The 71,432-nt window shown below is 47.6% G+C and overlaps 1 protein-coding gene and 1 non-coding gene across 4 annotated transcripts; both read right to left on the reverse strand.

The window, feature by feature from the left end:
* Window positions 1–3,549: 3,549 nt before the first annotated feature.
* On the reverse strand, window positions 3,550–44,185 carry AFAP1L2 (actin filament associated protein 1 like 2). Of its 3 annotated transcripts, XM_023729966.1 has the most exons (18): window positions 44,119–44,185; window positions 42,671–42,765; window positions 30,428–30,521; window positions 24,751–24,834; window positions 21,660–21,865; window positions 20,241–20,420; window positions 16,933–17,022; window positions 15,253–15,337; window positions 14,409–14,513; window positions 11,863–12,074; window positions 9,848–9,993; window positions 9,002–9,113; window positions 8,137–8,376; window positions 7,878–8,052; window positions 7,438–7,593; window positions 5,730–5,923; window positions 5,490–5,612; window positions 3,550–4,580 (listed from the first exon to the last, which is right to left on the reverse strand). In XM_023729966.1, exons 1-18 carry the CDS (start codon window positions 44,168–44,170, stop codon window positions 4,554–4,556), a joined length of 2,376 nt encoding a protein of 791 aa, XP_023585734.1. In that variant the 5' UTR covers window positions 44,171–44,185; the 3' UTR covers window positions 3,550–4,553. The 3 variants fall into 3 exon arrangements, with proteins under 3 accessions (XP_023585734.1, XP_023585735.1, XP_023585733.1); XM_023729967.1 differs by lacking the exon at window positions 24,751–24,834 and having other exon boundaries at window positions 7,878–8,049; XM_023729965.1 differs by lacking the exon at window positions 24,751–24,834.
* A 2,835-nt stretch (window positions 44,186–47,020) lies between these two features.
* Window positions 47,021–47,127, reverse strand: LOC111820267 (U6 spliceosomal RNA). The gene has a single exon (XR_002823821.1). It is a non-coding gene; the product is annotated as a U6 spliceosomal RNA (small nuclear RNA).
* Between the last annotated feature and the right edge of the window lie 24,305 nt (window positions 47,128–71,432).

Here is a 71,432-nt window from a genome sequence, read left to right on the forward strand (position 1 = left end):
TCTCGTTGAGGGTTCTAGAATAGCAGCCAGATGGTGATTCCAGCTGGAGCCCTGGGCAAAGGCTGGCCTCCTAAGGCCAGAGTGTGGATCTAAATGGCAGTCACATAGGGTCTGTGATCAGGGGGGCTGGGTTGTGGGGTAAGAGCAGGACCCAAAAAAAAAGCCAGTTGCCATCAAGTTTTGATTCTGACTCATGGCAGCTCTGTGTGTACAGAATAGAACTGTGCTCCACAGGGTTTTCAAGGCTGTGATCACTAGGTCTTTATTCCGAGGCACCTCTGAGTGGATTCAAACCGCCAACCTTTTGATTAGTAGTCAAGCGCTCAACTGTTTGTGCCACCCAAGGACTCCAAGAGCAGGCACAGACTGTTGATTGGTTGAGGAAAAGGCTCAGGCACTCGTGTCCTCAAAGTTCACTTCCTTCCCAGGGCTCCTAAGAGGAGATGCCCCCAAGATGCGTGGCTCCCGCAAGGAACCTGAAGGAAGGCAGCAGCTGCACCCCTCCCAGCAATCGGCACACTGAGCACTGAAAAGACTCTGACCCTCGGTGGAGCATTCTGTCTTGTGGGGGTTGTCTGTTCTCTCCAGCTCTGTCCAGAGCCCTCTGCCCACTGCTCCTCACCCAGGGAGAGGAGACATCCCATCAGCGGACATTGCTGCTTAGGGACAGTGGCATCAGCCGATCTCACCACCAATGACGACGTCGAAACTCTTTATACGTTAAGTAAATATTTTCTGTACCTACTTTGCGCTTCACCACGCTTATGTCATCTGCCACCTTTCCTCTGAGGAGAAACTAAACCTGGAGGTGCCAGAGAAATTTGATGGCCTGTCTGAGGCTCCCTCTGTTTACAAATAGAATGCCTAACAGAAGGCATTTATTGTGTGTAATGTGGGCCACTGAAGCAATGGCATTTTAAGACAGAAATCAGAGGCTTTTTTTAAAAACTGGATATATTTTCTTTTAGTTGAAAAGGGGGCTTTAATGGCATTTGTGACATACTGCTGACTTAATCTGTGTGTGGAAAAGACTTGGTGAGGTCTCAGACTGGATGTTGACCAGTTAACCAGTGCTTGCTTGACTACATGGAGAAGGGCTGGAGGTACAAATGGCCTGGGGCAGGAGAGGCAGGTACAATTAGTCAGGAATCCAGTATTCTCTTGAAGGATCTTCTTTTAGGTTTACTTAGGAATGGTTAATTGCAGGGTATTTGCTGAATGCTTTCCTTTACTCTCCTGTTACTGGGGCAAGGAGGAGTAGAATTCTTAAGCTCAACAAAAATGGGACAAAGAAACCTATAGGGGTTTTGCTTTTTGAAGCGTAGATCTTATGCTGTCCAGGTTTTTGTTTTCTTCTGTCTAGTTTTAAAAGAAACATTTTAAGACATGCTATTGGTTATTTAACAGGAAGATATGTACTTATATGGCAAAGAAGCTTATTATTTGGAATATTTTCTGGCAAACAAAGTACCTGGTCACCTCTGCAGGATTTCGGAATGAATTCTTCCCCCGGCTGTGGTGTTTAGAGTTGGTTTTTAGTAGAAGGCTTTGTAGAGCTGACATAAAGCCAGAGGCTTTATCATAATTTTTATTAACGCAATATTTTATGCAAAAGTTCAAGGTTACCACGTAGCTTTAAGAACCTTCAGGATCCCTGCTGCCAGAAAAGTGCTTGAAGAGGTACCACCATGTACTTGTTGGGGGTGGGGGGAAGGTCTGGAGTACCAAGTGCTGAGTCATGATAAACACTTGTGTTCAAGGGATATTTTGATTTCTGTTATTACACTGTCTTTCTGCAGAAGATAACGGCAGGGCCCGAATGATGTCGCCACCTAGCATATGCTGATCAGTGGTGTAGAAATTACATGAATTCACTGTCTTTGAATAAAGGACCTTTAGTCATTTCATAGTGTCGGTGCTTTGTGCTATTCTGTAATGTGCTGATAGTTTGATGCTCCATTGGAATTGCTCAGACTTAATCTGTGGGTCCTTGGGCTTATGTCTTAAAGGTCTTCACCTTTTTCCTTTAATTATACCAGTAATAAATACATTCTCCTTGTAAAGAGAGAACATATAGAAATAAGGTCAGTTTTCTCTTCTTTTTGAAGTTGTAGACTACTTACGTCATTTCCTTGTCATTTTGGATTGTTTGGGACCTCCAGAATGATGTTCTTAAAAGGAGTGGTGATAGCAGGTATCCATGTCTGCTTCTTGACTCTAAGGGAACTTTGTCACCATTATATGTTGTTTTCTGTAGATTATTGGGTTAAGAATGTTTACTTCTCTTCCTAGATTATCGTTTATGAGTGTTGAGATCTTTCATGCCTTTTCTGCTTCCACAGGTGATGATTTTTCACATTTAATCTGTTAATGTGATAAATTACCATTAATATATTTTGAAGTTGTTGAACCACGTTGGGTAAACTCTATTTGGTCATGAGGCATTATTTTTTAGATATACTACTGATGAGCTTCATTTACCAGTATTTTAAGATTTTTTTCATCTATGTCCAAAAATGACATTTGGCTTTTGTTTTGCAACGTTTGTTGCATCTGGGGCATCAGAGCGATGATAGCTTTATAAAATGGAAGCTACATAATTCCTCAGACTTTCAAACTGCTGTAGTTGTATTTTCTTGTAATTTAAAAAAAAAATCTTACATCTGTACTCCTCTTCCTTGTGATACTCAAGTCTTCCTTTTATTTAATATTGCCTTAAGTAAGTTGTCTTTTTATTGCATTTGTCTTTTTCAGTGAGCCAATTTTTTGGTTTTGTCTTTTTTTTTTTAAATAAATGCATTCATGCTGTGAAATTCTTAATTACTACAGAGGCAACCTCCAAACTATTTTGATGATTTTCTTTTCCCCAAGAATTATTTAGGAGTGTGTTTAACTCCCATGAGTACTGATTTTCAATAGTCTAGTAGTATATGATCAGTTTCTGCAGTTTTCAGTGTACTTGGTACATTAATTATCCTACCAAAATCCTCTTTTAACCTTACCATGGTGGCTCATTGGTTAAGCACTTGGCTACCAACAGGAAGGTCGGTGGTTCGAACCCACCAGCCACTCTGTGGGAAAAAGATGTGGCAGTCTGCTTCTGTAAAGATTACAGCCTTGGGAAACCCTACAGGGCAGTTCTAAGTAAGTTCTATTCTGTCCTATAGGGTCACTATGAGTCAGAGTTGACTCGATGGCAATGAGGTTGGCTTATGCTACTCACCCATGACTTAAGGCGGTTTACAGTCTCCTTCGAGGATTCCACATTGTAGTTTTGCAACAATTTGTTGTATTTGTTTTGAAGTTCAGTGTGTAAATGGCCCAGTCATTACATGAAATACAAATATAAGGAAAACTCACAATTAAAATTTTATTTGTAAAAATCTAACTCACCACTTGGTAAAGGGTCACCAAGTGTTTATGACAAAAGAAGTAAATGCCCTGGGATTAGAAAGACTCAGAAGACCTTTAGTTCTCAGAGAACTCTGATTCGGAACTCCCAGAAATGGGGCAGAGATGATACATGAAATGTTTCAACCTTTCAACCTGTGTTAAAAAAAAAAAAAAAAAAAAAAAATGCCATCTAAGGAAAAGATAGGGAGGGGCAGCCCAAAGAACAGCATTACCAACTTTAAGAGAAAAATGGAGATCATCTAAACCAAAATTCACTACTTTTTTCTTGGAAGGGGCCTGGATAGTGATACAACTTGAAAAACAGGGACTAGGAGAGCATTATATTAAATAACTCTCCCCTTAAAAACAACCTGGCCACAGGACTGAATCTGTAAACAAAGGATAGTTTTTTCTATGGTAATATAAAAAGTCAGTTAAATCTCAAAAGACATTCTAAGTTACAGAATTTTAAACATTTTTCTATATATACACTTGAAATTTTATCTAAAAGTAGTTGATTCAGGCCTGCCCTGGGACAAAAACAATGTCCTTGACCTATGACCTAGTGGGGACAGTGCCTCAGCAGAGTCCCAAATATTTTCCCGTTATAGTTTCTCAAAAAGCATGTTGTAGACTGCCGCTGTTGGGCCTGCAAATATCAGAACCAAACGGAAAGCAAGGGCAGGTGAACCCTCAGCCCTGCTAAAGTATTGGCTAAGAGATGATGGGCAGGCGTTTAGGTCTTCTCAGTCAGCAAAGCCACATACCAGTGGACAAGGACCTGCTACCTTGATTTCTCCTCCTTCAAAGTCTCAACATCAGAAGCTTTTTTCACTACTTGATAAAGTACTTGATGAAAATTTCAAAGAAAAAAACAGAACATTCCTAAACACAACATTCTTGTGTCCATCCAATAGATTTAAGTCTCCAAAGAAGCTTTTTTCTTGTTATATTCTTGTTGTATTATTTCCCTTGGCTCTGGGAAAATAATCGAGCCTCCTCTTAGCCAAAGCTCTCCATTCATGGTACCCCAGTCCTTGCTTTTTCTTCTAATCAGACGCACCCTTTCACAGAGTTGCTGCTTTAACGTAGACTTTAACGAAGCAGGATTGTCACCAAGGTCCATATTGATATGATAGTCCTTGGATGAAGCTTATTTCCTAACTTGTTCCTTTCTTCTCCCATTCCTAGGGTACCATTTAAATACCAGCACCCCCCAAAGAAAAAGAAAGTTAGTTATTCCTCTGTAGTAACCCTTATATGCATTTAAAAGTGTAAAAAATATATACACACAAATATAAATATACACACACATATTTTAAGCATAAAAGCAGTTAGGAATAGACATGGCAAATACATTTCAATCCCTGTGCCAACTCTGCTTAAGCGTTCATCACTGCGTAGAGCACCTATTAGGAAATTTTGAGGCTGTGGCACAGAGTGCTGCAAACAATTAGTGATGTCTGCCATGGCAGTGAAGGAGCAGTGTGGCTCATGTGCCAAGTGTTTCCACCGTAGATTTAATAGTCATCAGTGTAGATGCCTCAAAACATCTCCAGCAGGAAACAGGATGGAAATTAAGGAGCAGAGTTTGCCAAAAACAAAGGCAGCTCCAGGCATTTTCTTTACTATACAAATGAGTAAAGGACTAAACACTTTTTGTGTAGCCCTTGGGAGGGGGAAAACCCAGTAATAGCATCCATCCATTTCCTGGTTTAACTCCCAGCTGGCTGGGCAACCTCGGGCAAATCACATCACCTGTCTGAATGTTAGTTTCAGTGGCAGAAGTCCTTTAGAATCACTGACCTTTTAATTTGAAAACTATTCAGTCACAATCAGCTGCCCCACTGGAGTCTACTGCTACAGCGTGGTGGGGAGTTAGGGACTGACATGTTCTCTTGGTAAGAACACGTGAACCAGGTGCTGAAGACTGAGCCAAAGGCACCCGAAGCCAAGGCCTGACTGTTCCTGCTGTGAGTGGAGCCATCACTCAGGGTAGGTGCCAAAGCAGCAAGGTACCACGGGGGTCAGAAAAGGGACTCCCACCTTGGTGACAGTTCTGGTGGCCCTGAAAAAGGCGGGCAGCGACTGCTTACCTTGGCTTTCTGGAGGACGGTGCCTTTGCCTGTGACCATGACTGAAAGAGGCCTGTTCTTGAGTGCTGTCGCCGAGTTGACCGGAGTACAGTCTGGGACAGGGATGGGGCTGGCAGCTTTGGGCTGTGGTCAGAGGAGAGCAAGGGCTGAGTCAGAGGGAGGGGGACATGATCCACCTCCCCCAACCCATCCAGGAGGGTCCTCCAAGTTGCCCAGAGGAGCCACGGTTCCCGCACTCACTCGGGGGCTCACGCTCTCCAGGTGAGTGGTGTCCACAGTGGTCCCCAGTGTCACAGGCCCTGCCTCAGCCTTCTTGAGGTTGTCCTTCACCTCCATGATGTTGAGCTCCAGGTCCACGCGCCTGCTCTCTTCAATCCTGCACTCCTCATCAATTTCCTTCAGCTTCTGCTCCAGGCTGGCCAGGGCTCCCTTGTCTGTGGAGAGAATTAAGCCCCTCAGAGAATGCCATCTCAGCCACATCCAGGAAGCCCTACTGGGTGGGAACAGGACTGCAGGTGGGTATGAACCCCAGGTCAGGCTCCAGTACTCAGAGCTGGAATGGGACGGGCCTCTCCCTGTGCAGTGGGTAGCCTCAAGTCCTGAGTCCTGCGTTAGCATTCAACAAAGGCTGGGGAAGGCTCTGGAAGAAGAGAAGTCTGCCTTCACAAGAAGGCATGAGTCTGAGGTTACTTGTTCTGGTGGTTTCTCAGAGGATCTCAGTTGTTTTGATATCTGCTATTTTTACAGAGACCCAGAAGGATGAGAGAAGCTTTATTAATGATCCTTGGAGGATGCTAGGCTGTTCTAACCTGCCCTCCACACTTCCTTCAAGACCAGAACCCTCGTGCCTCTGGTGCTTTCCCTAGGCCTAATGGAGCAGTGGCACCTTCTGAGTCTTGTATTATGCTTCTCCTCTCAGCTGTTAGGTTCTCTGGTACTGCAGCACCAAGAACTATGATCTGTGGTATTCCATCATAGGAGCTCACTGATCTTTCTCCCAAGGAGCACTGCACCAACCACCAGGGCTCCTTCCCTCAAAACCAGTGGGCACAAATCCATAGAGACAGAAAAATAGATTAGTGGTGGCCTAGGGATAGGAGGGTTGAAGGGAGTGACTGCTAATGGCTATGGGATTTCATTTTAGGGTGATAAAACTGTGGTGAGGGTTGTGTAACTCTGAATAACCTTAACACTACTGAATTTATATACTTTAAATGGGTCAATTGCAAGGTAGGTGGATTATAACACTGTTGTATAAGAAGAAAAAGGTCTGCACCTCTCAACCTCCTTTTTCCACATTTTAAGCTTCACAGGCATCAGCTGGGTTTGACTCCTTATGTACTTGTTATTGCAGCTGCAATTTATAGATTAAGTATGAAAAATTACTCTATAAAAACCAAGTTAAATGCTTCGGAAAGGTTCTGTAAGAGACAAGTTGCTGGAAAACAGCTGTTGCATGATGGGGGGATGATCTGGAAAATAATCTAGGAGGATTAAGATTTCTATGCTTCTTTTAAAGTGAACAAAAACTCAGACACTTGCAAAGACTGAAAATTAAGGATGATGTATTATGGGTATGTTTCATGCCAGAAAGATGACCCAGGAGGTTAAGGCCTTGGCACCACATCAAAAAGTGACATAATGAATAAATGTTTTAACTTGAGACAAATGTGTATAAAGTCTAAACATAATTTTTAAAAATTTCCTCCTTTAACCAGCTGTTTTTACTACTTCTGGTTGACATCAGGTCAAGGGGTTCTCTGTACAGAATAGCAACCCCTTAAACAGGCTCAAACAGGATTAGCAGGGAGAGAGTAACAGAGGGGAGTGCCGAGCTCTGTCAGAGGTCAACGGGGCTAAGGCTCACAGTGTGGAAGGCAGGTGCACAGATCAGATCATTCCTTCAGAAAGTCTGAGCCTGCACACCCACGAGTGGGAGGCCCCTTACCTGGACACTTTAACAGGGCCTCTTTCAGCTCCCGTTTCTCTTTCCGAAGTTGAGCCAGGTGTCCCCGGATTTCTTCCTTCTTCTTCTCCAGCCTCTCCTTCTCCTCTGTGTACCGCTTCACCTCAGCTTCTGTCCTGTTCTTGCCAAGTCTGATCTCTGCAGACCCAGAGAGAGGTTCCCCAGGTCAGCTAGGCTGGTACACAAGGGCTGCCCCAGCCCAGTTCCCAGGCTCAGCCCTGGTCTGTCCCTGAGAAGTCAGAGCTGGGAGGCCAGGCCAGCCTACAGACAGGAAAGGAAGCTGGGCCCCACACCCTTTGCTGAGTGACCTTGGGCAAGTCCCTTCACCTCTCTGAGCCTCCGTTTGCTTATCTGTGAGGGAGGGAACAGAGCTGACATCTCCAAGCCATTTCCAAACCTTAGGCTGTGTCTAGGACAAGCACCTGCACTGGTGGCCCGCAGCCTGTCCTTCCCGGGCGGGCTGGCCCCAGCGGGGGTCAGGGTCATTGTGTCAGGGCAGCTCTGTGGGAAGGAGATTTTCTGCTGTTCGGTCTGGATTTTGACGGTGGTGATTCTCAGGCAAGGCTCCTCAGGCTCCGGACTCTCCCACCGCCTCTGCTTTGGGAGAAAGTGAACATGACTCAGCCGGCTGAGCGGCCTAGGAAGGTACAGCCAGCACATCTGCCGGCAGACGGCCTGTACCTGCTCCTCGGGGGTCTCTGCAGCCTTTATGCAGGGCTCGTCTGGGGCAGGGCCTGGATCCACAGGGAAGGCCTCAGCTGGGTCGTCCAGGCAGGGCAAGGATGGGGAAGTGGCCTGGGCTTGAATGCTGCCGGAGCTGTGGAGGAACGACTTGATGGGCGTGAGGTCCAGGTACACTCGGTCAGGCTTGCTTGCACATGGAGCATCTGGCCCCAGGGTATCTTCCTCGGTGGGGTCCAGCTGCAGAGGAGAGAGAGGCAGGACTTTCCCCACTAGCTGTGCTCTCACGGCTGTAGAGGGGCCACCACCCGTGCTAGAGTTCTAAGGGACTGCCCTCCTGGGGAACCCGGTGATGGAATCAGAAGGCCTGGGTTCAAGTCCTGAATTTGCCACTAGGAGGTAGGAGACCCAGGACATGGACATGTTAAGTATCTTTCCTGAATCTTATATTTTCGAGTAATACTCCCCTATAAGGGGGTTCAGATTACAAGAGGTAATCCACGTGAAGCCCCTAGCACGGCCATTAAATGCCCAGCCAATGGAGTTGGCCATCAGTACAATGATTCCATCTCAGCTATCAACTTGGGCTCAAAGACTGATGGTGTTACTGCTCCCAACGCCACACCCCCAGCACTGACCAGAGTGGTTAACCAGCTGTTTTATCTACACAAGTCTCCCAGCCAGGCAGGCAGCACAGCCCCAGCCTCCAAAAGAGGGCCTGTTCCGCCTAGGTTCCGCACTGATGGAATTGAAAGTGCACTCAGAACCCACTCAGCTAAGGGACAATCTAACTGTGTCTGGCGTTGAGGCAGGTTTGGCAGGAGGAGGAGGATGGGGCAGCCCCGGGCCAGGCCGGCCCCCTTACCATTGCGGTCAGCTCTGACATCTCCACATCGTCGTACAGCTCCTCCTGCCGCTCCTGGAGGGGCAGGCCGTCAATGTACGCATTCGGCTCTGAAAACTTTCTCTGCATCAGTCTGCAAGACACGGCGTGGTGAAGGATTCAGGACAGGGCAGGGAAAGCCACATCTCAAAGGATTGAGAACCACAAGGGTACAGTGAAAGCCGGAGGCTAGGTGGAGACCTGGGAACTGACAGCTACCTCGTTTCTTTGGGGAATCTCCTCCCTCTAGTGCCTTCATATTAGAACTCTTGGTTCCAGATTTCTCTCCCAGAACAACGCTCCTTGCCCCTGCCCTCCTCTCAGGCTCCTTTTGCCACCTTTTCTCCCTGATCCCTGTCGGTTAGGATCTCCTCCCAACAACAAAATCCCATCTTATTTCATCCTCACAGTAGTTTGGGGCATAAAACAATCGCCATTTCAGCGGCTTGGCCAGCTTCCCACAGCTCCACCACCCTGCCCCAGAGCACTTCTCTGGGAGCCCCAGGCTGCTCCCTTGGAAAGCAGAAATGCCAGCCCTGCTTACTCCAGGGTGTGCTAGGGATGGAGGGACATGCGGGAGGTCCGTTAAAAGGCCGACTCTGTCGGAAGGAGAGCATCTAACCAGAGTCAAGGGTGCTGGGACCCGAAGACTGACCCGGCTTCTAGCCCTTAGCTGGGCTTCCCTGAGGGCTACTCCTCGGCCTTGGACTTGGCCTCGGCCTCTTCCTGCTGCTGGGTAAAACAGGGCTGAACCGTGTCAGCTGCCACCCTGCTGTGGGTGACAACCAGAGGCCACTCTGGGCCCTAGGTCTGGAAGTTTATACTCACAGCAGCGAGTTTTTGGCTGCAGTCACAATACAGGAAACCCTGTCAGCATCCACATAGTCATAGGTGAATTCTTCCGGGTCTGTCTTAGAGCCTGACTCAGACAGCAGGAGGCCCAGCCAGTGGCCCATTTCCTCAGAAGACTTGGCCTGGGAAAGTGGCCAAGAGAGATTAGCAGGGTGAGCTGTCCCTGCCTGGTGTCCAGCCCCTCCCCACCAGGCCACAGCAGCACCCCTGCTCCAGGCCCACCCCGGGCAAGGCAGTTGGGAGGGCCCAGGCACTCTCATTTTACCAGCCTATCCCATCCCCTATAGTGACTCCAAATAACACTTTGTGCCACTGGTGATAACTTGGTTTCACCTCAGTGACACCGCGGACATCAGTCCTAGGTGTCACAAGTGATTTATATACGCTTATTTCTAGAAGGCTAAGGGGCTGAGGAGAACTGTTAAAACTGCCTATACTTTTTAGGTTGGCACCTCTATTTTATACACTATCACGTTAGCTTATCACCCTAATCCATGCATGCAAGGCTGCCTGGACCCCTGCTAAGAAATCACAAAATTCAAATGTACTTTTTGTCTATGGTTTTGATGCAAAGTCAAGATGTCTTAAATACCTTACCAGGTCAACCAGCTCTGACAAATCAAGAACTAACTCCCAGTGAATTTGGTGCTTGTTTTTTTTTCGGGAACAATGCATTCTAATCAAATACGCGCACTGGGTGCACTGGGTACTTCTACTAAAATGCCAACATTATTTGTGGCCTTTATAACAAGAAAAGGCTGGGCATTTATTTCTACGAGAAAGCACAGCTACCACACTGACATCATCTAGCGCAACTCCGCTGCCCTTTCTGCTACGTTCTCTTAATCACAGAGGGAGCGATAAGTTAAGAGTTTGACATTTAGCTGGCTTCCTTTTCCCATTTATTTCAACTGGGTTTCTCAATACAGCGCTCATGGGCAGCCCTTAGTTCCAACTCCTACCACCTCTGGCCTGAGTAACCATAATATCTTCCTATTGGCTCTCCTGGTCCCTTTTTGTCTTCCTCCCATCTGTCTAGCTGGAGGAAGCATCTCAAAATCCAAATCTGAGCCTGCTGCTGTCCAGTAACACTTTGCTCTCATTGCTCTTAGGATTGAGCCCGAGCCCAAGACCTTCCCTCCGCAACCTCCTTCCCTCCCTCCAGGGTATAGACTTCTACACAAATTCACAGCACCTTCTCCAGCAACTGCAATTAATGGGTAATTAGTTGAATAACATCTCACACTCATACAAGAATGTGAGTTCCATAAGGGCAGGGACTGTTATCTGTCTCGTTCACCATATTATCGTATTCAAGTAGACACTGAATATTGGATGGATGGATACAAGCTTGCTCAGACCCAAAGCAATTGTAATACAGCCTTTTAACCACCGGAGGGCAGCACTAGAGCATAATTTGGATGAAGACCCCTTAGATAAAGTGAACTGGAGTGAAATGGGAAGTATGTGTTTATGCAAGCATAGCTCAGACAAGGCTCCGGCCTGCCACAGCTCCGTGCAAGGCAATGTCATTTCTTATTTCTGTAAAGGTAACATCATATCAAACAGGGTGGGGAGTGGGAGAAGTTTAATTGTATCACAAACCTAATTCCTCCTCAGAGAAGCGCTAACAGGCATCATTTTTAGCTGCTGGGCATCAAGGCTCCCGTCTGCTGATGCACAAACTAAATAAGGCCCTCTCTGACTCCCCAGCGGCCTTTTCCTAGCAGCTCAGGGAGTTATAAATATTCCTCCGGCCCCAAGTGCAGGAACTAGCTCATTGTCCCTCGCCTATAACACAACCACCCTGAGGTCAGAAAGGGAATGGAAATTTTCAAAAATGCAAACAATCTCAGGCAACAGCAAGTGAAAACAGCGTGTGGCAATGCTGTCGCCCTTTGCAGGGCTGCAGAGTCCTCTGGGCTTGCAGCGAACAACCGTGACCCCATACTCGGGCAGTCCCTCCCGTCTGCCCCACTGGCGGGCGGTACCTCGAGTTTGGCCAGCTCCTCCCCGTTGTGGAGGATGCGGAAGGAATAGAGGTGGTCTGGGCTTGGGTCTGGGACCACCTCGCAGCCCACCAGGCTGAGGGGCTGCTGGGCAGCCTTGCTCCGGTTCCGGTCCTGGTAGAAGTGGAGGTGACTGTCCTTGACAGAGCACCAGCGCGACTTCCACTGGCTGTTCACCAGGATGTTCAGGTAACCTGCAGGAGGAGACACAGCTGCAGGAGGGCTCACTCGTGTCCAGGCTGGCACCGCTGCTGTACCTCCTGAGGACCCCCCAAGAATCTCAGGGCACGTCTTCCTTGTGGAAGCAGCTGGACCCTTGGGAGGTGGCAGCACAGAGCTGTGCTGGTTTTAGGACAAGGGGTGTCCAGAGAGAAGTGAGTGGAATCTCTGTTTAGACCAGACCCCATGGGTGTACAGGCCAGGGGCTCCCCCGACTCTAGACCTCATCGTCACAACTCTAAGGGCCATGGCCCCACAGCAGCCCTCCGCGCCTCTTGTCACTAAGACCACCACGGCAGGAAGCTCACCCCACCCCGAGGCTCCTTGCTACAGGCTCGATCCTGTTGCCTCCACACCTAGCTTCCTCAGCCCCTAAGAGCCTTTCCATTCCTGGTCTGCTCAGTCTCAGCCTGCAGAGTTCTCTTCATGGCCAACTCTTCTTCCTCCTGCCAGCTTCCGCTGGGCTAGGGCCCTCGCTCCTATGCTCCTCGCTCAGCCTTCCTTTAGTACACTTGGCTCCTGTCTCCATGTTGGTCTCCCAAAAGGACACATGAGCTTCTCAAGGGTAAGCTGTCTACCACAGTATCTCCAGTGCCTGGGGTCTGGCCCCGAGGCCGCTCCCTCAGGGCCCCCCTTCTCTGTCTGCATGCAGAGGCTGCCAGCACCGGGGTGCACCCTCATACAACCCTTTACTGCTCTCAAATGATTTCATGTCAGGCCCAGCTCCCAGGAGAAGACATGTCCTCTCCACCATTCAATGGACGTTACTGAGCTGACACCATGTGCCAAGTTCAGCATCTGTCTCCGGGGCTCAAAGATGAGAAAAGTCTGCAGTGGGTTGACGTCACCCAGGCTCCTCACCTTCCCAGGGGCACTAGTTCTTAGAAAGTGGATACATTCTCCATCCTGAGGGACCAGTTGTGGCTCTGACCCTCAGCCCGGATTAACAGACCCATGCTGCAGGGTGACAATGCATGGCCACCTTCCCACCCAGCCCCACACTGGACACACCCTGGGGACTGCAAACTTCTCAGAGCCTCATTCACATCACATCCCTATAGCAAAGCGGAAGAAGTTAAGGACCAGGCCCTAGAGATGCTGGTTCTTCCAGGCTACACGCCATCACCATTCCTAGGGGAACTCTAAGAGAGGCTGGGCTCTCAGATCAAAGCACCAGGTCCTGGGAAGGACAGCAGTTCTCCCACCCTCCCCACTGCCACAGGGGACAGGGGCATGCTTAGCTGCTGAGTAGACTTCCAGCAATAGCCCAGCCACAGCTCCCAAACAATGACTCACTGGAACTAGGCCCCAGTGCCAAGCATGGTGCCCTCTGAGGCTGCATGGCCTGGCAGAGTTGGGCTGGGGAAGCAGAAGTACCAAAGGTAAGGCCCAATCTGCTGCCTTCCCACCCTGCCAGCCTCACAAAACAGAACTTAACTGGAACCTGGGAACGAGCCCAAGGATAAGACATGAGTTCCATGAGGAAGAGGAGAATGCCTGAGGGTGGACAGTAATGGCTTTCAGATCCCAGAGGAGCTACAGCAGTGAGTCCCAGGTTGGGAACTAGGACCCCAGGCTCAGCCCCTAACCCAAGAACATTTTCTGGGAAAGGCCCCTCTCCTCTCCTGGCCTCAGTTTCCTCAAGTATGACCTGAGGACAGTAGAGATGACCTCTAAGAGGCTGCCCCTGGATGCTAGCCCCCATGTACACTCTCCATACCAGCAACATGGCCTTCTCGTCATCACCCTAATGGGTCTCACCTATCCCATCTCAGAATCTTTGCGCCTGCCCACAGCACCATCCCAACCCACTGATCTCCCACCCACCCTTCAAGGCTCGGGTACATGAAGCCATTCTTCCCCACACCACCACCTCGGACCACATAGCAGGAAAGGTTCTTTCTGTCCCTGAGTTTTTATAACTATTAGGATGGCACAGGGTGTAGTTATGATATAAAGCCATCATCTCTCCTGGGCTATAAGATCTCAGGACTATGTCCTCCATCTGCCTAGTCCCCTTTTCCATGGTGCCAAACACTGTACCTGCCATGCTCCGTAAGCACTGATCAAATGAACATAATTTGTAAAAACACATTAGGAGGACACCAGTCAGTTACCCTTCACCTCCACAAAGGATCAAACGTTGCGGCAAGAGAGAGTCTGATTAGGCATAGAGAACCACCTGCAGTGAAGAGAAACAGACGCCTGAGGGCCATGGGCTCTCTGTCCCTGGAGAGGTTTAAAGCAAGACCTAACCCTCTGCCTTGGCCATCTGAGCTCCCCTGCCTTTGGGGGGCTGCCATTCTTACTGGATGTCTCAAGGGCCCTCTCTGAAGGCTCCAGCGATGCGGATTTCTTCCTGCCCAGGTTCATTAGGTTGCTCAGTTTGAGACCAGCAGAACATTTCTTCTTGACTGTCAAGAAGAGGGAGAGATCAGTCATCATTGCCCACAGACCACTGACATGCCCTTGCCGGAAGCTGGGGAATATGGCAGACTCGTTCCCGCTATACCTGCCCGTACACATACACGTACACACACACGCATGTGTGTCTTCTGCTCTCCAATCCAGGTTTCACAGCCCTGAGTCAGATGTCTCTAACACACTCACGACAGACACAGAGACATCTCTTGTAGAATATGGAGGCGCTTGAGAATCTTTATGAACTGTCTTGGTTAAAAGATTTCAAAGGGGATTGGTAAAAAGAAGAAATAAAAGAATATTCTATCCCCAGCATTTTGTGACAAGTAACTTCAATTTGGTCACTTCTTTTTCCTGGTTCTATTAGCTGTCGGGGAATCCAAGACAGTGCAGATGGTTAATGTACTTGGCTGCTAACCCAAAGGCTGGAGGTTTGAGTCCCCCCAGAGGTGCCTCAGAGGAAAGGCCTGATGATCTACTTCCAAAAAATCAGCCACTGAAGACCCTATAGAGCAAAGTTCTACTCTGACACACATGGGGTCTCCATGAGTCAGAGTCGACTTAACGGCAACTGGTGGTGGTGGATCAGCTGTAGCATTTCCGAGTAGTTTATAATTGAAGGCGAGGTTAGAATCAGGTGCTAAAATGTGCTATAGTTGAGCCAGACAAGTCTCACACTCAGGGATAGCACATCCCTCCCTGACCGTGAGGCTGAGGCAGAAGTGCTGTTACCATCTTTGGTCTCTGGGACCTCAGGGTGTCCATCTATGCAGCCTCCATACTCAGCGGCTAACAGGTACTTCTCAGCAATCTCCAGCTGTGGAAAAAAGAAAGACAGTGGGGTGATCCCTGGCTGGGAATGGTTACCTCGGAGACTACAATTTGGGGAAAAATAGTAGATGGCTCTTGGGTGTAAGCCAGAGTCAACCTGACTACCCCCTGTCCCTGCCACCTGGAAAGCAACAGTCCAGGTCACTGGAAGTTTGGTCATTAGCCAAGCTTCCCCCTGGGCCTGAGAGCAGCTTCTCCAGCTGCTTTCCCCACCCCCTCCTGAACTTCCCTGCTCTGTCCCACAGCACCATCCCCTCTTCAAGCCACCACCCATCCTCATTCACAGGTTCTCAAAATGACAGCTCAACCTGATGAGGCCGTGGCCCTTGACGTGACAGTGGGAAGGGCAGGTAGGCAGCCCCAGGGTGGCATTCAAGTCTGCATCCCAACTGAAGTGACTCCCATGGTCAAGCTGGGAACCAACATCCTGGGATCGGGTGGGGGAGTCTGCTGAGAGCTGACTGTGCTGCACGGGGTCAGACCACAATTCGGACCACAGCTCAAGCACTCTCTAGCCAGCGGGTGCACAGGTTAGAAGCCTCTCAAAGCCCCACTCCACAGGTGTGTAAACTAGAGATAACATCCTAGTCTGCATTCCCAGGGTTCCTACGGGGACTACAGAGAGCCCCTAGAAAAGTGTAGCTGCTGCTGTTAGAACTTGAAGCATCTGGAATCTTCCTATCAAGCTTCCTCGAGAGAACCACCTACTCCAGACCTCTGGGAAAACCAGCTGATGGGATCCACGGGCAGGGTCCAGGAGCTAAAGCCACCCAGCCAGGGGGTCCTGCTCACCAAGTCTTCAGGGACGGATCTTGTTTCTCACCCCAACATGAAGGAACCCCAAGTTCACTCTGACTTTAGTTTTCTTGTCAGTTATCAAGGAATGAACAAGACAACTAAAACGTCAGCCTAAGTCCCCCTGGAAGGGCCATAGTATTTCTCCATGAGGGATGGCCTGCGCTCTCCAAGAACAAAGGGCTTACACCCTACCCAAGCCCTCTGCATACCCTCTTGCTTTCCTCCCTTCCAGAGATGGGGACCCTGAGACGAGGCCCAGTGACTCTCTGGCTGCTCTGTGCAAGCCCAGGCTTCCGGATACCAACCTGTGGAGACCCGGGGATGTGGAATGTGACCCCACGGGTGGTGGGTCCCTCAGCCAGCATCCAACCCAACTTCCTCCACCTTGTCGCTTATGCTGAGTGCTCCAAAGCTCCAGGCCAACAAGCACCAGAGACCTTTGGCAGGCATCAACAATGAGACAGTTCCCCTAGAGGCTTGACTGGGGAGTAAGTAGGAAAAACAACCTCATAAAGTAAATCTTCCTGTGGCCCACATCTTCAGCATGTGGGCCAAAGTCACTTCTGTTCCAATAAAGCTTCCCCGCCCCCCTAATTAAGAAAACAATTTAGGTCTGTATCTGTTTCACCCGTTTTCCTGCCAAGCTAACATCCTTATCCAAGCATTACATGTTTCTTTTTCATTGGGCTGACATGCAAAAACACAGCTCCCAATTTTACACTTGGAATTTTTACGGAGAAAAAGTGGAATTGCAGTCTCCTCCCGAGAAGGGTAGAGGCTTACTTTCTGACAGCTGAGGCGCTGGGTATCTGGGACGCATTGGTTTCCCTCGGACATGCCCTCGGAAGGCAGGCTGCTCACCTCCTGGATGACCTGATGGGAGAAGAGACGTGTCAGGGAAGGCCGAGGCCCTGACAGGCCCTTCTGGCCTGCACACAGAGCCAGACCAAAGGTCAAGGAGAGTGGGTGGAGGTGAGAGAGAAGATGCCCTATTTCCAGGGAACAGAGAACCACTCACTACCCCCTGGGCCACAGATGGCCTCAGAGCCCAGAGGGGCAGCCACGGAGGGGAGGGCTGTGGCTTCAGGCCTCGCTCCTGCAGGCCCCACATGCTCCGGGGGTGGGGCCTTTGCAGCAAGCTCAGAGCTGGCCAGAGCAGTCGGCCCTCAGCTCCAGGAACTGCGATTAGTCTTTGAGGGTTGTGAAGGGAGGTCGGTTTGGTAAAACTGGTGTGACTAATCGGCCCACCAACTGCAAGAGTGTGCAGCTTCTGCACTCGGGCACATACAGCCAAGCCCACTTCTGCAGTTCTGCAGAGCAGGGAGGAACAGGGTCTCTCTGTGCAGCCGGGACAGAGGCTGGGCCTGCTGAAAAAAAAGCCTGCTTGTCTCTGAAACTACCAGCAGGGGGCTGTGGGGGCAGGGGTCTCCGGAAGAGGGCGTGGGAGTTTGGGGGAGGGAAGTTGGGGTCAGGGATAGGATGGGGGTCTGAGCAGTCAGAGGAATAGCACTGGGAACTGGGAGCAAGGGGCGTGAGAGATGGGGGTAGGGAAGGGCTGGTATGGAGACCAGGCCAGCCAGGACAGGACCTGGGCAAGAGAAGGGAATTACAAACCAAACCAGCAGCCCAGAGCCCTGGGTCCTCATCAGCTCTGCAGCTCAGGGCCAGCCCCTAGCTTTCCCTGGGCCTCCGTTCCCGTGTCAGCACTAGCCACAGTTCATGTAGCACTCCCCGCAGGCCAAGTATAGTGCTAAGCACTACGCATGCGTTAAGTAACTGCAGTGTGATTAATTACTTTTACGTGTGGCCTTTCTAGACATGGTCTTATAACTCACACCCAGTTGACTGGGCAAGACTGTGTGATAGGGTAATTGTGGCCTACTAAGGGGATTGGTCAGTTCTGCCTTAAAGGAGACCCAATTTCAGAGCAGAGGGGAAGAGCCCACCACCAAGGAAGGAGAGACCCAGGAGCAGAGACCTGGCAGGAGGAAACAGTGCGGTGGGCTTCCTGGCCCCCAGAGAGAGAAAGCTAAGCGCCTTTGGGCAGAAGACTGAGGGCCAGGGAGAGAGGTGTGCCTGTGAGCACAGCTGGGGAGAGGCTATCCTGGTGGAATAACTGTATCCTGAGTGTTCTTGAGCCTGAATCATAATTGTTACTTCCCTCATAAACCCCATAATCCTGAGTATGGTCGGTGAGTTCTATGTGGCCACTGCAACGTATTATCGAACCCAGCAGAGAAGTAGAGTGTGCTGTGTGAGGAACGGTTGGTGTCAGAGTTGGTAAAGATGGTGGAGAGAGGAGGCTTGTCTGGCCTCCACCTCACAGGAATCAGCCTTGGGCTGTTGATCTTGGTTCTCCTTCCCCCTTGTGGGGTTGGAGGAGGTCAGACACTGCCTCACACCATTCTTACAGTAACCAGCTCAAGGCCACTCAGCTAAAAAGGGGTGGAGCCAGAATTCGAACCTAGAGCCCACGCTCTTAAATACCCAGGTTAGGCCTTCCAGAAAAGGAGCCCTGGTGGCACAATGATTAAGCACTTGGCTGCGAACTGAAAGGTTGGCGGTTCAAACTCACCCAGTGGCTCTGCAGGAGAAAGACCTGGTGATCTGCTTCCATAAAAACCACAGGTTAGAAAACCCTATGGGGCGATTCTGCTCTGTCACGTGGGTTCGCTATGAGTCAGCATCAACTCAACAGCACCTAACAACAACAGGCCTTCCAGAGCCAACATTCTCCAAGCACCTCCCCCACAGCGATCTGCTGACTGCAAGTATGCAGTGTGGCGAGTTTTCTTGTCCTATACATTGTCATCAGCCATCTGGGAAATTTGCAGTAAGGACTGAGGTGCCTGTCCACTCCTACGAGAAGCTTGGCTTTGAGACAGACTGGGCCAGGTATTCTCAGAACATTTAGTGGGTTCACAGAAGCAGCCCCCAGCCCCAAAACTGGGGAACTCAGCCCTCGAGAAGGCCAGTTCCTCGGCAGATACTACCTTCAGTCACGCTTTAATAAGGCACTGCAGGTGTGTTACAATTTGCAGGGCTCATGGGCTCACCAAGGTGGTTATGTTTAGCTGAGGCAGCGGATGGGGGTGGAGGGTGGGTGTAAGGCTCCTACACGAGAAACGCATCAATGTGGCAGTGATGGTGGAGGGGGTATCGGGAAGGAGGGAAGAGGCCCCTCTGGCCCTCCATGGCCTCACCAGGGACCATGCTGGGTAGGGAGGCTTCTCTGGAACATTCTTGGTGCAAACCTCATAGCTTCTTGGATTATCAAGCTCATTTCTAATATGTGGCAGGCAAGCTCCCTCCCCAGACGCTTCAGCAGCATCACCCCGTGCACCTGTGGCTGTAAACACAGGACCTGTGGTCAGACAGTGCTGGGTTCGAAACCCAACCGCACTGGCCGGGTGACCGTGAGCAAGTCACCTCCTCCCTCTGAGCCTTACCCTCCACTCCTGTAAGAAGGGGACACTGACATCGACCTCTAGTGTGGCTAGATGGATTAAATTTGCTAAAGGCCCATGGCCCATGGTCAGTACTTAACAAGTGGCAGCGACGTCCACGCTTTTTCTAACAAGGAGAATGATGACGCCTCACTAGAGGCAAGGAAGGCAAACGGATTTCATCAAGAGCCCGAGCCCAGGCGACTGAGAAGGAGTCAGACCCAGCAGCAGAGTGCTGTCCCTGATTTCCATAAAACGGTCTGCTACCACTTAGAACACAGGAAGCATCATAGACATGAAGGATCATAGACCCCTCACCCTGGCAACATCATCCATCCCTTTTGAAAAAGCTAGATTTATGATAGCTGGTGGGTGGTACAAATGGTTAATGTGCTTGGCTGCTAACCGAAAGGTTGGTGGTTCGACTCCACCCAGAGGTGCCTCGGAAGAAAAGCCTGGCAATCTACTTCTGAAGAATCAGCCACTGCAAACCCTATAGAACACAGTTCTACTTTACGTGCATGGAGTCCCCGTAAGTTGGAATCAACTCAAGAGCAACTGGATTTAGGAGAGTTGGTGAGCCAGAACTCAGAGCCCCAGAGGGGAGCAGGCCCCACTGCCCCCGTGGCCTGGCGTCCCCCTCACCCGGAGCCACTGCTCAGCCTGGTCTTTGCTCTGCAGGCCCAGCACGATCACGTCGGCGTTCATCGGCGTGATCTTCAGCTTGTGCTCCTTCTTCCGCACTTGCTTCTCCTTGTGGATGACGCTGCTGCCCAGCAAGTTCACGTCCAGCTGCGGGCTGTGGTCCTTGGAGGATTTGTAGCACTGGAAGAAAAGACAAGAGAAACCAGGTTGCCAGGTCTAGCCAGGTCTGCAGAGGCAAGGCCTCCAGGCGTTGCAGGAGAGCCCGGCTTTACCCAACGAAGTCAAAAGGCTGGACACCCGACAGCAGGCCCAGAGCCTTAATCTCAAACATCAGAGGGACAAGGCAGGTGGTGGCCTCTCCTTCAAGCCTCATTCTTACCAGCCTTGGCCAGGGAAGCTTCAGGCCTTTGCTTGCTTAAACCACTCAAACCTCACTCCGGGCCTGGGGTGGTTCCTAAAATGTGCCATCCGTAGGTAACTGTCACTTACCAGAGGTGGACCTAACTTTTTTATCATTTCTCTACCTCTTGTCATCATTTCTAGCTGAGTTTCCCCAGTAAGGGATCCACAGGGAATGAAAACTAAGTTTATTATCTGCTTAGTTAGAAGATGGTCTGTTAGGAGAGAAAGGAAGGGACTCTCCTCCCAACCAAGCAAAATACTTTTCTTTGCACCTTAGTTTCTCATTTGTAAAACTGGGGTCCTTACAGCATTTGCCCTGAGCAGGGCACACTGTAACCAGCGAAGAAATGTGTTTATAATAACTCCATGGAACTTTAAATGAGGACATAAAACCAAATCTTAAAATAACCGGAAATAGGACTGTTATCAGAGTACTATCTTCTGATTTCTTTTTGGGTCTTGTCTTACATCAGTAATTAAAAGCATTGCAACTTCTGAGAAAATGCGTACGATTCGCACATAGCACAGATGAAAGCAATAACCAGAATCAGGGCTGGGAGCTGGGTTCGGGTAGCAGCAGGCTCATGGCTTAGGGGGCACTGAACTTCTGCTAACAGTAATGGAAAAATCCGGCAAACAGATACAGGTGGTGATTGAACAGTATGATGAATGCAATTAACGTTGCAAAATTGTCATTAATGTCACCTGTAAACATGCTGAAAGAGCAAATGCTTTGTCACATATATTTATCACAATAAAATCTTTTTTTTAATGTGAATGGGATAGAGTCTGAATAAAAACTACTAGAAATTTTCTAATTAAGAAAAAACACATTCACCTATACCTACAAAATTCTGCACACAATTTCAGATTAAGGAGAGGTTAAGACATCCTGATATAAAAAGGCTCCCAACTGCTGTCATCTGAGACCCCCCCTTCCCCAGCTATGCCCTCCCGCCAACCCACCCCACCCCCCACCCCCGCGAGAAGACGGAACACAACATAAGACTGACTGACCAGGAGTCTGGTGTCCTTGATGACACAGAGCTGCTTGGCCCACTGCCCCAGCCACTTCTTGCGCCACAGGAAGGCGCAGATGCGGGCATCACGCATCAGCTCGATGCTGGCCTCGGGCGAGGGCCACTGGTAGGGGGCTGACTTGCCCTTGCTGCTTTCCTCTTCATCGTAGGACTCATAGGAGCTGCTCACGGCCTCTCCATCCTCTGTAAGGAAGACCAGCTCAGTCACAGCCCCACCAGCAGGGATATTCCTCAATGTGGTTCGTTCAGGAGGGCAACCAGCAGCTGGTAGCCGGCAGCAGGCCTCAGGACTCAACTCACTTGCCTCTCGTGCCCCTGAACCAGCCCCTCAGCCACCAACCGCAGACCCTGGCAGGTCTTTCTGCTCCAACACCTTCAGAGAAGCGTCTCAGAGGCTATCTCTGACCACACACACAAATAACTCAAAACCAAGAATTTCCTGTTTTCGTCCTCAAATCCTGTCATCGCAGACTTCACAGAAACCTCTGACAAGACATTGCCACGCGGACCAGCTGTTTGCTCTTAAGGCCAGTTCTACTCTAGGCCTCTGTTTCCTCAACTGAGGGATGAAGCAGGTTGGGGTGGGGGGGAATCTTTCTAGATTGTTCTGTGCAATTCTGTCAATCTGAGGGACCAGGAAGAAGGGAACACCACCAGAGCCTTGAGCTGCATACACAGCACTCCTCCAAAAGCCTCCCGGCCGGCAGGGCCTGGTTCTATCAGACAGAGGGGAGACAGGACCGTGACCCTCAGAAATACAAGGCTAAATAAACCACCGTAGGAAATAGCATGCTCAGGAAGGAGGCCACCTTCCAGCCCCTAAGTACTCCCCACATAGTCATATTCCTTTTTTAAAATCCAGTCTTTCATCCTCGAGAGAATCCACCCCTCCCTGCTCAACCCCTCCCTGCGCAAACTTAGCTGCTTTCAGCCCTGTTTCTCCTTACACCCTTTCCCTTACCTGTGGCAGTGAGCCAACCTCACGTTTTTGTTCTATTTTGAAAGAACTCCAAAACTCTGTGCCACAGGCCTTGCTGCTGTTTACTAAGGACGACAAAACTACCTACCTGAGGGGGGAAAAAATCCAACAACACTGAAAAGCGGGAACCGAAGAAGAGGAACCTCAGGGATCCCTACAGACCAGGCATCCAGTCTATGGCAATGCTGACGCTACTCCAGCCTCTGCTTGAATTCCCCGTGGACGGGGAGCTCACTACCTCTTGATTGCTGGATGCTTCCTTTCACTACTGGGCAGTCCTAACAGAAAATGGGCCCAGCATCTCCTGCCCTGTGACTTCTACACAGGTCCTTGCTCTGCTCCCTCAAATGTGGGGGAATAAAACCCCTTTCCTCCACATGACCCCTTTCAGAAAAGAGATAGCCCCCTAGAGCCCTAATCTTCCCTTCTGAGAGCCCCTTCCACCTGCATAGCTAAGTTCCTGCGTACTAAGAAAACAGAACCACATGTGAATTCGAATATAGGGAAACCGATGAGACCACTGCAATAGTTCTTCTAGCTCCAGTACCAATGAAAATGTGTGACAGGGTTTCTGAATACAACACTTTAAACATTTTAACATTAGGTTTCTTTAAAAGCATTGGGGTGCGACTCCCATTCATGGCTTAATAAAAAAGCTGCACAGTTGATAATTTTACACCTATTAACTAAGCAATGATTTAAAATGCTACCCAGTGGGGGACCCTGAACTCCCCTGTGGCTGGCGGCAACATAAATTAACACAAGCCTCTCAGAAAGCAGTCTGGTAGCCTGGTGTTTTAAGAGCCAAAAACACCCACGCCCTTTGACCCAGTAATCCCAGTCCAGGGAGTTTTTCCTAGGAAACTAGTTTGTAAAAAAAAAAAAAAAAAAGCAAGAAGGGGAGGGTTCCATGCATTGAGATAGTCGAGTGCTATTTAATGGAAGGGAACTGGTTAAGTAAAGGTTCTGTCCAGTCAGAAGCATACCATGCAACCATCATCAACTAAAACTCTGAGGACTAGTCTGCAACTCCACAAACTCCTGCAGACAGAATGGTAGGTAAACAAGCACAATTAAAATTACATCTGCCGATATACCCAGCATGGAGAAATCAAAATGACTGATATGGTGGGAGGATCAGGGTGATTTTTAAAAATGTCCCCATTATCAGTTTTGTATTATCTGTAGGATACATGAAATAAGAACAATGACGTGTCACTGGGCTACCTCGTTCAGTAACAAAAATGGAGGGAGGGAGGCCACAGAGTGTAGCGCGAAGAAGTTGGGTAAATCCCCTCGCTGTTTTGTGCTTCTGTGTTTTTCCCACGTGTTACATGGAGAATTCTAATACCCGCCCATCCTGTTCCACGGGGGGATCAGGAAGCTAATGGAGAAGAAACAGCAAATCATGGTACCTGGAGTAGCCTGGAGGAAATTTAGGGCAAATTTATTAACAATTTTATTTAGCCCTAAGAGTAATCATAAAACCAGTTGCTGTCGAGTCGGCTCCGAGTCATGGCAACCCCATGTGTGTCAAAACAGAACTGTACTCGATAGGGTTTTCAAGGCTGTGATCTTTTTGGAAGCAGATCACTGGGCCTTTCTTCCGACAGGCCTCTGGGTAGATTTGAACTCCCAACCTTTTGGTTAGTAGCTGAGCACTTAACTGTTTGTGCCACCCAGGGACTCCTATGCCCCTAAATGTAGGATATTCTTAAAAAGGAGAGTTGGCTTCCAGGGTCACTAGGAAACAGGAGTGGAAGGCAGGGTGCTCAGATGTCACCATCCCTATTTTTCCTGTCCCCAGGTGGACTGCACCCCACCATGTCCTATGGGAAGCCCTCAGGAACAGAGGGCAGAGTGGCCACGCAGTACTCTGAGTCTTTCAGCCATGAGTTGGGACGCGTGGGCAGGGGTCTGTGCAAGTGGGGACGCTAAGTCACTTCTCCTGAAAGGATGACACACAGGCACGGACATGCAGGACCCAGGCATGAGGACAGGGAGAGGGCAGCGGCCACCCTTGAAGCATGCACCCCACCAGGCAGCAGGCGAGGCAACACTGGCATTCGGCTGTGCGCACAAGCAGTACCCAGGGTGATGGTGGCATACACGACTCCTTCGGGCACCTGCACCCATCTAGGGGCTCCGGTAGGACGAATTCTGCCAGAATGACCTGCATGACATCCAGAGGCACAGACAGAGGAGAGATGGAGAGAGATAAGATGAAGAGACAACAGAACAAGTACAGAGACACAGAGAGAGATGCAGAGGCAGCGACCTGGCTGCCTGTCCACCAGGAATGAGTGCTTTCCCATCGGAGCTGTGGGCTTGTCAGAAGAGGCCACAGCCCAGCCCAGGGCGTCATTTCCCAGCTCCTGTTACATCCAGAGATGACCGTGTGACTGCATGTCACCCATGGAATATGGGCAGAAAGGATGTGTGCCTGGCACTTTTAAGAAACAGAGAGGGGTCCTCTGCTCTCTCTTTGGAAAGAGCCTGGGCATCTAAATTATCTGTTGTTGTTGCTACCATCAAGTCGGGCCCCCACTCATGATGATCACATGCACAATGGAACAGAACAGATTGGACTATTGTGATCCAAAGGGTTTTCCTTCAAGGCTTTATATATGTCATCCCATTGCCTTCTTGCCTGCATGGTTTCTGCTGAGTAGTCCAAGCTTACTCTTATTGACTCTCCTTTGTAGATGACTTTTCGTTTATCCCTAGCAGTTCTTAAAATTCTCTCTTTATCTTTGGTTTTGGCAAGTTTGATTATGATACGTCTTGGTGACTTTCTTTTGGGATCTTCTGTGGGGTTCGATAAGCATCTTGGATATGTCATCTTTCACGATATCAGGGAAGTTTTCTGCCAACAGATCTTCAACAATTCTCTGTATTCTCTGTTATCCCACCCCCTCTTCTGGTACTCCAATCACTCGTAGGTTATTCCTCTTGATAGAGTCCCACATAATTCTTAGGGTTTCATTTTTTTAAATCCTTTTATCTGATTTTTCCTCATATAAGTTGGTGTCAAGTGCTTTATCTTCAATCTCACCAATTCTGACTTCCATTGCCTCAGTTCTGCTCCTATGACTTTCTATTGTCTAATTCTGAAATTTTATTATCTTCTGGATTTCTGATTGCTGTCTCTATATGGATTCTTGCAGTCCGTTAAATTTGTCATTATGCTCTTCTCTAATCTTTTTAATTTCCTCTATTGCGTGTTCTGCGTTTTGCTTAATTTCCTTCCTAATTTCTTGAAGAGCTCTGTATATTCATCTTTTGTACTCTGCCTCTGGTAATTCCAAGAAATTTTCCTCCTCTGGAAAATTTCTAGATTATTTTGGGAGCTTGCTGAAGCCATCACGGATTGCCTCTTATGTGATTTGACTGTTGTCTCTGAGCCATCAATAAGTTATTATTTTATGTTTGCTTACTGTGTCCTAGCTTCTTATTTTGTTTTGATATGCCCAAATAGGCTGCTCGTATGAGCTAGTTTGATTATTAGCACCTTTGAAGCTCTAATGTCCTGTCACCAGGTGGTTAGATCTGTTACTAGGTATGTGAGCTCAGGAGTCTACCCACTCCTCCTGTATCGATTTGGCTCAGGTGCCTACACAGATAGCCGCCAAGTGTGTGGTGTAGGCTCTCACTTGCAGTCCTAGACAGGCATGGGTGACTGGTGTAGGCACAGGCATCTGGCTACAGCAAGGGGACACACTCTGAGCAAAGCAGGGGGCTGACGGCCACCCCCGAGTGTCCAGGAGGAAGGCATATCCCTGTTCCCTACAGCATGTAGGTGGGTGGGTTTTATAGCCGGACTATGAACACCTAATGCTGTTGGCTGTAAGGACTGGGGGGCACCTCTTATTCATGGGCCCCTATCACAGGTGGCTAGGTGGTGTGGGTGGAGTCACTAGTCCTCAGGCTCCTGATGTGGGTAGGTGAAGACCCTGCTTAATGGGCACAGCAGTGTCAAATGTCAAGAGCCTGTCACTTCACAGCTGAACAGTTGAAGTTAGACTTCCAGTATATACCCTGTTGTACTGCAGTAATGAGGGCCTACACTGTTGAAATGGGCCCACACAAGTCTATGCAGGGGGAAAGGCACTCGAAGTCCCTGGATCCCTTTTGCCTGCGCCTAGGCAAAGGAGCTGTGCCTACCCTGGGTTCCTGGCTTAGGGGAGCCGGCAGTTTATTATTTCCCATTTGTTAAATTTGTTCTCTCTCCAAGGCAGGGAGAATGTCTCCAGGCGTGTGACGGATCCTACTTCCGGCCCAGGGGACTCGGCAATTGCTGAAGCCAGTCCAGGACCCACTGCAGAACAGGGAGCGGGGAGGTAAATGGGAGAGAGGTTTTTCCCTAAGGGGGGTGTTTTTGATCCACGAGGTAGGCCGTATGCAAGTACTTATCTTTTGCCAATCCAGGGCTGCTTCTCACTGGTTCTGGGTGGCTGTTGGACTCTCTGGAACCGGCTCTCTCCCGGTGCGGAAAACACACCTCCCAAGCACCACTGCTTGCCTGCCTCACTGCTCACCCCCGAGCTGATCAGGCCTTAATGGCTCAGGCTCTCGCTGAGTCAGGTCTGGCAACTCCTCACTGCTACTGAACCATCTCTCCCTCTCCCTGCCACTCAGTCTGGTTCCTCAACTCTACCTTTGATGTTCAGGGCTCCCAGATTGCCATATATAATCAATTGACTTATTTTTTTGGGTCTTTGTTGTAAGAGAGTCCACCAGAAGCATCTGACTACTCCGCCATCTTGGCCCCGCTTCCTCTCGATAGAAAGGGTTTTCAGTGGCTGATTTTTGAAGTAGATCAACAGGCCTCTCTTCCTAGTCCATCTTAGCCTGGAAGCTCTCATGAAATCTGCTCAGCATCATAGCAACATGCGAGTCTTGACTGACACATGGGTGGTAGCTGCACATGAGGTACACTGGCTGGAAATGGAACCTGGGTATCCTGCATAGGAGAGATTTCCACCACTGAACCACCAATGCCTCCTTCCCTAAACTACCTACTGACCAATTATACCCACATTGAGCTGCTCCATGAATGAAAAACAGATTTTTATCGTGTTACTATAAGGTGCAGTTGGGGGGTTATTTGTTACAGCAGCTAGCATTACCCCATAAATGAAGTAACTGATGCCTCAGGCCAGCAGGACAAACCCTAATATCTCCAGCACAGGCCATTAGGGCACTTATTAGACTTTTACTAAGAGAGAGGAGTGTGACCCAGTGAGTTCTGTGGGGTCACTGCTGACAGAGCAGGACAGGAATCCAAGCAACCGGTCTTTTGCAGGAAGTCAGCTAACTTGCGGTTGGCCAACCAACTAGAGCAAGCGGCTGGGGCCCAACGGTTGTTCCTTCTATTGCAACCTGCACGTCACACTGCTCCATCAGGTGTGAGGATGACAGGCAGGAACTTGAGAAGAGGCCAGCTGATAGCCCAGGTGAAGCCCTCCCTTTCTGATGAGTATGACCACATCTCCCCAAGTCTTCTTGAGTTCTCATTCTCCAGGGGAAGCAAGGCAGTGGCGTTTCCCCTCCCACCTGGCTGTTTACTTTACAGTGAGATTCCCTCCATCTCTGAGCTCTCCTGACCTACTCCCCGTGGTGAGTTCAAGCTGACTCCAGTCCTGACTACGAAAAAACCAGACGAAACCAGTTGCTGTCAAGTCAACTCCAACGCATGGCGACTACATGTGTGTTAGGGTAGAGCTGTCTTCCATAGGGTTTTCAATGGCTGATTTTTCAGAAGTAGATCACCAGACCTTTCTTTCAAGGACTTGAACCACCAACCTTTTGGTTAGCACATTAACTATTTCTACCACTCATGGACTCCATCATAGCTACAGCCAATTTGAATTCACAGCTGAGGGACAAACGCCAAGAAGCCTAGGTCTTTCTGGCAACTTGTTTGTGTTTCTGTCACACAAAGCCCAGGATGAAGTGTCTGTCCCACAACCAGGCCCCCTGGGAGTGTCTGGGAGGCAGGCCCCAGCTGGTCCAGCCCGTACCTAGAGAGACATGACTGAAGGTACAGGTGGTGCTCACCGAGGTGAGTCACTGCCTCCACCTTCAAGTTGTGCCCCAACATCAGCACCACACCCTCGGCGCTGGTCTGAAATCACAGCCCAGACTGGTGACTCAGCGACGCCTTACACCCTCAGCAGGTTAAACTAAGTGCCGTCCGCCCACACAGCCAGTCTCTTACCATAACATCAGTCAAAACAGGCCCTGGTGTCCCACACAGTTCCCAACACCACGGTCAGTAGGTAAAGTGTGAAAAAAAGAGAACCACCTAGTGTGGCCCCCAGTCACTGGTCCTGTCTTGTCCCTGGTCCCTCATGGAACCAACAAGGTTCTCCTTCAGCCAAGTTCATTCTCAGCACCAGGGACACTCATCTCTGACATCTGCAAGTTGCTTTATACTTTCAAGGAGCCCTGGTGGCACAGTGGTTAAGAGCTAGACTGCTAATCAAAAAGTCGGCAGTTCAAATCCACCAGCTGCTCCTTGGAAACCCCATGCGGCAGTTCTACTCTGTCCTATAGGGTCCCTGTGAGTTGGAATCAACTCAACAGCAACAGGTTTGGTTTTTTGTTTGTTTGTTTGTTTTTTGTTTTCATTCTTTCAAAGCCCTTTCATTTATGAAGGAAGGAAAGAGAAGGAGGTAGTACAGGAAAAACAAGAGTACTGGAGTCTAGCCGTCCTAGAGAATGGCGCCACACCCCCTCTTCCAGAACTTTCTGGACTTTTCTAATAGAACCCGTGCTCCAAGAGTACTTCTGATTGGATTTCCTCAGGCTGAGAGCCACTGGCCAAGGTAAGGGGGTTCCAGCCTGAGTCCTGCCCCACAGCCTGTTCGCCACACAGTGTCCAGAGCCACCTCTGTAATGCCTAAGTTAGGCTGGTCCCTAAGTCACTGTCTAGGGTTTGTAGCCTCATTCAGAGAGAAGCCAAGTCCTCCCCATGGCGTTCCATCTCCTGTCAGTGGGTTAGAACTAAGCGACATCTCCTGCTCCAGCCACACTGGCCTCCTTGCTGTTCCTCACACACAACAGGAGCTCAGGGCCTCCATGTGCGCTGCCCTCTCTATCTGGAAAGTCCTTCCTGCAGGGACCTGCACGCCCCATCCCCGCTGCATGTGGGACTCTGCTCACGCCATGCAATCAGAGAGGCCTTTCCTATCTAAACAACACCCCTCTGCTGCCTGAGCCCAGCCCCCGCTCCCCCTGCCATCCTATCACTTAACCACTCAGCACATTGTATATTTATTTGTTGTCTAGGATGTAAGTGCCGTGACAGCAGGGGTCTTATCCTGGGCACTGCTGCACCGCTGACTCCTGGGAGGATGCCCTGCACAGAGCAGGGAAACAGTCAATATCACCTGAACAAACGTATGAAAGAACACAGAAGCTGGGCTCAGACTAGCCTGACCACTATTTCCTTTGTGCACCTCCCAACACACCCGCCTCCATCACATTTCTGTGCTCAATCCAGCAACATCCAGGTAGAAACACAGAAAACCAGCTTATCGCCTGCTGCCCAGCCCCTAGCCCGTGTCCAAGCAGGCTGGGTCTGCCGTGGGTCTTGGCTTCCCATTCAGACCAGAGGCCAGTTCTCACTGTCGCTAAGAGCAGCCCAGTTTGCCCTCTGCCTTCTGGCCCAGGATGAGCACGTTGGTCCACGGGATCAGTCGGCACCAGCATCCGTGCAGGAAGCTGCGAGCCCCACTCCAAGCCCAAGCTGCTGGCTGTACCATTTAAGGACATGTCATAAGGCTCGGCCTCTTCATAGTAGCCCTCTGGAGACTCGACCTTTGGGACAACGGGGAGCTGTTTCCGCTCTGGAATCTGTGGCATGAACAAAAAAACACTTTCAGATACAATACATAGGGAATAACTTGGAATCAACACTTTAGATGGGAGGAGGAGGAAGTACCGAAGAAAAAACGCTTGACTGGAATTCAAATAAGTGGGGAGGGAGAAGGCAGAGCACCCCAACTCACTGTCTGGCCTGCAGCCAGCTGAGAGGCTGTGAGCGTGCTGCTTGACCACACCAAGCCACAGGTTCCTCCTCTATACAAAGGGAGAAAAAAAGGTCCCTACCACCAAAAAAAAAAACCAAATCCGTTTCCATCGAGTCCACTCTGACACATGGCGTCCCCACGTGTGTCAGAGTACAACTGTGCTCAGTAGGTTTTTCAAGGCCGCGACCTTTCAGAAGCAGGTCACCAGGCCTTTCTTCTGAGGCGCCTCTGGGTGAGTTTGAATCATCAACCTTTTGGTTAGCAGTTGAGGGCTTAACCATTTGCCCCTTCCTCCCGACACAAAAAATTGTTACCCACATAATGCATAGTCCACGTAAAGGTTCACATAGTGTCCGGCTGTTATGGAAGCTACTGTGGCTTTCAAGTACAATATATTTTCTAGAAAGATGAGGCTTAATCAGTGGCACATCAAGAAGATGACCAGGTTTCTAAATCCCAAGCTTTCACCATCATACAGTTCAATCATTCAGTAAGTAAGTACTGAATGACTCCTGTGTACTGCACGTGAGTGACACATCCTGACGTTCGGAAGTCAGTAGTAAGGAAGATTTAACTAGCTGGTAAGTGTTTAGCAGCTAAGAATCAAGAGCATTGTGAGTAGTGCAATAAAAGAGACAAGGTCAAAGTTGTGTGGGAACCAGAGGAAAGTGTGAGGAACATTTAGGACCAAGGCAGGAGGCACAGAGGAGATGACCTTGGGGCTGAGTCTCAAAGGTGACCCCTGAATTACATGGGATGGGGTGAGCAAGCACAATTTGAGTAGGACAAAGAACACATGCATCCAAAGCACAACTATTGGTCTCTATTCGCCTGGAGCTACAGCGGAAGGAGGACCGTCAGGAATAGGAGGAAGATACAGAATATGTGGCCAATTGCCTCCATGAACAACTGCCTCCTTTGCCATGAGACCAGAAGAACTAGATGATCCCCTAGATGAATCCCCAAAACTATTGCCCTGAGATAATCTTTAAACCTTAAACCAAAAATATCCCCTGAAGTCTTCTCCAAACCAAATAATAATTTAGCTTAACTAGGAAAGAATGTCTGCCTTGAGCATTGTGCTCTTTTCAGACCTACCTATATGGGATCAAATTGATAACAGCAACTCAAAAGATTAGAGAGGAACCTTAGCGGGCAGTGAATTTATGTTAATGGGGGAGGAACAACTCAGAAAAGGAGGATGAGAATGGTTGCACGACTTGCAAACTATAATCACTGTCACTAAATGGTACATTTAGAAACTTGAATTGGCGTATGTTTTGCTGTGTATATTCTCAACAACAAAACAAATTTTTTTTTAAAAGGTGGAAAAAAAGAACACATGCAACTGTGTAGCAGCACAGAGCATGAACTTGTTCTCTGTTTCTCCATTATTCCACCTGTAAAATGGGCACTAGACTATGAAAAAAACCTTATAAGCAATAGATAGATAGATATTGTCGAGCTGACTCTGACTCACGGCGACCCCATGTCCAACAGGATGAAATGTTGCTTAGTCCTCATCATTCTCACAATTACCAGCATGTCTGAGCCCATCGTTGCAGCCACTGTGTCAATCCATCTTACCAAGGGTTTCTTTCACCCTCACTGGCCTTCTACTTTACCAAACGTGATATCCTGCTCTAGCCATTGCTCCCTTCTGACGACAGGTACCCAGCAAGTCAATGTTCTACTGTGATCCACAAAGTTTTCATTGGCTAATTTTCAGAAGTAGGTCACCAAGCCCTTCTTCCAAGTCTGTCTTAGTCTGAAAGCTCCGCTGAAACCTGTCCACCATGGGTGACCCTGCTGGTATTTGAAATACGGATGGCACAGCTTCCAGCATCACAGCAACACACAAGCCACCACAGTATGACAAACTGACAGATAAGCGGTGGTTATAAGCATTAGCAGAGGAGGAAAAAAGATGTCCACTGTTGCATGGATATTATTATTATTACATATCAGGTCACGAACGTGTAAACATCTGTGCACATGAGTCTCTGGTGTCTTTCTGAATCGCAAAGCCCCTGAAGGAGAGCCCAGAGAACTTCATAAGGAGATGAGAACGGAAATGACAAAACCTAAAGTGCACTCCCACTCCCGGAGTTCCACATGAGGGGGCAGGTCTCAGGCTGCGTGGAACCTAAAGTAAAAGCAGTGTGAGGTTCTTCATGGTAGGGGGGTGGAGGAAGATCATGGAAGTGGCAGCCAACAGAAGAAGCCCCCAGGGCCCTGAGCTCAGGCAGATTCCTGGGCCTCCAGGATTCTCTGTTTTGCTGGCACTGAGGGATGATCCAGAAGGCTTGGAGAATGGGCTTATTTTGGAATCTATGACTGAGAGAGGAGTCCTGGTGGCACAGTGGTTAAATGCTGAGCTGCTAACAAGCGAAAGGTTGGTGGTTCGAACTCACCCCGCAGCTCTGCAGGAGAAAGACCAGGGCGCCTCCGTAAAGATTACAGCCTAAAAAACCCTATAGAGCAGTTCTACTCTGTCATGTGGGGCCACGATGAGTGAAAGTAGACTTGATGACACCAAACAACAACGATTGACTGAGAGAGCTCCCCTCTTGCTGGCCAAGGAGACGGTGGGAGGCCAGCCAGCCTGGGCTCAGCCCCCTGTGGGAATGAGCTCATCCAGGCTGCAACAGTGTCCATCCCCAGCTTCTCCCAGGGCAGAACAATGCTCCTGGGGCTATACACCAAAACCAGGGGCCCCAGAGCCACATTCAGTCCACAGCTGTGTCAAAGCAGAGCTGTACTCCACAGTGTTTTCAATGGCTAATTTTTCAGAAGTAGATCACCAGGTCTTTCTTCTGAGGTAACTCTGGGTAGACTCAAACTGCCAACCTTTAACTTAGCATCTGAGCTCACTGACAGTTTGTACCACCCAAGGACTCCAAGATTCCCACAATTAGAAAAAGACAGAGGGAACAAACTCTTCTTCGGGAACTCCTCATGAATCATTAACACCAAAGGGTTCGTCGCAGGAGCCGGCTCTGTCTAGGGGTTAAGCATCCGGGAATGTTTTGAGGGAGTTTCCCAAGCCATTGAAATCTAACGTATGATGAGAAAGTTCTGGAAATAAACAGTGGTGGTGGTTGCACAATACTGTGATTATAATTAATGCCAGTGAACTGTACACTTGGGTTGAATTTTTTTTTAATGCAAATGTCCAACAACAACCAAAAAATACGTATATGGGGGAAATCACTAACTAGATAGTAAACAAGCGTCAAGATTGGTGAAGAGAAAGACAACACACAATATAGGGAAGTCAGCACAACTTGACCAAGGCAGTCATAGAAGCTTTTTGGACACATTCAAACACCCTGCGGGACTGATTTACTGGGGCTGAGGGCTGGGGACCATGGTCTCAGGGGACATCCAGGTCAACTGGCATAACATGGTTCATAGAGAAAATGTTCTATATCCTACTTTGGTGAGTAGCATCTGGAGTCTTGAAAGCTTGCGAGCAGACATCCAAGATACATCTATTGGTTCCACCCTGTCCAGAGCAAAGGAGAATTAAAAAAACCAGAGACACAGAAAATATTAGTCCAAAGGACTAATGCACCACGTAAACGACAGCCTCCACCAGCCTGAGCCCAGAAGAACTAGATGTTGCCCAGCTACCACCAACAACCACTCTGGCAGGGATCACAATAGAGGGTCCCAGACAGAGCGGGAGAAAAATGTAGAACAAAATTAAAATTCACCAAAAAAAAAAAAAAAAAGCCCAGACTTACTGGTCTGACAGAGACTGGAGGAACCCCCAAGACTATGGCACGTGGACACCCTGCTAACTCAGAACTGAAGCCACTCCTGAAGTCCACCTTTCAGCCAAAGATTAGACAGGCCTATAAAACAAACAGTAACACATATGATTCTTAGCCAAATCAAGTCTACGAGACCAAATGGGCAAAACCTGCCCAAAAGCAAAGATGAGAAGACAGGAAGGGACAGGAAAACTAGACAAACGGACACGGAGAACCCAGGGTGGAAAGGCGGAGGGTGGTGACACTCTTTGGGGATTACAACCAATCTCACAAAACAACTTATGTAAAAATTTTTGAATGAGAAATTAATTTGTGCTGTAATCTTTTACCTAAAACACATTAAAAGAAAAACAATATTAAAAAGAAAAAAAGTACGTGTATGGTTACACAAATATGTACACAGACATGTCTGTATACGGGTATGCATATGTGGGTATGTGTATGTGCACAGATAGATGTATCTATAGGCATATGTTCATACAGGTATGTGTGTGTATGCATTATATTCACATATATAATAAACCACATACGGGACACAGTTACAGTTACCTCTTGGACATAACCAAACACCTCACAAGATTGGTTTTCTGGGTTTAAAGGCTTAGAACCATCGTCTTATGGGACAAGTCAGTTAACTGGCATAATATAGTTCACAAAGTATATTCTCTACACCCCAATGAGGTCAGTAGTGTCAGGGGTCTTAAAAGCTTCAGAGAGGTCATCTAAGATACAACTATTGGTCTCTGTTCATTTGGAACAAAAGACAAAGAAGGAAACCAAAGACTCAGAGAAGAAAGTAGTCTATAGAACTAACAATCTATATCTACCCTGAGACCAGAAGAACTAGATGGGGCCAGGCTACCACCACCGACCATTCTGATCAGGGCCACAGTAGATGGATCCTGACAGAATGGGAGAAAAATGTGGGAAAGAACTAAAATTCTTAAGTCCAGACTTACTGGACTGGTTGAGACTAGAGGACTCCCTGAGACTATCATCCTGAGATACTCTTTAAACCTTAAACTGAAATTATCCCTTGAGGTTACCTTTTAGCTAAATAACAGACTGGTTCTTTAAATAAAGACTATCACTTGTGAGTACTGAGCTCCTTTAAAGAATCATCTATATGAGACCGAACAGTCAAAAATTACTCTAAAGCAAAGGCGAGAAGGTAAGTGGGCAGGGAAACTAGAGTACTGGAAGTGGTCCAACCAGAAGAGAATGAATGAGGATGATGACACATTGGGAAAAATGTTACCAATCTCACTGAATAATTTGTGTAGAAATTATTAAAGGGGAATCTAACTTGTTGTGTAAACTTTTACCTTAAACACAATAAAACATCATTTAAAAAAATGTAAAAGTATGCATCTCTACCCAGAAGCAGGGCAGTACTGAGGAATCCAACCTCCAGGGCCAGGGTTGGAATCCTGGCACTTCCTAGCTGTGTGGACTCTGGCAAATTTCCTTAACCTCTCTGTGCCCCAGTTTTCTCAGTTGTAAAATGGGGACAGTAGAAATACCTACCACACAGGATTGTTGTTAAGGATTAAACTGTGCTCAGCACTATCCAACACTCAAGAAATCTGTTTTTACTAACCTAAAAAAATAAAATGTAAAAACATCAATTGAAAGGAGAAAAGTTACTTGTATATGTGTTTGGTGGAGGAAGAATAGATGCACTTTGGAGGGATTCAAAGGAGACGTCTGGGTCTGACCTGGTTTATACCATGTTCTGCCTTGATGAAGAGGAACAGGACAGAGTCCCTGCCCGCAGGGCTGCTAGGGCAAAAGCCATGAGCCTGTGACAAGTTACATAATAAAATGACTTCATAACTATTCAGAAGGGAGTCACATAACTACACAGGCACAACGGCCTATTATCAGAGTTCAAAGAAGAAAGAGATCCAAATCTTCCAGGGTTAAGGATAAAGGACTATTAGGAGCCCTGGCCACCACGCGTCTGTCAATTTTGTCCTACTGTGGTGGCTTGCGTGTTGCTGTAATGCTGGAAGCTATGCCACTGGTATTTCACAGGGTCACCCATTGTGGCCAGGATTCAGTGGAGCTGACAGACTGAGACAGACTAGGAAGAAGGACCTGGTGGTTTACTTCTGAAAAAACTGGCCAGTGAAAACCTTATGAATAGCAGAGGAACACTGTCTGATATAGTGCCGGAAGATGAGCCCCTCAGGTTGGAAGGCACTCAAAATATGACTGGGGAGGAGCTGCCTCCTCAAAGTAAAGTTGACTTTAATGACATGGATGGAGTAAAGCTTTTGGGACATTCATTGGCTGATGTGGCATGACTCAAAATGAGAAGAAACAACTGCAAACATCCATTAATAATCAGAACGTGAAATGTATGAAGTATGAATCTAGGAAAATTGGAAGTCATCAAAAACGAAATGGGACACATGAAGATCAATATCCTAGGAATTAGCTGAAATGGACTGGTATTGGCCATTCCGAATCAGACAAACATATGGTTTACTATGCTGGGAATGACAAATTAAAGAAGAACAGTGTCACAGGCTTCGTCAAAAAGAACATTTCAAGATCTATCCTGAAGTACAACACTGTCAGTGATAGGATAATATCCATACACCTACAAGGAAGATCAGTTAATATGATTATTATTCAAATTTACGCACCAACCACTAAGGTCAAAGATAAAGAAACTGAAGATTTTTACCAAATTCTGGAGCCTGAAATTGATCAAACATGCAATCAAGATGCATTGGTAATTAGTTAATTGTTGGAAACAAAGAAGGATCAGTAGTTGGAAAATATGGTCTTTGTGATAAAAATGACGCCAGAGATCACATGATAGACTTTTGCAAGACCAATGACTTCTTCATTGCAAATACTTTTTTTCAACAACATAAACAGGTGACTATACATATGGACCTCACCAGATGGAATACACAGCAATCAAACTGACCACATTTGTGGAAAGAGACGATGGAAAAGCTCAATATCATCAGTCAGAACAAGGCCAGGAGACGACTGTGGAACAGACTATCAATTGCTCATATACAAGTTGAAGTTGAAGAAAATTAAACCAAGTCCACGAGAACAAGAAGATGACCTTAAGCATACCCCACCTGAATTTGGAGACCATCTCAAGAATAAATTTTTTGCATTAAACACTAATGACCAAAGACCAGATGAGTTGTGGAATGACATCAAGGACATCCTACACGAAGAAAGCAAGAGGTCATTAAAAAGACAGGAAAGAAAGAAAAGACCAAAATGGACATCAGAAGAGATGCTGAAACTTGCTCTTGAACATACAGCAACTAAAGCAAATGGAAGAAATGACGAAGTAAAAGAACTGAAGATTTCAAAAGATGGCTTGAGAAGACGAAGTATTATAGTGAAATGTGCAAAGACCTAGAGTTAGAAAACCAAAAGGGAAGAGCAAGCTCGGCATTTCTCAAGCTGAAAGAACTAAGGAAACAATTCAAGCCTCGAGTTGTAATTTTGAAGGATACTACAGGCAAAATATTGACTGACGCAGGAAGCATCAAAAGAAGATGGAAGGAAAATACAGAGTCACTGTACCAAAAAGAATTGTTTGATGTTCTTCCATCTCAGGAGGTAGCATATGATCAAGAACCGATAATATTAAAGGAAGAAGTCCAAGCGGCACTGAAGGGATTGGGGAAAAACAAGACTCCAAGAATTGATGGAATACCAATTGAGATGTTCCCACAAACGGATGCAGCACTGGAGGTGCTCCCTCATGTATGCCAAGAAATTTGGAGGACGGCTTCCTGGCCAACTGACTGGAAGAGATCCATATTTGTGCCCATTCCAAAGAAAAGTGATCAAACAGAATGTTGAAAGTCTCAAACAATATCATTAACATCACATAAAAGTAAAATTTTGCTGAAGATAATTCAAAAACGGTTGCAGCATTACATCAACAAGGAACTGCCAGAAATTCAACCCGGATTTAGAAGAGGATGTGAAACAAGGGATATCATTACTGATGTCAGATGGATCTTCGCTGAAAGCAGAAAATACCAGAAAGATGTTTACCTGTGTTTTATTGACTACACAAAGACATTCGACTGTGTGGATCATAACAAATTATGGATAACAATGTGAAGAATGGGAATTCCGGAACACTTAATTGTGCTCATGAGGAACCTGTACATAGACCAAAAGACAGTCGTTGAAACAGAACAAGGGGATACTGTGTGGTTTAAAATCAGGAAAGGTGTGCATCACGATTGTATCCTTTCACCATACTTATTCAATCTGTATGCTGAGCAAACAGTCTGAGAAGCTAGACTATGCAAAGAAGAACGCGGCATCAGGGTTGGTGGAAGACTCATTAACAACCTGCGATATGCAGATGACACAACCTTGCTTGCTGGAAGTGAAGAGAACTTGAAGCACTTACTGGTGAAGATCAAAGACTACAGCCTTCAGTGTGGATTGCACCTCAGCATAACTAAAACAAAAATCCTCACAACTGGACCAATAAGCAACATCATGATAAATGGAGAAAAGATTGAAGTTGTCAAGGATTTCATTTCACTTGGATCCACAATCAACACCCATGGAAGCAGCAGTCAAGAAATCAGACGACGCATTGCATTGGGCAAATTTGCTACAAAAGACTTCTTTAAAGTATTGAAAAGCGAAGATGTCACTTTGAGGACTAAGGTGCACCTGACCCAAGCCATGACATATAAATATTTATAAAAATATATATATTTTTTACTTTCCACTTCATTTATTTTTATTGTGCTTTAGGTAACAGTTTACAGAGCAAATTAGGTTCTCATTAAACAATACACAAATTGTTTTGTGACAATGGTTGCCAACCCTGCGATGTGTCAACACTCTCCCCTTCTTGACCTTGGGTTCCCCATTTCCAACCAAGCCATGATATTTTCAGTTGCTTCATATGCATGCAAAAGCTGGACAATGAATAAGGAAGACAAAAGAAGAAAGATGCCTTTGAATTATGGTGTTGGAGAAAAAATAGTGAATATACTATGGACTTCCAGAAGAACAAATAAGTCTGTCTTGGAAAAAGTACAGCCAGAGTGTTCTATGGAAGTGAGGATGGCGAGACTTTGTCTCATGTACTTTGCACATGTTAGCAGAAGGACATCATGCTTGGTAAGGTAAACGGTCAGCGAAAAAGAGGAAGACCCTAGACAAGATGGACTGATACAGTGGCTTCAACAATGGGCTGAAACATAGCAACGATTGTGAGGATGGCGCAGGACTTGGCAGTGTTTTGTTTTAGTGCACACAGGGTTGCTGTGAGTTGGAACCGACTGGAGCACCTAAGCACCTAACAACAACAAGGAGCCCTGGTGGCGCAGTGGTTAAGTACTCAGCTGCTAACTGAAAAGTCAGTAGTTCGACCACCAGCTGCTCCGCAGGAGAAAGATGTGGCAGTCTGCTTCCATGAAGATTTACAGCCTTGGAATCCCTGTGGGGTAGTTCTACTCTGTCCTACTGGGTCACTATGAGTTGGAATCGACTGGATAGCAGTGGGTTTTTTAGTTTAATTATCAATATCATCATCATCATGGTTGTAAATATTAAATGAAGATGCAAAAGAGATTTGACTTCAAAACATAAAAGAATTTTCTGATGGTTCTCAGGAAAAGACACAAAAGCCACATGGTCTCGGTACTCAGAAACGATCCAGGAGAAAAGGGAGAAATTTCTTCTGTAAAGGGCCGGATAGTAAATATTTTAGGACTTTGCAGGCCATGTGGTCTCTGTCACAGCTATTCAACTCTGCTGTTGTAGCACAAAAGCAGCCACAGACAATCCATAAACAAGTTTAAGTATGGCTACGTTCCAATAAAGCTTTATTTACAAAAATAGGCAGTGGGCCAGTTTTCGTTCTTAGGCTGTAGTTTGCTGACCCAAGATGACGTGAAGCATTCACTGCCCCATAGTACACTGTGGATGTTTCCTGGGTCGGGGGCTCGTGGACAAGGCCAGCCCCAGCTTCCCAGACTGGCCACGGCAATGTCCTTTAGCGGAATCAGCTGCTTCTCTCACAGAGCAGCTCGCTTAAGGCCAGCACCAATACGTGTGCAGGCCTCAAAGCCAGGTGGGAAACAGATGGCTGTGCTAGCCAGGAGGATCAACAGTGGCCGGCAGACAGCTGTTTCTCCCACAGTGAACACAGCACCTGGCAGTGCAGACAGCAGCCTGGAGACATCACAGCTGCCTGAGTCACTGTCCACACCCTCGAGTTTGCTCAGACCCCTGGCTGCCCTTTCCCTTGCTGGATGGGCCTGCTACCCACTGACTCTGTGGGGATGGAGCAGGGACCCAAGACACAGTAATGAGAACTCAGGGCTCGCACCCGCCAGCATCCTGAGCAGGGGCAGAGGTACCCCGGGCAGATGAGCCCTGGGTCAGGCAGCGGGGGGCTGGACATCCAGTTGGGGGAGCACCATGGAGCCCTGAAGCTCTGGGTGAGGGTAGGAAGGGACGGGACTTTCTCTGCCTTGAGGAAGAGAGGCCACAGGATCACCCCAAGCCTGGCTAGGCAGAGTTGCCACGCTCCCTTCAGAAGCTCCTGCTGCTGCCCTGTTTTCCCTCTTCCCTCAGACCAAACACACAGCTACAGGCCTTGGACTGAGGATTATGGCCACTTCAGCCCAGACTTGACCAGAGAGAAGGCCTGAGAGAGAGAAGACGTGTGTGCGCACGTGCACGCGCGTGTGTATCAGTGTGCGTGCGTGCATGTGTGTGCGTGTGGGTGGGTGTGGGTGTGTGTGCATGCGTGTAGGGAGGGGGGTTTCCCTGGCTCATACTACCCCCGTCCTCGCTCCACATCCGAATCCGAGAGTCCCCTGGGACAAGTGGTGGGTGCCAGAGACAGAAGTAGGAAGGACCTAGAAATGGAGCCAGCACGACTCGTCCTTCCCAGCGAAAAATTCCATGAGGAGGGAACTGGCTTAAACCATAAAGTCAGCTCCTTTGCTGTACGTCTCCCCGGGGTCCAGAGTCTGTCCACAGGAGCAGTTACCACATGTCAGAAAGGCCACCGCAGAGTCCCGTTATTGTTGGGTGGTGATGTTCTCCCAACTCTAGCACAGGGTTTCTCTCTGACACTGATACTAACTCTCCTGGCCCCAAGCAGCCCCCAGTCACAGATGACACAGGAAGCCTGCTCTAGAGGAAGGCCATTTATTTGCCCTTCCTCTTCTCCCCGCCCCCTCACCTTGCTCAGAGGCCCGTGATTCACACCCAGAGCCCTTGGGGCCTGCCCTTAGTGCCAAGGAGCAGGAGACTGACAAAGGCTCAGTCAACCCCAAGGCCAGAATCCAGGGCTGTGGGGACTCGTGGGCAAGGAAGTGACATCCCTCACCCTGTGACCTGAGTAAGTTTCTCACCACAGCCTCTGTCCCCCACCCTAGGCCTGTCAGTTCACCACCATGTTTGTAACCACAGACTCCTAGAACGGAGCTGGCACCGCTCAGTGCTCAGTGCCGGAAGACCTGGCCCATGAACGCCCACCCCAGGTGTCAGCCCATCAGCAGCTGCCTCAGGGCATGGCAGACGAAGGCGTCGGTGTCAGAATCCAACACTGGATTCAGAGAGGAATGTATGGAGCTGGAGCTAATGAACATGGACGTTTTTTCCTAAATGCAATGGGAACCGCTGACAGGTTTCAGGCAGGAAGTGCAGTGTGATATGATTTATATATATGTATGTGTGTGTGTGTGTGTGTGTTTGATATTAATATTTTTGGTGAAAATAACACACACATAACTCACTCCCATTCCGTAGTTTCTAAGCATAATGATTGGTGACATTGGTTACATTCTTCACATTGCATCAACATTCCCATTATTTCTGTTCTAGTTATCACCATGGCCTGAGCTGGTGACCGTGGCTCTGCAGGGCAAAGCGGCACTGCACGTGGTGGCACTGGGCAAAGGGGATCTCCCTCCACTGCCCACGCCCACCACCCTTAGCATCTTGAGTACTGGGGCCCTGAGCAAACGACACATCACTGCGGGCAGGGGACAGACCCACTTTTGCTCTCTTTACCCCAGGGCCTTGCCCTATGCCCTACACACAGTAGGTGCTCAGAAAGTACCAGACACTCAATGGATCAAAACCAGTGAGGACAACTGAAAGGAAGTTCTAGGGGCCTGAGTCTGGGAAATTGGGCTCTTGGGCCAACACTTACGATCTTGGGTGGTGGGAGATCAGGCAGGCTCTTCTGGGGGGCCGAGGAGTGCCGGCCGGGCTCCCCGTTGATCAGCGGGCTCTGCTCCTGGGGCGCTGTGGGCAGGAAGCAGGAGAAGGGCTTTGGTGAGGGGTGCTGTGCTTCACTGCGTGGGCTCGCTACCTGAGAATGTCTGGTCACAGGTACAGTGACTTCTATTTGAACAGGTGTTAATTACCCAGGCAGGTGGTCCCGGGAGACTAAATAGTGTTTTCCTCCAATAGGACATACTAATGTCTTCACCTGGGAAGGAACCTGCTTAGGGTTTCTGGCATGCTTCCTCTCCCCCATCCAGCCCTCGTCAAAAATGGCCCAGCCACAGAGCTTTCATCCTCAGAGGAGCTGCACGGTGGCCACTATATTGAGACGTTCTCAGTACCAACCCTGTCATTATGGCTCTCTCCAGCCCGCAGTTTACCCAGAAGGCAAACGTCACTGGCAGAGAGGCCGTCTCACTTACGGATGAGTTCTGTGGAGCCTCAGCCTGGTGGTGGGGCAGGCGATGGAGACCACACCAGGGGGAGTCAGAGCACCCACTATGTGTGTGCTTGTAAGGAAAAGGGACCAGAGGCTCTTCTGAGCCCGGGACAGACAGGCTCAGGCAGGAATGCTCTTTAGCTTTGGTGGCTGAGGTCTTGAAGCCAAGCCTCTAACAGGCACAAACAAAGCACCCACCTGTCTCCTTGGGGCTGAGTGTTTAGGGTGCTGTGTTCCCACCACTCGCTAAGCCTTGGCATTTGAGTTGCAGGTTTGGGAGTTGGGAGACAGGGATTCGCATCCATCCTCCTCTGCAACTAGCAGCTCTACAAGCCTCTGTACCTCCCTGGGATCCTCCGGACCCACGGCAGGAGGCTGTAACTGAAAAAAGCAGGGTGCGGAGCCGAGCAGAGGGTGAGGCGCCATGGAAGACACACTGTCCTTCCAATGGAAGCTAAGACGTTCCGCCAAAGAGGCCACCTCTGAACACAGTCTCTGAATATTAAGGCAGTTACTGATACCACCACTTCTCCTCTCTGCACCAAAAAGAAAAAAAAAAGAAAGAAAAAATCCAGACTTCTATCAGAAGACATATGCTGGCACCGTGGGATCAGCACCAGACACAGCTGCTTGATTAGGACGTCTAAGTCACGACTTCCTACGCTGGGGATGGTGCTGGGAAAAGCTGAGAGGTCTTAGGGACAGATTCCTTACCCATGAAAGGGACGGGAGGTGGCCCGCTAAAATCTCCAGAAATACATCAGCCCAAAATACCATCCACCAAAATGTGGCTTCCAAAAACAACTCCACCGGCCATGCCTGTCTGTGGTCCTGGCTGGAAGGGAGGAGGGTGGGGTGGGACCGAGCCTTGTCCCTTGTCCCTTCCCCATCCTGGGAGCCAGCTATGCCATCAGCAGTCCCAGGCCCCATACCTTTGTCTTGGGACTCGGCATTCTGTTGCTTGTTGACTGTCACTTTGTTCATATAAATGTACTCCTCATCAGTACCTGCAGGAGAAGACCAAGGACACGGCTTCATGTGACTTCATGATGAGAAAGGGCTTCCAGAGAGACCCACGTCCCCCTTAAGCCAAATGTTTTCATCTGCTTAAGTTCCAGTAAGAGCACACGACATTTTGAGCTGACTGAAAGAGTCTATAACAGAGAGAGTTGACCAATTTCAAACAAAGACATGATAAGTTGCTGACTGCCAGTTTTCTAGCCTGGGGGAAAAGGGTCGGGGTACAGAAGGATAGCTTTAAGTATAAAAATCTTACGTGGAAAGTCATCCCTACCTCAAAATAAAATTCTGCCTCATGGTCTACCAAGCAGAGATTCCTCCGGGTTTCCTAGCATTTCATTTACATTGCAAATATTCCCCATCAGTCATTCTCAACCTATTCTGAATTACTTGAGGGAGCTAATTAAATCTAAGTGATGTCTAGATAAGGGGTCTCAGTGAAGACCTGGAAGATTAGCTCCCAGGCCTCCAGGTGGGGTGCCATTATGGGGGCCTGAGACAGCCAAATCGTATCAGCTCTGGGTTTGGAGGGGTGAGTATCTGGGAATTGGAACTGGGAGCCACCAGCCCCTGCTATCTACAAGTGTACCCCACAGCAACACAGCCCTCTCTCCTTCAACATCATCTCTGTGTGGATTAGGTCATCTTCCCAGTGCCTGTCGGGGCAGAGAAAAGCTGGTCTCCTAATACTTGCTCTGATTTTAATCCCCCAAGGAACCCTTCTTCTGAAGGCTTCAGAGGAAGCTCATCCTAGTGTTTCTCCTTTTAGAAATCCTCCCATGTTTCTTTTTTGCCCTTAATTTACATTTCCTAGAAACTTGTGGCTGATAAATTCCAGTGGTTGGAGACCTTGTTCCTGAGCCAATGGACCTGATTCAAACCCCTCGTGAAAGAGGCAGTTCGGCGTCAGTCTGTTCCACGGCCAGAGAATGCCCAGACTCCAGCCAACAGGCCAAAAACGGAGCCCTGAGTACCAAGAGGAACCAAAAAAACAAAAAAAACCCAAACGCGTTGCCATCAAGTCTATTGCAACTCATGGCAACCCCATGTGTTACAGAGTAGAACTGAGCTCCATAGGGTTTTCTTGATTGTAATCTTTATGAGAACCAGATCTCCAGGCCTTTCTTCTATGGCACTACTGTGTGAGTTTGAACTGCCAGCCTTTCAACAGGAGGAGGATACGGCTGGATCACTCTCAGTCATCAGCTTGTGGGACCGCTAACTCAGTGCCCAGCCCTGCCGGGACCAGTCAACAGCATCACTCCTATACCAAGGGCTGCAATAGTTTACAGGAGAGAACTGTAAGGTTCAAACACGGCGACATCCTTTACACTTTCACTGACCTAAACCCACAGGGGGCTGGGTCTGTTCTTTCTCTGGAGTGTGGCACAGAAGAAAATGTTCTTGGGGGTTGAGGTAGGAGACAGGGGTCTTGATCAATCTCTGCCATTAACGGTATAACTGTGAGCAAAACATCTGGCCCTTGGACCTCAGTTTTCTTGTCTATACAATGTGGAAAACAATTGTGATGAAATACTGCCTGTTTCTACCTAACTCTTAAGTTTTCAAGAGTACAAAACTCAAATCTTAGGGAACTTGAAAAAGTCAGGTAATTTCATAACTAGCAAAGATTTTTAAAATGACAGCCCCACTTGGGACGTAACTCTAAGGCTCAAAAATAAGTGGCAAAATAAACTGTGACACACTGACATATATAACACCAAATCGTCTTTAAAAACAAACAAAAAAAAAGACTTAATGGAGAACGTGTCAATTGCCACAACCATCTTGGAAGTGATTCTGGAGCGTAATTTAAGTGTTCGCATTCTTTGACCCAACATTATCCAGCAGATAAACTCCAGCATGTAAACAAAATTTTATTTAAGGATATTCATTCACTGCAATATTATATGAAATTAAAAAAAAAAAAAAAGAACACAACTTAAATGCCCACCCACAGGAGATCGGTTAACTATTCTGGTGCATCTATTAGTGGACACACCCAACTGTGAAAAATAAGAAGATACTTCTCTGTCTGCTGATTTACGAGGATATCCAAGACTTACAGTTTCAGAAGAGCAAAAAAAGAAAAACTACGTGAACTGTCAGCACATGGAAATGTGCACACGCAGCGATTCTAAACGTAGAAAAAAATGTAACGCCGAATACGTACAGATGAAGTACAACTACGCGAAAACAGGCAGATGACACTGACAGAAATCAGAAAGGGAAGGGGAGGAATGTAGTGTTTAATGTTCATTTTATGATTATTTTTTCCAGATTATTGCCTAAGTTTATTTCCTCGCGCACGCACACACACACACACGAAAGGCAAGATACTGCTGTTATCATTTTAACCGTGAGATTGGGAGCAGGTGCTTCCTCCACGAGACATCGACTCGGAAGTTAGAGACAACTTGCAATGGCCACCTCACCAGATTGTGTCTGTCTGCCTGGGGCACTCTGCAGGCTGTGATTGACTTGATTTCTAAGTATTTTTTTGTTTTTTTATTGTACTTTAGATGAAAGTTTACAGAAAAAACTAGCTTCTCATTAAACAGCACACATATTGTTTTATGACATTGGTTAACAACTCCACAACATGTCAACACTCTCCCTTCTCGACCTTGGGTTCCCTATTACCAGCTTTCCTGTCCCCTCCTGCCTTCTAGTCCTTGTCCTGGGCTGGTGTGCCCCTTTAGTCTTGTTTTGCTTTATGGGGCCGTCTAATCTTTGGCTGAAGGGTGAACCTCGGGAGTGACTTCACTACTGAGCTAAGTGTGTCGGGGGGCCATACTCTCAGGGTTTCTCCGGAAAAATATGGAACGCTTCGCAAATTTGTGTGTCATCCTTGTGCAGGGGCCATGCTAATCTTCTCTGTATCGTTCCAATTTTAGCATACGTGCTGCCAAAGCAAGCACTCTAAATGGTTTTCATTCACTGTTAGGTGTCGTCAAGTATGAACCCACGTGACAGAGTAGAACGGCCCCACAGGGTTTTCTTGGCTGTAGTTTTTACAGGAGCAGATCGCTAGGTCTTTCTTCCGCTGAGCCACCATCTGGGTGGGTTCAACCCGCCAACCTTTTAGTGAGCAGCCAAGTAGGGTTGCTAATCCAGCACTAGTTCAGGTTGCTAAGTAGAGGATCCCAGGACCTACTGCAACTGTGGGAAAAGCGCAGTGACCGGTAAGGGGAGGCTGCTGAGCAGTCCCGTGTCTAGGAGGCAGCAAGCTCGGGCTGGAGAACTTTCTATCATTCACTCATTCATTTTCAAAAGTGCATTGAGCTTCATCAGCTCTTATGCTAGGCACCAAGCCAGGTGCTGGGGTACAGCAGCAAACAAAACAAACATCATCTCCGCCTTCATGAAACCAACTCTCTGGTGGGGGATACAAATCCTCAGGTGGTGCAAATGCTTTGTGCTTGTGCTACTAACTGAAAGGTCGGTGGTTCAAACCCGTCCACTGGTGTTGTGGAAGAAAGGCTTGGCAGTCTGCTGCTGTAAAGATTACAACCAAGAAAACCTTATGGAGCAGTTCTACTCTGTAACACATGGGGTCGCCATGAGTCAGAATCGACTCAACAGCATTAAGTCTGTTTTTTTGTGGGGACAACAGACCTGAATCAGGTAGTTAACAGAAGCCATGTATGAAGGACAGCAGCTACAGGTGTTGTTGGAAAGGAGAGCTTGTAGTGCTCTGAGGAAGTGTGTAATTTCTGGGGGACATAACTTTGTCTGCAGATGGGGGTCCCTCCCAGAGAACTGGGGTAGGGATGGAAAGCAGAGACATGGACCCTCTTTGAAAGAGTTACAGTTGGATCAAAAGAGTGTAGCGTTTGAAGCTCTTCCTATCATAGGACAGCCCCCAAAACATTCCCGGAGCTGCTGGGCGGGGATTCAGTGCCACAGCTCACACTGGTCAGGGCATGAACACACAGCAGGCAGCCAAGCCCTCAAAGAACAGGCCTCAGTCTGTGCATTAACCTCACCAACCAGACAAAAGCAGAGCCAAGAGAGTAGGAAACCTGTGTTCATGGTAAGAAAATAAAAAGATCAGGAAACCACATGGATGCACACACTCACTCCGCTGCACTCTCTAGCCCCAACATGTAGGCATGAACAGCTCAGAGTGGGAGGACCACAGGCTGGCGTGGAGCCATCAGCCTGCCTGCACCTACAAGTCCCATCAGGCTGAGCTGATGTTCTGGAAAACACTCAGTGAGGGGGCCTGGGAGACCGAGAGACAAAGACGAATGCTATAATTTCAGGGAGGCTTGGGACTCTGTCCTTCAACACAATTAATCTGTGCAATGGAGTGTGGCGAGGTGAGGTGGGAATAATGCTTAGGTCCACCTGCCCAGGTGCAACCCTGGCTCTGCCACTCACTTCCCAAGCCTTGGTTCCCTCCTTGGTGAAACGGGATGACAACAATTCCCTCACAGACTCACGATGAGGATTAAATGATGTCATCCATGCCATTTAATACTTCAAGCACAGGTCTGGGACGCAGTAAGTGTGCAATCAATGTTGTTGTTGCTGTTAGCTGCCACCAAGTTGGCCCCTGACTCACGGCAACACCATGCACAGTGGGATAGGACTGTCGTGATTCGTAAGGTTTTCGCTGGCTGATGTTTTGGAAGTAGATCATCAGACCTTTTTTCCTAGTCTGTTTTAGTCTGGATGCTCTGCTGAAACCTGGGCAGCATCATAGCAACACACAAGCCTCCAATGACAGATAGGTGGTGGCTATCTGCACTGGCTGGGAATTGAACCCAGGTCTCTCGCATGGAAGGTGAGAATTCTACCACTGAACCACCATGGTTCCCACAATAAATGTTAGCTGCTGTGATAACCACTCTGCAGTCTACGTGGGTAGACTGAGTGCCAGAAGGCAGCCAGAAGGTTCGCTGTCAAACAGTGGCTATTAATAAGTGGACGTCACTCCCGAGAATAGCAGGTGGCAGCCACAGACCTCAGTATGGCCACAAACGTTTATTGGTGGTCTGGGTGGCACTGGAGGCAATTCACACTGGGGAGCCCCTGGACCAGTTCTCAGCAGCTCCCCACCCCGCCCGCAGCCCTGCAAGCTGCAGAGATGGAGGGTGGGGAAGGCCTGGCTTTATAAGAGCAGGACATATAAAGATGGTGGGTGGAACAAAGGTCTCCCTACAGGAAGCCACATGGCACATTAAACCAAAGAGGGACCCAACACGGGTGGCTCTGACAGAGTGGTTAGCACCGAGAAGCGTGGCTCAGGCCTTATCACACAGAGGTGCTCTCCCATTTCCCAAAGAGGCGCTCTTTATAAATGATAATGTTCTTGAGTCAGAGCACATGGAAATGGTCTGGGCAGTGAGCTTTAAATCCTGAGGTGAATAATCCCTCTCTAACTCACCTGCTTTGTAATGGGGATCTCCCACCTACCACTCCCACCGAAGGTTTTCTTTGAAGGCATGCTGACAGCACTCATCACAAGCCTGCAGACACCCACTACAAAACCTGGAGGAGCCTGGGAACCACGGGGCAGCCTGAGGAGGTGCAAAGGCGACAGAGGGGCTCGAGAAAAACACGTCTGATGAAAGGCTAGGATAACTGGGATTATTTGCCAGAAGAAAAGGCCTACGGGCATATAGCAACAGGCTTCAGCTCTACAACTGCTCTGTTACTCAGACCAGACACTAGTTCCACTCGGAACAAAGAAGAGAAAGAGCAAGCTTGAAAGGCAGCCTGGCAGATTCAGGCTGGACGTGAGGAAGGACTTCCTGACTGTGGTGGCTGTGACAGATGGGACACTTCCCAGCTTCCCTGGGAGAGGCTCCTGCTCTGGCACAGACTTCAGCTGCTCCTGCTGGGTGGCAGGTAGACCCCACGTCCTGTTTGTTGTCCCTGACTGTCCTCAGACATCGCTTCCCACTCTAAAACAACTGATGTAAAAATAAACTGAATAGCCAAAACCTTATTCATAATAGCTATATGTCCATCAACAAGCGAATGGATGAACAAAATGTGGTAGATTTCATATTAATGGAATACGACTGGGCAGTGAAAAGGAGAAACACCTAACAGCAAGGACGAAATTCCTGAGCCAGAGAAGCTGACAAAGAACACACTGTATGACGGCATGTATACGAAGCTCTAGGACAGGCTATGCTCATCTGTGGTGAGAGACAGCACAACCATCGTCGCCTCGGGGAGGGGGTGGAGAGGGCATTAACCGGGAAGGGGTAAGAGACAACTTTCTGGGATGATAGAAATATCCTATATTTTGTTTTGGGTGGCGGTTACGCAGGTGTACACAATTGGCAAAACGCATTGGGCTGAACACTAAAGATCTGTGCACTTTGTTGTATGTAAACTCTACATCAATAAAAGGGAGAGCAGAAATTATGAACTCAGGGTTCTGCGATTTACAAAGTCTTAAAGCTATGTTTTGCTGTTTTCCCTTGGGCTGTGTAACATTGGGCAAGTTATTTAAGCTCTCTGGGCCTCAGTTTCTGCATCTGTTGTAACAGCACCCCCCTCGCAGGGATGTCTCAGAGATACAACAAGTTAACACCTGTGCGCACAGGCGCGCTCCGTGAGGTGCTGGTTATTATTGTAATAGTTTATTATCCCGTCGCTACTTTCGACCAGTAAGGAAAAGTGCTTTGAAAACATGGTGTCTTAGAACATGGTGTCTTGTGAGCTGCAGTGCTAGGTGTTCAGAGGCTCCAGGGCTCTCCCTTTAAGGCAAGTCCTCCTTTTGCTGTCTTTCCATTTCCACAGGGACCGTTCAAAGGCCCTGGGTCACACTTACTGCTGCTTTTGGTGTAAAGATGGAGGAGCTCAGACAGGCAACTCTTCTTCACCACCGCAGCGCTGCTCAGGTTCTCCTGATCGAGAATCTTGAGGAAGTCCTCCAGCTCTGTCAGCAGCTGCTCCAGGGCTAGAAACAGAAAACAGATGAAGCCATTACAGCGGCTGCCTTCTCTCCAAAGGCCCAGCTCGGACCCTGCAGCAGCCCACAGTGGACCTGGCAGGGTCTGGCAGCCAGCACACGAGGGGCCCAGCCAGGAGGTCAGAGCCCCGGTTCCCAACTTTGAGATGACTGTCATCAGCCCAAGAGGCAAGCCTAGCATTTACTGGAGGAGTGACAGCGGCCAAAAGGCCCAGCCTTCTGAGTGTATCTCCTCCCTTGCAAATGTCTGCTCTCCCAGGGTTCTTATGGGAGAACAAAGAAGAAAATACAGCCATCGAAGTGCTTTGTGGGCTGCTGAGTACTGCTCCTGGAGATGGGGTCACACCAGGCTCTGTTCTCATCCTGATTCTCTCTGGTGACGCTGGGCCTGTTACTTAACCTCCTCAGTTCCCTCATCTGTAAAATGATAGGTTTACAGCTAATGCTTTAGAAAGCTTCTTCCGTCTCTGAAATGCTACAAGTTTCAGTCTGCTCTTGGTTTGGCTGCATGTTTTTCTAAAACACAAAACTGATCATGGGACACCCATGATTAAAAGCCACTCATAGAACTACCATATGACCCAGCAATCCCAATCCTAAGGATGTACACAGCAGCACTGAAAGCAGGAATGCAAACAGAAACTTGTACACCAACATTCGCTGCAGCACTCTTCACAATAGCCAAAAGGTAGAAACCACCAAAATGTCCATCAACAGATGAATGAATAAACAAAATGCGGTGTACATATTACTCACCCATAAAGAGAAATGAGGAGCCCCTGGGTGGCTCAAATGGTTAAGCACTGGACTACTAGCCTAAAGGCTGGCAGTTCGAACCCACCCAGAGGCACCTCATAAGATGGGCCTGGTGATCTGCTTCTGAAAGGTCACAGCCTTAAAAATCCTATAGAGCAGTTCCACTCTGCACACATAGGGTCACCATGAGTTGGAACTGACTCGATGGCAACTAATAACAAAGAGAATGAAGTTCTGATACCTGCCACAACATGGATGGACCTTGAAAACATCATGCTAAGTCAAACAAGTCAGGCACAACGGGAAAAAGATTGTAAAATCTCACTCATGAAATATCTAGAATAGGCCAAGAGTATAGAGACCAAATTTTATTAGTGGTTACCAGGAGTGGGTAGATGGGAAGTAGGGAGAAAGGGGAAGTCATTGCTTGGGGGCCACTGAGTTTCTGTTAATGGCGGTGGAATAATCTGGAAAAGAACAGTTGTGATGGCTACACAGCGTGATGCGTGTAATCAATGTCACTGAACTGTACGCATAAAAAATGTTGAATCACAAATGTTTTGTTATGTATATTTTCATTTCAATAAGACAACTTAAAAAAAAGAAAGAAGCAGCTCACAATTCCCCAGACACCCTACCTCACCTCCAAGGCCCTGCAAACTGCTGGATTGTCACCTACCCCCATTCACCTTCACATTCTATGGCCCAGCTACTACGCCTCTCTTGCTTCTCTGGCCTTCAAACACAGTGGTCTTCTCTTCCCTAGCTAAGACCTACTCATCACAGGTCCTGGTCTAGACAACATTCCTCCAGGGATGGCCTCTCCAGGCCTTTGGAGCAGTGAGGCCTCCTTTAATAGATGAGCCCATGTCACCAGCACTTCCCTGTGGTCAGCTGAATAATGGCCCCAAAGTTGTCCACATCCTAATTCCCAGGACCTGTGAATATGTTTCCTTTCATGGCAAAGGGGATTTTGCAGATGTGATTAAGTGAAGGATCTTGAGGTGGGGAGATTATCCTGGATTATCTAACATAGGCCCAATGTAATCACAGGGTCCTTATAAAAGGGAGGTAATAAAGTTAGAGTTAGAGATGTAAAGAATGGAAGCAGAGGTCAGACAGGAAAGAAGGTGCTATGTTGATGGCTTTGAAGATGGAGGAAGGGGCCACCAGCCAAGGAATGCTGACAGGCTGTAGAAGCTAGAAAAGGCAAGGAAATGGATTCTCCCCAAGAGCCTCCAAAAAGAACACAGCCCTGCAGACCCATTTTAGACTCCTAACCCCCAGAACTGTAAGAAAATAAATTTGTGTTGCTATAAGCCACTAAATTTATGGCAATTATGTTACAGCAGCAACAGGAAACAAATATACCCCCTCAAGTCCTGATTGCATTATATTGTAAGTTGTCTGTGTCTGTTACTTGACTGTTAGGTGCCAAGAGGACAGGCTCTATGTCTATCTCATATTTCCAGGGCCTAGCACAATGTCTAATAAATATTTGTTGATTAAATTAACAAATGAAGGCAAAGCAAATCCACCCACTCTCTCTGCGCACCAAGGCACATCACAGCCAGTTTACAAGAAAAATAAATTGCTGGTCTGGACCAGGACTGAAGAGAGGCCAATTAAAAGCCTAGGTGGTCTGGAGGTCCTATCTAGCTAAAATATTAGATCAGGTGTTTGTTTGTTTTTTTTTTTAAAAAAAAAAAAACAGGATCCCTCCCTGCTTTTATAGTTTACATAACACAGCATCAACACTGGGAACTCAAACAATCCTTCCCCTAAATGGTCCAAATGAAGCCAACTTCTAAAGTGTACCATATGGATGGACTAGCTGTTCCAAAACTTGGAACCCAGCACCTTGACCACCTTCTGGAACCCTTGCAGGCTCCTGCTTTACTAGACACTTCTCTGCTTCAGACCAGCCAAAGCTCCTTCATCGTGGGTGACCCTTCATCAGTGTCATCCTAGGAGAACAACGGCTAGGGAGAAACAGGCATTTTCTGGAAGTCCGCACTCATTCACTGCCCCATCTTCACCCCTCTTGTCTCCCTGGCACCACGGATCAAACTGAACATCAATCACACTGGGCTAATTTATAAATCAGAAGTGAGGGGCGAAGGGGGTACAGTATACCCCCAGACTGCAGGGCAAAGAATAAGGTCGGTCTTCCAGATGGTCAAATGTTTACCCAAAGAGGATGGACCACAGGAACTTTCTGAGCAGACCAAGAAGCAACAGACGGAATCAGTATGGGCTGGGGCTGTACCGAGGGAGAGGCGTCCTTGTTAGCCTTAACGGGCAGTGAGCTCCCACCACCTGACCCAACGGAGCTTCTCTGCTGGAGCTGAACGCTCAGCCCAGCACACTGCTCTGACAGACAGGACATGTTGCAAATGGCACTCTGCCCTCACAATATTCTGTCCCTGCAGAAATATGGAAGATCCATTAAAATCTACACTTTGGCAAACAAAACCTCCCTGAGTTTCTTCAGTAACTGAACCATCCCAATGGACACCAAGTCCAGCATCATTCCCAAGCTGGGTAAAGGCTCTGGTTCAAAGGATCCACATGTCAAATATGGACTCTCATGGAGCACCACGTGAAGAAGCATTGCCCAATTTCTACCTGGAACCACCTTGCAGTGCCTAGAAGGCAGCAGCCTAGGCTTCAGGGCATAGGCACTGTTGTTAACGACTCAAATCTCTGTTAAGAACAGGACACTACATTTGCCAACGAGTTCGTCACCCAGCCTACCCAGCTGGCTTTCCAGAACATGCTCATTAATAGCAGCCAGCTCCTTGAGGCTCTAAACCAGGACTTCAAATGAGTTGTTTGACTCCCTACTGAGAGTTTGCCTTTCTACCCCAGATATACTGAATCAGTATCTATAGTTTAACAAGATCCCCAGGTGGTTTGAAGCCCTGCTCTAGACAGTGTTTTTCTACCCTGGCTGCACACTGGAATCACCTGGAGAGCTTTGAAAGCTCCAGAGGCCAGGCCGCACACCAGATTGACGAGGTCACAAGCTCTGACGATGGAAGCCAGGGGTCAGTGTTCTTTAAACCTCCTCAGGTGATTCCAGCGTGCAGCCAAGGGTGAGAACCAACTACTGGTCCAAACCCAGCATCACAGACCATTACCTGAGGCCCTGCTACCAAAGACACCTACTGAGAAGTCAGAGTCCAGGATCAAGTCCTATATAAGCTGCTACAGGAACTCCGAGCTGTACACAATGCTTCCAAGGCTCCGCTTCCTCATCTGTAAAGTGGAGAAAGCCACGCAGGCCTTGCCCATCTCACCAGGTTACTGTAAATGATATAAAGTCCACAAAGCTCTTCATAAACTGTGCTCATGAAATGTTACACCAACCACACAAAAAAATGTTGTCCTCTCTTCTCATCTCGATTTTTCTTCTCAACTTTGATGGCATCATTAGTTATTTCTGACTCTCGACCAGCAGCATTCATCTCTAAGCTCCCCATTAGAGAAAAAATGGAAACTTGCAATGAGACATTCCCTGCTGTACTGCATAAGGGGGAGGAGGGAAAGAAGGGCACCTCCTCCGAGAAGCCTTCCCTGACCACCCTTATCAAAGTAGATGTTTTTGTTCTCTAACAGCATCTATGTCTTCATATGCTTATCACAACTTACCACAAATGCAAATATAAAATATTTTAAAATAAAATTTAAAAATGACCAAAATAAACAACTTTTATTTTATTCATTTTTAAATTTTATTTTTGTCTTTCTCACGCTTGCTGTCTGTAGCTCAATGAAAGCCAGGACCACATCTGACTTGCATCTTCAGCACCTTATGCTGTTACAGGTATTGAATGAATGTTTGTGGAATGAAGGAATAGGTGAATGAACGAACTGATTGGGCACCTACTTGCTCACAACAACTCCAAGAGGTGGGCATCTTTGTCCCCCCTTTTTAGATGAAAATCTGGTGGCTCAGAGAAGTCCCACAACGTCCCATATGCTCCGTGGCAGAGAGCTGGGTTTGCTGTCTGACCCCAAGGCTGAGCTCGTAACACCCCCTGACGCAATGCCTCTGTGCGGGTCGTTCTTCCAGCATCCCCCAACGGCCCACTCCCCAGTATAGAACTAGAGCCCCCAATTCTCTCTGAGCCCCTCTTGTTAGGGAAAGATCTCCATCCGCTCCTGGAGCTAAGGGAGCACTCTGTGGCCTAGTTTCTGCTCAAACACCCCATGGCCCTTGGTGGGGTGGTGGCCTCTGAAACCCACACCTGCAAAAACAAACTCCCTGAACAAAAGGTGGGGGACTGTGTCCGTATCAGGAGAAAGCAGTGAGAAGGGTACCGGCAGATACCATCACCAAATCAAACACCGGGGAACCAGCTCGCTCAATGGACAGGCACTGCCTGTCACACGCTCTCCCCAGTGGAATTTGCCAAAGCTGGGGAAGCAGCAGAGAACCCTTCTCTCTCCCTGCCACTGTCCTGGGTGAATTCTGGAGAACCAGCAGGTTCCCCAGTACCTCTCTGGCTTGTGGAAAGCCAAGTGAAGGGTACAATGCAGCCGGCTGCCCTAAGGCTGCGTGTGATGAATGCCTGCCCCCGGGCCTGGAGGCGGGGTGGCACGTGGCACTGGTCTCTGCAGGGGACAGATGAGCAGATGCTAAGCAACAGCAAAGGCAAGGCAAAAAAGAAGCCATGTTTGGGTGCTTCTGCTTGGAAAAGAGCCAGGGCCAACAGCAGAGTCTCTGGCCCCATTCTGGGGTGTCAGGAAGAACACTGCAGGAGATCCCAGAAGCCAAGAGCTCTTGTCCAGTTTACTTAAAATGGACTAGACTCTTAACTGAGTTACTTCCGAGAGGGCGCCAGCAAGGGCTCCCAGAGTCCACCCCCAAGTACAAGGGGAGACCCCACTCCCAGTGCTCTACTGGGCCCACAGCCTAACTTACTCGGAAATTAAAAAGGAGACAAGATGAGGTGTCCCTGCCTTTTGCAAGCTCATTGGCAAGACAAGACCAGCACCTGTGAAGCAATTAGGGCGCAAGGCACGCCACCAAAATTTGAGTCCAGTGGTGTGGTACCAACTTCAGGTATGGTAGGAGGTCAGCTAAGAGTGCAGTCCTAGGTCTGGCGGGCTTCAGGGAAGAGGCATGGTAGGGCAAAGCCTTAGGTGTATTTTTGCTTGGTTTTAGTTGATTTTTTGATGGCATACATGAGTTTCCTGTTGGCCGCAGGAGCTCAACAGGCTGAAAGGCAGTGAGCTTAAGGAGGTCAAACCAGGGAAAAACATCGGCTAAACATGGGAAAACAACACCGAGGCTGGCACTCAGCCGTAGTGGGTGAAGACAAGCGAAAGGACCCCGAAAGGCAGTTGGGGGCGCAAGAGGCTGCTACCTGCAAACGCTGCTGCTGTTTCTGAATGTTAAAAAAAAAAAAAGACTAAGCATGAAAAGTGAAAGTGTCTCTTCATTTCCACACCCTCAGCTCTTCCCAAAAGCTGCCAGATTCCTGGATGACAGCCTTTCTTTTCATGTGAGCAAGCATGTACTAAGCCGAAGGGGGGAAGTGCTGTGCCTGGCTTCGGGAGACAAAGGTGACCCACATGGGGTCCCCAGTCTTTCCAGGGGCCGATGTCTGGGGACAGAAGAGGTGGTGACTACCCAGGGTGATAGCAGAAGTGATGTAGGAGTGTCATCAAGGATCAGGAATGCACAGAGAAAAGAGAGACAAACTCTGGGGTATCAGAGAGGAATTTATACGCTGGCCACTGAGGAATGAAGAGTAAGGATTTCAAGAAAGAAGGAATGAGATGCTCAGAAGACTCAAGCACTGAGAGTACATGGTGTGTCTGAGAAACCGGGAGGTGCTCTGTACGCCAGAGGCTCACGGAGCACGGGACCGCGTGGGGGTGGGCCTCTAAGGGGAGGAGGTGGGCTCTGGGACCAGAACTGTGGAATTTGTGGTGGAGTAGATAATTACATGTTTTGCTAGTACGAGGCATTCTGGTTCAATGGTACAATTCTTGCCTTCCATGCGGGAGACCTGGGTTTGATTCCTGGCCAATGCATTTCATGCACAGCCACCACCGTCTGTCAGTGGAGGCTTGCGTGTTGCTATGGGGCTGAAGAGGTTTCAGCGGAGCTTCTAGACTAAGATGGACTGAGAAGAAAGGCCTAGTGATCTACTTCCGAAATTTAGCCAATGAAAAAACTCTCTGGATCATAACAGAACACTGTCCGATCCACAGTCGATCATGGGGATGGCTCAGGATGGGGCAGCGTGTCGTTCTATCATGCGTGGGGTAGCCATGAGTTGGGCCAACTCGATGACAGCTAACGACGACACAACCAGGGGTTGGTGCTTATTCTGCAGGGCGCCCAGGCAATTGGTGGGGGTGTGGCGCACAAGGCTGTTCTTGAAGAAGGCTAGGGACGGGACTGGGCAAGTGCCACAGAAGAGTATGTAACTGAAAAAAAGCAGGGAGGATGGATGAAGAGGGCCTGGAGCAGAGGCAGGGAGGGCAGGCAGGAGATGCCTGCACGAGTGCAGCTCAGAACAAGGGTGTGACTTAATCACGGTGGCCGGTGCCATGCAGGCACTGTCCTTGCCACCTCTGCTCCTCACAACCCACTACCAGTGCACAGCAGTAGAGACAGGCTGTTGCCAGGTGCCACTGAGCTGATTCTGACTCATAGCAACCCTATGTACAACAGAATAAAAAGTTGCCTGGTCCTGCACCATCCTCCCAATCACTGCTATGTTTGAGCCCATTGTTGGAGCCACTGTGTCAATCCATCTCCTTGAGGGTCTTCCTCTTTTTCGATGACCCTCTACTGAAGATGGGCTAGCAAGGCTGAATTACAGCTTAACTCAGTTACTTCCCCAGTTGGTGATGGCACTGGGGTTCAAACTCAACTATGTTCAAGTCCAAAGTACTTGCTGTCTGCTGTCCATTGGTCATAGCCATTCCCAGGAATCCAGGGGGATTTATCTGGATCATGACCTCTGCTTCCCATTCTACCACAGTCCACAAGGTGGTGGGGTAGGGGTGGGGAAGTGGGGGGGATTGAGATACACGGTAGGGACTTAAGAGATGTCCCTGGGTGGTTGAGCGATGTGGCATCCCATTGGACATAGAGGCCTGGGGATGGAAAGGCTTCTGATGCTGATACCTGGGACCCAGGACGCACCAGGCCCCTGTTCCACCTCCTCCAGGGGACACTGTGGCCTACAGGGACCTGCCTGCAAGGACGGTCACGTCTTCCTGGGCTTTTCCTAGCTCCTAGGCCTTCCCTTGATACCATTCTCAGACAAGATCCACAAAGGAGAAAGGGAGATTTCCAGAGACATGGCTTCAGGCCACAGGATGGTGGGTAGAGGGGCTGCAGTCTGAAGGAATTGATCCTCACAGGGCTTGCCAGAATCCTGTTTCCAAGATCCTCAGAGACAAACACCTACCATACCCCGCCATGGGGTTTCAGCAAACTTGGCGACAGCTGAACAGCCCTATCCTGCTTTTATTCCTGTTTTTGACTGTGAAAAAGCCCTGCTGGCACAGTGGTTAAGAGCTCTGCTGCTAATCAAAAGGTCAGCAGTTCGAATCTACCAGCTGCTCCTTGGAAACCCCATGGGGCAGCTCTACCCTGTCCTGTGGGGTCACCATGAGTCAGAATTGACTCGACGGCAACAGGTTTGGTTTGGTTCTTGGTTGACTGGGAATGACCACAGAGATTAAGACCCTCCCTCCCTCCCATGCTGACCTATCTTTGGCATAGTGGTTCACCTTGGACAGAGTATTCAGAAGCTGGAAAGAAACTGCCTATTCTTCCTTCTGTTACCATCTGCATCTCAGTTTTTAAGAGCGAGTTCTGATTCACATCAAACCTATGGTAAAAACCACACGTGAGGTAGGTTTGCCTTTATGAAACAAAATCAAATCCAGAAAATGAAAGCAGGTGAGAATATAAAATGGTGCAGTCACTATAGAAAACAGTTTGGCAGTTCCTTAAATAATTAAATAGAGAGTTACCCTATGACTCAGTCATTTTACTCCTAGGTATACCCAAGAGAAGCGAAAATATGTACAATATCAAAACTTGTACATGGGTGTTTATTGTAGCATTATTCATAATAGTGGAAAAAACTGATGAATGGATAAAAAATATGGTATATCCATACAATGGAATATTATTTGGCAACAAAAAAGGATAAAGTATTGATACATGCTACAACATGGATGAACCTTGAAAACACTGGGCTAAGCAAAAGAAGTCTGACACCAAAGGCCATGTATTACAAGATTCCATTTACATGAAATGGCCAGAATGGGCAAATTCATAGTGACAGAAATTACATTAGTGGTTGCCAGGGGCCGAGGGGAAGGGAAACTGGGAATGACTCTTAATAGGTACGGAGATTCTTTGTCGGGTGATGGAAATGTTCTGAAATTAGATAGTGGTGATGCTTGCACAATAAACCAAAATTCACTGAACCGCACACTCTAAAATGGTGAATCATATCTCAGGTTTTTTTGTTTTTTTGTTTTTTAAGGGAGGGGGTTAAAAAAAGAGAAGAAACAGCCATCAGGACATCATGTAAGAAAAAAATGTAAGCTAAGAGAGTCCCGCTGGAACATTTCTTCAAACAAATGCTTAGTGCACCCCACTCCATGCCACTCATGGGCTAAGTGCTGGGAAAACTGCCATGGCCCCTGCCCATGAGGAGCTGATGGTCCAGGCAGGTGGGTGGGTGGGGAGAGAAGTACTCAGGTGCTCTCTGTTGATATGCTAATACCCTCCTTTCCCCCTAAAATGGCTGTGCTAAGTGAAATCTAAGTCCCTGGGTTGAAGAAATACAGGACTGAGAACAAGAGAGAGTCAGAAAGCCTGGGGATCATTTCCTTTCCTCTCTCATGTTTGGTAAATAGAGGGTCAGCAAAAACGAGAGAAACCTTCGATGAGATGGTTGACATAATAGCTACAATGATGGATTCAAACATACCAACAATGACCATGAATGAAGATGGCACATGACTGGGCAACGTTTCATTCAGTTACACATACGGTAACCAGGAGTCAGAGCCAACTCAATGGCAACCAACCACCACTGTATCTCAGTCATCCTTCAAGATCCATGCCCATCCCTTCTCCAGGAAGCCACCCAGGACAGCGACACTTAGCTCTCTTGCCTCTCCTGCCTTCCTGGACTCCTACTGTCAAAGCCATTGTTTGCTGTCATCTGTATCAAGTCTGTCCCCCAGGCAGGCATAAGCTCTTTCTGTTCAAGGTCAGGTTTTGTAGGTTTTGACTCCCGGCAAGGTGCTAGGCCCAGGGGAGACCCTTGTCGGATTCTCCTGCAGACTCGTTCTTTCAGGAGCCAGCTACAGGCTCTTGGAAATAACGATCAACAAAGGCAAGGCCCCTAACTGCACCAACCTCGGTGACATTTTTCAACCCTCAGAGCTCAGAGGGCCAGAGAGTCCCTCGGATGAATGCGGCTATTCCATTGAGGGTCTGGAACGCACGCACCACCTTTCACTCCTCCCTCACATTTTTCATTTTGGTCTCTTCCTCATCCTCCAGGGGAGGGAGGGAGGGAAAAATAAACGTGCTGTTCATTCTGGACACTGTAGGCCCTTGTGCAGGCTTTCCATTCCGGCTCTGTTAAAGTTCAGAGTTCTCTGCTCAGGGTCTAACAAATCATCAATAAGATTCTTGTTTCAGACTTCCAGGGCCCACGCAGGGCTGCGAGGTTCAACTGCACCATTCATTGCCCTTGGCCATGGCAAAGCTCTGCCTCCAGATGACCTCCTCCCTCAGTTCTTCTCATCTTGAGGCAGTCTTGCTTTTTCGGTCCCTAAGTTCCCAACCATAAATGTCTTCTCGACATACTGAAAAAACTGCTCCTCACTGTCCCCCTGCTGTTCCGTGCACACATTTTTATTTACTCAGCTGCATTTGTTGAAGGCCCGTGACTGAGCAGGATGTTCTTTCCAAACATCTAATGAAGCAGACCTGTTCTTTATGTATAAAGACATACACCATCCCCTAAAGTTTCCAAGACCAAGCCACTAGGCACACTGTCCTCATGAACCCAATTGCTGGGGAGAAAGACTTAGGGTATTAGAATTTGTTGAAAACTAACGATCATGAGCCTGGTTCAAGTTTGTGGGGGAAGCAACAGGACCAGTTGGATGCAATGGAGGGGAGAAACAGGCCAAGCGGATTTCTCCTTATCAGAGGGAACCCTCAAGTTCACAAGAACTTTTGGAAAGCGTGCCCCTTCACTCCACCTGAAGTCTCTGGCTGGTGCAAATGGTTAATGCACTCAGCTGCTAACTGAAAGGTTGGCAGTTTGAGTCCATCCGGTGGAACCTCGGAAGAAAAGCTTGGCAATCTACTTTTAAAAAATCAGCCACTGAAAACCCTATGGAGCACAGTTCTACTCTGACACACACAGGGTCACTGTGAGTTGGATTCAACTCGATGGCAACTGGTCACTCCACCTAAGAAGAGAAACACTGGACCAAATGCCCCCTTTCTTCAAAACAGACAAATGCTGGACGAGCCTTTACCGTGTACTGACTGTGTACTTGGCATGCTGACAAGAACTGGATTGTTTTATATTTTGTGTGTGTACGCATGGTAAAATATACATGAATTCATCATTTTAACCATTTTAAAGTATACAATTCAGTGACATTAAGTACATTCACAATGTTGTGCAATTATTACCACTCTCTCGATCCAGAACTTTTTCATCACCCCAAACAGACATCCGTCAAGCAGTTACTCCCCATTTCCCCCTCTCCCAGCCTCTGGCAATCACTAATCTGCTTTATGTCTCTATGGATTTGCCTCTTCTGGACTCTCGTGTGAATGGAATCATACAATAGCTGGCCTTTTGGGTCTGGTTTCTTTCACTTAGCATAATGCTTTCAAGGTTCATCCGTGTTATAGCATGTATCTGAACTTCATTTCCTTTTATGGCTGAATAACTTTCCAGTGAATGTAAACACCACATTTTGTTGATCCATTCATCACGGATGAGGAAGTGTTGTTGTATCCCCTCTGCAGGTCACTTCAGCACAGACACAGCAGACTCCTGCGTCCTGACTCCAGTTTGTCATGCTCTTCTTGAAGACATCTTTCTGCCAACTTTAAAACACGGCTTAGAACCGGTTCATTGTGGTTCAACCCCCTGCTGAGAATTTGCATTATACATAAGAATCACCTGGGGATCTTGTCAAACTGTAGATTCTGATCAGTACATCTTGGGTGGAAATGCAAATTCTCAGCAAGGAGTCAAACTGGAATGAATCGGTTGGAAACCCTGCTTTAAAAGACACGCCCTGCTTTAAGTAAACCTTAGGTATGACTACTTAGGTACATGCATACAAAGAGTGAAGCAGTGGTTCTTCGCAGGCTGTGACTGGAATCACCCAGGAGCTTTAAAGAGTACCGATGCCTCTGTCCACCCCCAGGGATTCTATATAAATGCTTTGGGCTATGATCTGAGCATTCAAGTTTTAAAAGCTTTCCAGGTGATTCCAACCTGCCGCTGAGATAAAGGTGTGATAGTCTGCTTTATGAAAAGTCTTTTTACTTTATAAAGTTATTTATAAGAGTCCTTTAGAAACAAACTTCCATAGTGCTTCTATATGACTCAATTCTGATTTTACACAGAGAATTTTCTAGGTAGACGCCTGTTACATAAATTCAGATACACTTGAAAAAACTTTTTTTTTTTTTCCTAAAGTCTTTTGCTTTCTGGACAGTAAAGGTGTGAACGGCAAGGACCAAGATGTCTATGGAGTTACCTATCACTGAGCTCAATTCTTTGTTCTGCTTAAATAAGTAGCTTTATCACTGACAATCTCCACCCAAAAGAGAATCACAGACCTCCCCTTGCAGGCTGCAGTTGCTCATGCCTGCTTGGACCCCAGGGGACTAAGCCAGAAATATAAGTAATGTTCTCCAGCATAAATACTCCAGGAGTTTTTTCTTTATCTCCATCTCCAAGAAACAGTCAGGGGAGCGAGGTTGTGCTTCGTTTACCAGCACTGAGAATGCTCTGCTCCCTGCTAAGCCTGGCCGCCTTCAAGGCTCTTTTGCCATCATTTTTTGCAAGATCTGCTCTTTCTCACCTGTCTTTGAGTCTCATCACTTAACACACTTTTCCCAAGCCCACCCCTCTGCACTCCCAGATGAGCCGTGCGGAGCTGAGGAGATGGGACGGATGCTTGCACTACTGGAAAAACAGCCTGAGCTGCTCACTGCGGACCTCTCAAATGGAACAAACCTCCTCCACTAGCAGAATTCCAGCCCCAGCTAAAGAGCCAGCTGGAACCGGAGCTCCTCAGATAGGGCCCTCCGGAAATTCACACAGCAACAGCTGAAGACATCAAACCAAACCCAGCTAGGCAGAAAAGGCCCAGGCCTGCCAAGGGCCGCCTCCACTCTGCCTCTTATTGCCCAGAGCACTGCTTGTCCACCCGGCGAACATGGGCTATTGCCTGCCCATTCGCCCATCTTTAATGTTCTCTATTTGTTCCATGAATGCATGTTCCCTATCCACCAATGAAACTGAAAGTTCTGTGTAGTTAAGGGCAGGGGTTCAGTGGCAGAACTCTCGCCTTCCATGTAGGAGACCCAGGTTCAATTCCTGGCCAATGCACCTCATGTGCAGCCACCACCCATCTGTCAGTGGAGGCTTGTGTGATGCTGAACAGGTTTCAGTGGAAGCTTCTAGACTAAGACAGACTAGGAAGAAAGGCCTGGCAATCTACTTCCAAAAGCCAGCCAATGAAAATCCTTATGGATCACAACGGTCTGAACCACAGCCTATCATGGGGATGGTGCAGGACCAGGCAATGTTTTGTTCCATTGTGCATGGGGTCGCCAAGACTTGAGGGGCAGACTCAACGGCAGCTAACAGCAACAAGGATAGGTAGGAGCCACGTCTTCTGGTTTGGTTTTCCCCACTGTGCCAACATAGTGCTTTGCACAAAGTAGGAAATGCTTGGAAAACATTTGCTGAACATAGGCTTCTAGACAAAGACACACACACACACACACACATACACACACATATGGCCTAAGGAAAATTCCTCCTGAGTTCTCCCTACTAAAAATGTCTGGGCTGGACAGTAGGCCAGGCAAAAGGCTCACTAGCCCCTCCCTGGTCATAATTCCAGGCCCCACCAGGGCCAGTTAGCACCTATAGAATAACCCCCAGAGGCAGCTCCTGACAACTGATGGAGCTGCAGAGGACATTTTACTCCTGGATAGCGCTCCATTTGGAGAACATTCTCAAGGGAGAAGGTGGCAGGGCATGGCGGCCGCTCTCTTAGGGACCAGGGACCCAAGGCAGAAGGAGCTCGACACCCGGGCACTCCCACAGTTCGAGGCAAGCATGAGGGCTGGGGCCAGACACTGCAGGTTCCAACAGCCACCAGGGTCCCGGCCAGACAAAGAGGCTTTGGGGGCCCAGGCGGCCTTTGTTTCCCTGGCCCAGTGAGGACATTCCTTAAATGCAATCTGCCAGAAGAGCGGCTTCATTCAGAGTCGAGAGAGGCCAGCTATTCGGGCACAGAGGTTTTGGCTGGTGGCTCTCTGCGTGGCAAATCACACAAATGGCACAAACAGTTTCAGTCTCAGAACAAGAGGCTGTTGGGGGTCACTCAAGTTCACATTTGAAATTTGGGAAATACTGTGTCCGATAGGAAAAAAAAAGGCTGGAAAATGTTAACAGAGGTGGAGTGGTATAGGAAACTTTTCTTTCCTTCTTTACACTCTTTCCATTGCGGTCAAGTTGATTCTGACTCATAGTGACCCTACAGGACAGAGAACTGCCCCATAGGATTTCCAAGGAGCAGCTGGTGGATTCGAACTGCCGACCTTTTGGTTAGCAAGCGTAGCTCACCGTAGCTCTCAACCACTGTGCCACCAGGGCCCCATATATATATATATGTGTGTATATATAGATATAATGTGGTTATATATATAATGTGTGTATATAATGTGTGTATGTATATATATTTATATATATACATTTATATATACATACACACACACAATGTGCAAATATATATGGAGCCCTGGTGGCGCAGTGGTTAAGAGCTACAGCAGTTCAAATCCACCAGCTGCCCCTTGGAAACCATGGGGCAGTTCTACTCTGTCCTATAGGGTTGCTATGAGTCGACATCGACTCAACGGCAACGGGTTTGGTTTTTGTTTTTTTATACATATATAATGTGTATATATATTACTGTATATACATAACGTGTGTATATATATGTATATACAATGTGTGTATATATATGTTGTCATGGATTGAATTGTGTCCCCCAAAAATATCTGTCAACTTGGCAGGGTCATGATTCCCAGTATTGTATAACTGTGTACCATTTTGTAATCTAATGTGATTTCCTTATGTGTTATAAATTCAATTACTATGATCTAATAAGATGGATTAGCAGCAGTTATACTGATGAGGTATACAAGATTGGACAGTGTCTTAAGCCAGTCTCTTTTGAGCTATAAAAGAAGCATGCAGAGACACTTGGGAACCTCATACCACCAAGAAAGCAGTGCCGGGAGCAGAGCGCGTCCTTTGGACCTGAGGTTCCTGCGCAGAGAAGCTCCCAGACCAAGGGAAGATTGATGACACAGACCTTCCTCCAGACCTGACAGAGAAAGCTTTCCCCTGGAGCTGATGCCCTGAATTTGGACTTGTAGCCTACTGGACTGTGAGAGAATAGACTTCTCTTTGTAAAAGCCATCCATTTGTGGTATTTCTGTTATAGCAGCACTAGATGACTAAGACGTGTGTGTGTGTGTGTGTGTGTGTATATATATACATATAATGTGTGTGTATATATAATGTGTGTATATGTGTACATATATGTGTGCATATATATAAAATGTATGTATATATGTGTGTATATATAATGTGTGTGTGTACATACATATAATGTATATATATGCAGATATACCTCACTGGTTCTGTTTCTCTAGAGAATCCTAAGACATAAAATATCTCAATAATTTTGTATATGATTACATGTTGAAATGATAATATTTTGGATATACTGAATTACAGAAAATACATTATTACAATTAATTTCAACTGTTTATTTTTACTTTTTTAAAGTTTAAAAAACAAATTAATGTGATTCAATAGTAAAGAATGTCTGCCTTGAGCATTGTGCTCTTTTAAGAACTATCTACATGGGATCAAACTAACAACAGCAACTCAAAAGGTTAGACAGGAACCTTGGGGGGCAGTGGGTTTATGTTAATGGATAAGGAACAATTTGAAAACGGAGGGTGAGAATGGTAGCACAACTCAAAGAAGGTAACCAAGGTCACTGAATTGTACATGTAGAAATCGTTGAATTGGCATATGTGCTGCTATGTATATTCTCCCAACAACAAAAAAAAATTAAATTAAAAAAATTCAATGTATATTGAATCTAAAAAAAAAAATTCAATGTGATTTAAAATTTTATATGTGTGGTTCACATTATATTTCTATGGAATAGCACGCATCTGAAACTGTCACAGATTCAGAGCATTTTAAAAGCATGAAAAAAGCATCCCTTTGATTAAAACAAAACAATATTCAGAGAAAGAAAGGGACTTGGCCAAAGTTACTCGGGTTGTAGAAAACCCAAATGCCCTAATTCCCTGCCCAAGGCTTTCTATACCTAAATTCAAGTCATTTTGTGTCCTAGAAAGCAAAGGGAAGAAGGATCATTCTTTATGGAGAGTTCCACAGGAGCAGAGAAGGGCTGAGAAGAGGCTTTTGAATGTGCTGGTCACGATCAACCCAGGTGAGAAGGAGAGGGGCTAGGAAAGATCTCTCCTCAGGAAAATGCCAGTGACCTGGTTGAGAGAGATTTGGTTCCTCAGTGCAGGCTGTCCTTTGTTTAAATGGACAAGAGCCAGTTATTCATCACAGAAATATTCTAAATTAAATCCTTGAAGCCCAATTACATAAACAACGTGAAGATATCACAGATTTTTTGAGCTGGGTCGTTGTTTTCATTTAATGTTTCAGCCAAAATTTTCAGTAGAAACTGCTGATGTACAATTTCAGACTCTTCCAGTGCATTTCATTTTTTGGAAACATGCTAAGTTTGCATTTGGCTCTTTATTCAAATCTCCCTTTCCCTCCCTGGCCTGTCTCAAATAAGCCCCTTAGCACATTATCTCCCTGCCCTGTCTCCTGTTTCTTCAACTTGTGGCCTCCAGCCTCAGACACCCTGAGATTGTCTTGAGTCACTTTTTCTCTGGTGTAACCAAGGTCTCTAATGCAAAACCCACGCACACCCACACTCTTGGCACTCAAACCAGGTTTTAATAGCACGCCAGGGCATGGCTTTTCAGCCCACCAACACACTCTGTCTCCAATCTCACCACACTCCCATCTACCCTAACAATTGTTCAAGTATTTCCTAGGTGCCAACTATACATCCAAACTCGTTGTCTTCTAGCTGACTCCGTCTCATGGCAACCCCATGCGTTACAGAGTAGAACTGCTCCATAGGGTTTTCTTGGCTGTAATCTTTATGGAAGTAGGTCACTGTTGGGTGGGTTCGAACCACCAACCTCCAGGTTTGCACCATCCAGGGACCGTGACTGTACATCAGCCATCCATTTAAAGAGCTAATGAGCACCCACTGTCTGCCAGGGCCATGCTAGGCAATGCAATGGGGGAAGACAAACAAACCAGTCTCCATCTTCCTGTTTCTAATTTGCATGGACTCTCTGAAACCATTAAATCGGAATGCATGTTGCAATTCTGTTTGCATATAATATAGTACTGTTTGTTTTATTCCCACCCCACCACCCCCGCACACACCAAAAAAGTGCTGCTAAATGGAGGAGGGTTCTTCTACTCATTGATATCTTAGACTCAATTATTCTTCCATCAGCTCCTCTCCTTCCAGCCACGTACACTGCCCATTCCCTCATCATTAAGGGGTATCTGCACTGTGGAAAGTTTCACTGAACAACAGGCTGTCTTCTAAGTGCCTTCCAGTTCCTTAGATGCTAAAATTGTTTCTGTCTGTCTTCTAAGTGCCTTCCAGTTCCTTAGATGCTAAAATTGTTTCTGTCTCAAACCTCAAACCGGGTTTCTACAGTGTGAGCACTGGAAGAGTTCATTCGCGGACCAGTGCTACCGGTGGTATCCGTCCAAGTCATCAGGAAGTGAATAAACGTGCAGTGTCTCCCCTTCCACACCAGGACGGGCACCTGGTTAGGAACACAAGCCCTCAGCAGGAGTTAACAGGGTTGAGCGAACTGGGTGCAAAGAATCCCCCCTCTTCCAGCCCAGAGCACTGTACATCTCTGTCCTTTCCTCTCAAAACTAGTCATTTAGCACCCCAAGCAGCACCCCCAAAACAACCTTAGCTCTGAACCTCAAATTTGGTTCAGAAGTTACTTCCTTAGAAGTGGGACTGAGTTAGAAAACTCTGGGAACATAAAGGCTCTTTCTTTTGCCTTACCATGATTCTGAATGTAGTCTGGTATAAAGTAAAGCAAAAACTCAGTGAACTCTAAATTCAGCAACAAGGATTAAGAGATATTAGGATGAGTGACTTTCTACTGAAACAAACTATGAGATAGAATTACGGTTAATAACACAAGATGCTACTAATAATAAACCAGTAAAAGAGAAGAGTACAACCCAAATAAGGGAAACTTATTATTAATAATAAAGTCAGCCAAATGACTGACAAAGGTTATCTCACTGAGCTCTTACAATAAACCTATGAAACCACCAAAAACCCACTGCCGTCAAGTCAATTCCAATTCATAGAGACCCTACTGGACAGAGTAGAACTGCCCCATAGGGTTTCCAAGGCTATCATCTTTATGGAAGCAGACTGCCACATCTTTCTCCTGCAGAGTGGCTGGTAGGCTTGAACTGCCAAGATCTTTCCATTAGCAGCCAAGCTCTTAGCCACTGCGCCACCAGGGTTCCTCCTTAAAGCCTCACAGATCTAGATAATCTCTTGGGTGTTGAGGCTCAGAAGTTCTCAAAACTTTGCACACATCTGTTTCTTTTCCAAACAAAATTCTTGCATCAGTACAATGATTCTGCCTGCTTATATTCCATTTCAGTGAAATCACAGGGCCAATGGCAATAAATGAACATGGGTTAAAAACAGTAAGCAAGTTTCTGTCTGGGAAGGTGGGGAATTCTGGAGCGTTACTGTCATGTCTCAACTAATCCCAGTCCAGAAATATCAACGAGACAACCTGGAGATTGTTCCTAAACTCCAGGAAACTAACTTTTAATACAGACTCCTCCTCCCGAGGAACTCGGCCCCACATTAAACTCAAAGTCCAGGAAGAGTAGTATTCACTCAAAAGCAGCAGGCCCCTCTGCCGTGGGAAGTGTCAACAGAGGCTGGGACAACTCTGGCGCCAGGTCTGCAAACCTTTCCAAAGTGAAGGAGCCATCTTGACCTCCCAAGGGCAACCAAGAGGTCACGGCCCATAGTGGTACATTGTCTCAAGTCAACATGTTGTTGTGCTTCTCACAGCTTCTTTTCTTCAGACATTCACAAATAGCAATTAATGGAACACCTATGTATTAGACACTTAGATTTGACCACTAAATAAAATGAGTGTCATACCATCCTCATGGAGTGCGTGTCATCGTTTCCCAGTACAAATTATTCAACTTTAAATTTGCTACAGTTTATATTAACTTTTCTGCAATAATACAAAATTTTTGATATTCTTAACGTCGCAGTATTTTTACATAATTTTCTATGCATGGATGGGTGGCAGAAATTCCTATGGCTGTTCTATGGCTATGTTACTAGGACAGTTGTTGTATTCTTTCTTTCATGCTGAAGGCTGATTGATTCAGTGTAGACGAACGGGCTGGGTTGGAATCCAGTGACTACACCAATGAGCTGTTTGACCTTCAGCAAGTTTTACAACTTATTTGAGCCTTAGTTGGGGGATGGGGGGAGGAGATCATACTGATTTCCAGGGTTGGTGTCAGAATTAAATGAGATAATATGTAAAAACTACTTTAATAAATGTTGTTATTATCCCCTGTGGTGGGTTGAATTGTGTCTCCTCACAAAAAGATATGTCCAAGTCCTAACCCCCAGTACCTGCGAATGTGACCTCATTTGGAAATAGGGTCTTTGCAGGTGTAAATAAGGAGATGTGGGTAGTCGCTAAATCCAACAATCGGCATTCTCATTGACAGAAAGGAGAAGAAAATCTGAGACACAGAGGCACAAGGAAGAAGGCCATGTGAAGACAAAGACCAAAGACAAAGGCCACAAGTCAAGGAAGATCAGAAGCTGGAAGAGGCCAGGAAGGATCCTCCCCTAGAGCCTTTGGAGGGAGTGTGGCCCTGCTGGCACCTTGCTTTCATACTTCTGCTCTCTAGAACTGTGAGAGAATCCATTTCTGTTGTTTTAAGCCACCACGTTTGTGGTCATATGTGACAGCAGCCCTAGGGACCAATATACCCCCTATCGACTCATGGAGCTAGAGCAGAATACTCTTACACA

This window comes from Trichechus manatus, unplaced genomic scaffold, assembly GCF_000243295.1.
Source record: "Trichechus manatus latirostris isolate Lorelei unplaced genomic scaffold, TriManLat1.0 scaffold00031, whole genome shotgun sequence".
Classification (NCBI taxonomy): domain Eukaryota; kingdom Metazoa; phylum Chordata; class Mammalia; order Sirenia; family Trichechidae; genus Trichechus; species Trichechus manatus.

Coding starts and splice junctions, on each gene's coding strand:
- AFAP1L2 (XM_023729966.1), bottom strand. CDS start 44,170: ATGAACAAAGTGACAGTCAACAAGCAACAGAATGCCGAGTCCCAAGAC. Junction 15,338..16,932: donor AGCGCCTCAGCTGTCAGAAA/GTAAGCCTCTAC, acceptor TTTTTTCCACAG/CTGGAGATTGCTGAGAAGTA. Junction 8,377..9,001: donor TGTCAGAGCTGACCGCAATG/GTAAGGGGGCCG, acceptor TCTCCTCTGCAG/CTGGACCCCACCGAGGAAGA.